Source organism: Cricetulus griseus, chromosome 5 (genome assembly GCF_003668045.3).
Source record: "Cricetulus griseus strain 17A/GY chromosome 5, alternate assembly CriGri-PICRH-1.0, whole genome shotgun sequence".
Classification (NCBI taxonomy): domain Eukaryota; kingdom Metazoa; phylum Chordata; class Mammalia; order Rodentia; family Cricetidae; genus Cricetulus; species Cricetulus griseus.
This window is the reverse complement of record NC_048598.1, coordinates 31,165,449-31,237,537: the sequence shown is the minus strand read 5'-3', so window position 1 is coordinate 31,237,537 and position 72,089 is coordinate 31,165,449. Positions and strand designations below refer to the sequence as shown.

At 40.8% G+C, this 72,089-nt stretch overlaps 1 protein-coding gene across 1 annotated transcript; it reads left to right on the top strand.

The window, feature by feature from the left end:
• Positions 1-39,793: 39,793 nt before the first annotated feature.
• Positions 39,794-43,935, top strand: LOC100755734. The gene is given in 2 exon segments (XM_027418070.2): positions 39,794-40,172; positions 43,331-43,935. Coding segments are annotated over 2 exon segments (984 nt in total).
• The last annotated feature ends 28,154 nt before the right edge of the window (positions 43,936-72,089 follow it).

Genomic DNA, 72,089 nt, shown 5'->3' with positions numbered 1-72,089 from the left:
ATCCACATAGAAGAAAAATGAACACTTTTAGGAGCAAAAAACTCACACAAGGAGAACACAAAGCCAAAGATAAATTAAAATGTGTAACCTCATTAGTAACCAATAAAAGGGATATCATGTTAGTTGTCAATAAAGATTGACAAGGAGTTGTTGAGGGTAGAAGTAAACGGTCTCATAGGTAATAGTTGGAAAGCAACTATGGAAAAAAATATCAGAAAGGCTTAAAAATAAGCATATCTTCTGTTTCAAAAACTCCATCTCTAATATTTGCTTTTGAGAAATAATCAGAGGATTTAGTGATTGAATATTCAGTTTTAAGCAGTATTGTCTATTGTGCTGACTAGTCTATGTCAACTTGACACACAAATGAGTTACCTGAAAGGAGGGAACCTCAATTGAGAAGATGCCTCCATAAGATCAGGATATAAGGCATTTTCTTAATTAGTGATTGATGGGGGAGGGCCCGGTACATTATGGGTGATTCCCATCCCTGAGCTGGTGGTCCTGGGTACTGTAAGGAAGCATGCTGAGAAAGCCAGGAGAAGCAAGCCGGGAAATAATACTCCTCCATGGCCTCTGAATCACCTCCTGCAGGGTTCCTGCCCTGTTTCAGTTCCCATCCTGACATTCTTCAGTGATGAACAGCAATATGGAAGTGTAAGCCAAATAAACCCTTCCCTCCTCAACTTGCTTTTTTTGTCATGGTGTTTTGTTACAGCAATAGAAACCCTAAGACACATATTAAAACTAAATTATCTAGCAAAATCTATTGCTGACAGCATGATACTTCTTTACACTACCAAAGTGTGCAATCAGGCCAAGAGATGTATATCTGGAAAGAAATTCACAGTGCTCCTAATCAAGTAGATTCTGAAATAATATATACAGTTTGACCCCTAACATTTGTAAATTATATGGTTACAGATGTAACTATGTCTTAATTGGGGGCTTTCTCTCCAAAGTACAGAAAATCAAGGTACAGATGTCGTGAAGGTGAAACTGAGCCAAGTACAGTGGCACATATCTGTAATCCCAGCATTCAGGAGGTTGAGGCAGGATTGTGAGTTTGGAGATGGTCTAGGTTAGAAATGGGTAGGAAGAGGTCACAGTAACAACAAAGTAACACAGATTGGAGAAAAAAATGTAACAACTTTACTTTTAAATGATTTTATATTCTGTAATGTTTGTTTATCTTATTACCAAGAAAATAATAGTCTCAACCACTAGCAATTTCTCAGAACTTCAAAAATATAACAAGAGCAACATTATTGATGCTCTTCCAGAACTTTCAACAGTCCAGAATGTCCACTATCTTCAAGGGCAGTCTGTAATAACTGTGCATGCTGAGTTGTATCCTTATGATTCACAGGACCATGGTGAGGCACGGTTCTCAAACACAAGGTATCTGTTGTGGTCAAGGTTAGTGGCAGGAATGATAGAGATCAATTCTCTGTGACTTAAGTGGACCATTAGCTGATAAAAGGATATTGCCAAGGCAATTATAATGGCACATAGCTACCATCCCAGCATTTTGGAGGTTGAGGCAGGGTGGAGGCACCAGTACAAATTTGAAAGCAGGCTAGGCTACCAAAGGAAACCCTGACTCAAAACAAAACACTACAACCATGAAGAGGAAGGAGTAGAGGAAGAGGAGGAGGGAGAAAAGAAGGAAGAAAAAAGAGGAGGAGGGAGGGAGGGAGGGAAATATTGTTTAAACAGCTATAGCAAAATACCATAGACTAGATGACTTACCAAAAAAAATTTCTCACTTGAGGATCAAAGGACTATTGTTTAACATCTATTGATGAACCATACCCTAATTCATAGGAGTGTCTAGTCACTGTGTCCTCACATTGTTTAAAAAAAAAAAAAAAAAAAAAAAGGCAAGGGCACTTTCTGGGGCCTCTCATATAGGGGTAAAAAATCCCTCTCTTGAGTCCTGTCTCCTGACACCTTCACATCGGTGATTATATTTTAACTTATGAACTGGGGGGTGGGGCAGATGAGGCAGGACAAATGTACAAGCATTCAGACTGTTGCTGATTGGTGTACATCTTTAATTTTTTTTTAATGTATTGGGAATTACTGAAGGAGCCAATGGGGAAGGTTGAAGACTCCAGTAAGAATAAACTATCCCCCTACAGCTACAGAGCTTTATCTGATGAAAAAGAAGTTGAGTAATAGGGCCAACCATTCTGGTTTTCCTAGGTCTGAGTGGTTTCCAAGTATTTGAAAATTTTCTTGCTAAAACATAGAAAGTGTCTTGGAAAGTGGTTGGCCTACAGCTGGCATCACAAATACCAAGCACTAGGAAATGCAATCTGCCTTTGACCACTTCTACACCTGGGACTCAAGTTTGCTGCAGCAAGTCTGCCATTGGGAGAAAGAGAAGAGGAGGAGGGGAGAGAGAGAAGAGAAGGAAAAACCCAAAACTACAGAGACTCAATCATACAGAAGATATTGCTTGTCTCTGTGAGTCCAAAATTCTAGAGCAAATATCTGCTTGAAAGTTCTGAGCCCCTCTCTGCAAGGGAAACAGTAGAAACAACAAACAAACAAACCTGTGTGAAAGAAACTGTGTGATGCTAGCAGAATGCTCTATAATAACATTATAATGATTGGCTGCATAATGGTTATATACTACATAACTCTGTAATGGAAATGATCCTCTACTTATACATTGTAATTTTAGACTTTCTGGATTCATCATCATTTTAAAATATTCTCCATTTCTATTATTTACCTAGAATTTTTTCAGAGAAAAATTCTAATTTTTTGGGAAAAGTAATATTTCCCAGAGAAAATAATTATACAAAGACTCCAGTGTTTGCCAAGAAGAAATGGATTTTAATGGAAATCTTTTAAGTAGGACAAAGTTAATAAGAGCAGTAATGGACAGTGTTTGCTGAATAACTAACTCTTCAGCCTTCACTCACATTTATTGTGGTTAAGTGATTTGAAAGCAAAGAATTTGAGTCAGGGTTTGCATTTATTTTTCTTTACTCATTTCTCTTGCAGCATGTTTTTTGAACAAACACATTAAGAGTTTATTATTTTTTCTTTATATATTGAACTAAAAAATGAGAATGCTGATAACTAACCAAAGATAGAGTTTTTACAAATGGAAGATAAAAAATACGACAAAACACTAGAACAAGAATTATGGTTTTACCTTTCATGGTGTAGTATCAGGCCTTGGCCATGCCGCTGAACAATCTCACAGATCAGTTTCCTCAGTTATAGATAATTTTAATACCTGAATCAAGTAAACTCCAATGATGCATGTGCAAACATTTGTGAGATTGTAAAACAAGCCAGGAGTGGTGGTGCACACCTTTAATCACAGCATGAAGGAGGCAGAGGTTGGTGGATCTCTGTGAGTTCAAAGTCAGCCTAGTCTCCAGAGTGAGTTCCAGAACAGCCAGGGCTGGTCACAGAGAAACCCTGTCTTTAAAAAAACTAACAAACAAAAAAATATATAAAAACAGTAAATGAGAAATATAATAGGGTATGCCTTATATAACTTAATATTAAAATTATAGCCTGCTCCCTTTAATTTTTATCTAGAAAACAAGTCTCTGAAAATCAACCCAAATTTATAAAAGTTAATAAATAGGTTTTTTTAATTTCACAGTTATTTTCCACATGGTAATTTTTTTCTGGTGTTTTGAGACAGGGTCTCTGTATAGCCTTGACTGTCCTTGGACTCCTAGACCAGACTAGCCTCAAATTTACAGAGAGCTGCCTGTCTCTCTTCCTAAGTGCTGGGATTAAAGGTGTGCACCACCACACCTTTTTTAAAAAAGATTTTCTTAAACATTTATTTTATTTGTGTGAATGAGTATGTGTATGTCTGTATATGAGTTTGTGCACAGAGTGCAAGTACCCACAGAGGCCAGAAGAGGGGGACATCTCCTAAACTGTAGTTACAGTGGTTGTTAGACAGCCAGTTTGCCCTGGGAACTAAACACCAGTCCTCTATAAGAGCAACAAGCACTCTTTACCACAGAGCCATCTCTCCATCCCCTATGGCAGCTTTTTTGTTGTTGTTTTTTTGTTTTGTTTTGTTTTGGGGTTGGTTTTTTTGGGGGGGGGTTGTTGGTTTTTTTTGGTTTTTTTTGGGGGGGGGTGTTTTTTTGGTTTTTTGAGACAAGGTTTCTCTGTGTAGCTTTGGAGCCTATCCTGACACTCGCTCTTGAGACCAGGCTGGCCTTGAACTCACAGAGATCCGCCTGTATCTGCCTCCGGAGTGTTGGGATTAAAGGTGTGTGCCACCAACACCGGTGACAGGTTTTTAAAGAGCATTATTAATGTTTTCTTGCAGTGACTGTTTCCAGGACTCTTTTTTTTTTTTTTTCAAAAGTTTCCTGAATAACATTTATGTTCCTTTGAACCCTGGAAGTGTTCTTTCAAGGTTTGCTATTGTTCTAAGCTATGATACTGAGAATGAGATTCTGTATAGGGGACAACCAAATAGAAAGAATCAACCTACTGAAAATAACCCCTCCCCTGTTAGAAGCATGGAGAAGAGATTGTGTTGGGAGGGATTTACTTGACAAACACTCCATATCTACTTTGTGAAATTACCAAGCGCCTGAGAATGAGAAGAGACCTGCAATCCCCACTGTGAAGAGCCTCCTTTATACTTTTCCCTCTAACACTTCAGTGTCTGGGTGATCTCCCAATAACTCTCAGGAGCTGTGAATTTATAGATTTAAAATTGCTAAGGCAGGCCGGCCTTGTGATGAATCGTGATACTGGGAACACAAGCAAACAGGCTGGATGTTTATTTTGGCAGCTCCATAATATAAGCTCCTGAGTAGGAAGAAAAAACAAACAAACAAAACAAAACAAAAAAATCCTCAAGCCTACCCTTTTACAGAAATTCTATTTCTCAACTTTAACTGTCTAAACCTAAATAGAACTCCTTTCTATTTTTAAACTTCTCTCAACAAAGTGAAAGCTGAATTTACACACCAGCCTTTGCTTTTTATCATCAACACTTTAGTGGCAGACAGACTACACTGCTGGCTAATTTAAGTGGGATGAAGCCTCTTGACTTCTTCCTCACACCTCTTCGGTATGCGAGTATCACAGAAGTTTGGATTCGGGCAAACGATCTGAGGATGTGGTGATGCCTGATTGTTTGATTGACCTTGACAATCTCTCACATTCTTTTCCTAAAGGATGTAATATAGCTAATAAATATATAATACAGTTATTACAGAATAATGTGAAATGCAGTAAATAAGAACTATGTGATCTATCTTGTCCAAATTAAATTCTCAGAAATATTTTTGTCTTAGTCTGTCGGAGATGTTGTGATGATATAGCACAGACTACATAATTTATGAACAATAAAAGTTTCTTACTGAAGGCTAAAATTACAAATCAAGGAACTGACAGGTTCATTATGTGCTAGGATCCAGTCTCTACTTGCAAAGTGTTAGCTTTGCTAACTCTTATGTGAATGTTAACATAGTATCTTCACGTGGTAAAGGGTGGGAGGGCCAAAGAAATGCCTCCCTCCATCAAAACCCTTTGGCAAGAACAGCCAACTCCTCCCAAGAGAGGAAAATCCTTGTGACTCAATCACAGTATAAAGGCAGGCACCACCTCCCAACACCACAAGGACACCTGAATTTGAGAGGTGATGCATTTAAACTGTAGCATAATTCATTTGTTTCTCTCTTTGCATTTTGATTGTTTCTTCAACCGTTTCCTTTTTCTTTCTTTTTCACTCCTGTTGCTTTGCTGGTTAGTTTGTTTATTTTTGTTTGTTGAGACAGAGGTTTACTGTGTAGCCCAAGACACCAGAAGCTTGCTTTGTAGACAAAACAAACTTTGAATTTGTATTGATCATCCTGCTTTTGTCTTCCAAGTACAGGGATTACAGGTGTGCACCAACCACCATGCCCAATTAGTATAATTTGGTTTTTGATTGGGAGGTAAGGGTATCCGCAGAGTTTAGGTTTTAGGAAACAAAAGGAGCAGATCTCACTAATAAAGTGAAATAATCACTCTCCTCACTATTATTTATAGATTAACTAAGACTAAGAAAAGAGCTTAAGATGGGCGATGGTAGTGCACGCCTCTAATCCCAGCACTGGGGAGTCAGAGGCAGGCAAATCTCTGTGAGTTCGAGGCCAGCCTGGTCTATAGATCGAGTTCCAGGACATCAAGAGTTATTACACAGAGAAACCCTGCCTCAAAAAACAAACAAAGCTTGACTTAGTTTTCCTTGAGACATGCAAAATTCCAAAAATCAATATAAGGAAAATTAATAGTGGCAGAATGATGACTCAGGGGCTGCTGCTCTTGAGACCTAAGTTCAGTTTCTAGGGCCCATGTCAAAATGCTCACAAGTGCCTATAACTCCAGCTCCAGAGGATCCTACTTCTCGTGTCCTTGGACACGCACACACATGCAGCATACGCTCACACAGTGAAAAATCTTAAAAATTCTGAGAAAGTATTTAATTATGTAACTATAAATATGTAGATGAAATAATCCCTGAGCTATAGGATCTTATGAGTAGTAAAACCTTACAATTTCTGACATATTTTAAAAGATTCACTTTGCAAAGCAGTTAAGTCCTTGCAATATATAAAATGTGGTACAAGCAAAAAGACAAAACAAACATCTAATTGCAGTATTTTAAACAATGGCTCTGAAATCGTGTGACTATAAATTAACTTTCTCCTACTTCTACATCAGCAACTTTTATGAAATACATTAAACTAAAAAATAAGTTGGTGGTAGCACATACTTTTTAATACTGGCAGAGGCAGAGGCATCCATGGCTACACAGAGAAACCCCATCTTGAAAAACCAAAATAATAATAATAATAATAGTGCTCAATCATTTTACCCATCATCTACCTGTGTGCTTTTCTTCATACATACTTACATACTCTAAATAGCATACTTTGTATTGCTGTGTCATATTCCTTTGTTGGAGGCAGTACACATATGCTTTCAGGACAAGGCAAAGTCAATTATGGTTATTGTCATTTCCTGTAAAATGTTTTTGCTTTTCCTGGAGTTGATAATCTGTATAACTAATGCATTTAATTTTATAATTCCTAACTCATTCAAACTCTGTTCCAGACACATTAAGCCTTCTATGAGTTTTATCTCTCTAAATATTTCTGTCCTGGAACCCCCCAACTTCAATTTATTGCACAACTATTTTCTGGGATACTCCCTGGCAAATGCTTAGAGAATTCTTTCACTTCTATCTAGTGAAGATCCCCTGTTTTGATGCTATGCGTGACCTTCAATCACTTCCTCAAACAGATACATAGGAAATTTTTTTCTAAGAACCTGCTAGTCTGAAAATATATCTCCCTCCTTTTGTCTCAGATATACTGCATAATGAAAGTTGGAAATCATTTCCTTCAGGATCGTTAGGCCATTTCTCCAATGGTTTCTGCATTCTGGTGTTGCTTAAATTATAAAGACCAAAGCCATTCTGATCATTGCTTCTTTGTAAGAGACCTATTTTTTTTTTTTTTTTGGAAATTTGTGGGATTTTGGTGACTGCTCTGAAAGGGTACAGACAGAACCCCCAGCCAAAGACTACACATGGGAAACTCCAGAGTTGGAGGCTGGAGATGAGACTCAACTGATGGAATCACCATAAAGGTCAATGAGGCGTTTCTAGTTGCAAATGGCATTTGGCTAACACCTCTGACTCAGCCTGTCTCAAATGCTGCCCAAAGCACATAAAAAGATTGAAAAAACTAGGAGGAAATCTGTGCCAATGCAGAGCACAAAAGTTGATAAGTTGCTCATTGCTAATTACTGGGAGGAATTATCCTAAATTATCAAGCTAAAGAAGTTGGATTTAGAGAAACTGAATTGGTGGGCTATCCATACTCTGCTTTATGGGAAAGAACATAATAGGAAGTGGAAGGCTGAGACTCCACCAGGATCTGCTAACAAAGACAGGGTCCTGCCAGAGCTACAAACCACACTGTTGGCACTCTTGCCTCCAAATCCTGAAATTCTGCTTGAGACCTGATGACAGTACAGTTAATCAGTGGCTGTCATCTTTCTATATACCTGGAGACAGGAACTTCCAAATCTCAGTGGAGAATATGGAGAGACAGTGCTGTCCATTTCCTCTAGCAAAAATGATCCTGTGACTATCCATAGAAAGAATGCTGATCACGGTGCCTCCTAAGGCAACAGCAGCTCCTGGATTCTATTGGCTTTGTTGTCAGAGAGTCTGTTAGTTCCCATTCCTCAGGCCGTGACATCTCCGTGGTAATGTCCTATCACAATGTGTCTGAGCTAGGAAGTAGAAAGCAAGTATTCTGACTTGGGCATATTAATTTGGCCAGTCATCAGAGATCTAAAAGCAGAGCCAAAGGAAACCTACATTTCCTATTTGGATATATGATAGCTATATTGGATAAAGATAAGAAAAATAAGGAGACATTTAAGATGGCCTAAACTATCTTAGTTTTTAATCATTCCCCTTCATATTTAATACTGAAAAGTTTCACACACACACTCATGGTTTATTTCCTGAGGTTGGCATTCCTGATGCTGTCTCTAGCTCCAACTACCTAAGGTCAATCATACCTGACCACCTTTGCAAAAGGTCCACTTCTTAAATTGATCATCCCACATAAACTTCATGTTTTCAATTATTACTTGCTTCTCCCTCAGGGCCTCTTAGCAAGGTGCTTAGAGTTCAATTCCCTTTGTGTCCTATCCATAGCTGATAGCCAGTCCTGCTTACTTGAATATATTCTTCCATAATTCCTTAGAACTATAATATATATTGTGGTAGTTTGAATGTAACTGACCACCCATAAGCTCATAGGGAGTGGCACTATTAGGAGGTTTAGCCTTGTTAAAATAGGTGTGGCCTTGTTGGAGGAAGTATGTCACTGTGGGACATACTTTGAGGTCTCCACCTAGTGTCTCAGACTACTTCCTGTTGCCTGTGAGTCAAGATGTAAAACCTTGCAGCTCCTTCTCTAGCACCATGTCTGCCTGCATGCTACCTTACTTTGCACCATGATGATATGGACTAAACCTCCGAAATGTAAGCAAGCCATCTCAATTAAATGTTTTTCTTTATAAGAGTTGCTGGCTGGGCAATGGTGGCACACGACTTTAGTCCCAGCACTTGGGAGGCAGAGGCAGGTGGATCTCTGTGAGTTGGAGACCAGGCTGATCTACTAGAGCTAGTTTCAGGACAGCCTCCAAAGCCACAGAGAAACCTTGTCTTGAAAAACCAAAAAGAAAAAGAGTTGCTGTGGTCATGGTATCTCTTCACAGCAATAGAAACCTTATCTAGTCCCCCTTCTTGTTCCAAGAACAATACAAAAAATAATATTAGAAAAAGGAGTATAATCCAGAACATTGAGATTTACTTCTTTCTGAAAATGATTTTCCAAAGAAATAGAGTCTTCTTTTGGAAAACAGACATTCTCAGTAAGAAAACATGAAGTTATAGCAGTTGCAAAATGAAGCAAAAGAACAGAAGAAAAGAAGATGAAATAGAAACCCATGCTGAGATTTATGGATGTGTCAGGAACAATTCAGAGGAAATTGGACAGGAGTCCAATGTAAATCAAAGACAAACTAAGTAAAATATTACTTACTTAGTAGCTAACCAAGAAAATAAAAGCACTCAGGACAGTATTTTCTTGAGTCACATCTATTCTTCCCCCATATCTATGCCAGATACTGTATTTCCTTATATTTATAAAAATGAATGGTCTGTACCCCTAAATGTCAGGTGTTTCCCGCTAGCCAACCCCCTCCTCTAGCTTCTGCTCTATTTCTCTTCTTTTTCTTTTTTTGACAGAATTCTTCATAAAGTTTGCTTAAATTTTCTCTCTCTCTCTACAAGTCCTACCCATGTATCCTCTTAAATGTGCTCCAAGCATGGCTTCACCCCATCACTAAAACAAACTATATTAAGGTCACCAATAACCATACCCAATAACCATACCCAAGGGCTAATTCTCAGTCCACTGGTCTCTCTTTTTTCCTTGAAACATCTGTAATCACAAGTGTGATTTCTCCCAAGCTCATTTGGCTGTTCTCCCTTCCTGGGTTATCTTGCTCAACCTGATCTCAAAATGTTGGGTCTGGCCCTTGCACATCTTTTCTTTCTTATCATACTCTCTCTGTGATTACAACTAAGCCTCCAGTTTAAATATAATCTATATGCTAAAAATATCTATCTCTTCAAGACCTACCTTGAGAATCCCACTAATGCACATGCCTTTAATCTCAGCACTGGGAGGCAAGACAGGCAGAGCTCTTTGAAGTCAAGGTCAGCCTGGTCTACAAGTTCCAGACCAGCCAAGGCTACATATTAAGACACCATTTCAAACTCTCTCTCTCTCTCTCTCTCTCTCATACACACACACACACACACACACACACAATAGAAGAGAAAACTGACTTTTGCAAGGTGTCCTTGGACCTACATACAGAGAGAGAGAGAGAGAGAGAGAGAGAGAGAGAGAGAGAGAGAGTAAATAAATATTTTTAAAGACTCTAAGCAAACTTTAACCTCACAGCAATGGATAGTGTTAGAGTAGGTAGAATGTTCACCACAGACTCAGATATTTGAATATTTGATCCCAGTTTGGAGTGCTGTTTGGAGAGGTGGTATGAATGTCACTGTGGGGTGGGGAGGTGCTATAGATGTCTAGGTTGAGTTCATAGCCCCAACTCACAGTCAGTTTGCTCTCTGCTTTATGTTTGTGGGTGAAGGTGTGATTTCAGCTTCCAGCCTCTCTGGTGCCTTCCCACCATGACAGAGTCTTATCCCCCTGGAACAGTAAACCAAAATAAACTCTTTCTTCCTTAAGTTACTTTCAATGATGGCATTTTATCACAGCAACAGAGAAGTAGCTCTGAGAGAAAATGCAAGGTCTGCTGAAGGGAGAAAATACTATATACACAGGTATAGAGAGCATAATGATAGTGTATATTCTAAAGGTATCACTCCAGGGAGAAAAATTGTGTGAATTCGGATCTGACAAACTCCATCAATACAAACATGGAGATGTAATGGGTTTTTGTTGTTGTTGTTGTTGTTCTGATTTTAAACAAATTTCTTGGTTTTGTTTTGTTTGGTTTAGTCTGGTTTGGTTTGTTATAGTGAGCCTGGCTACAACCTTGACCTATAGTTAATGAAAGTGAGATGCCAAAATTTCTTTGGTATAGGAATGAAATATTCAGAAGAAAATGGGCCTGCTAGAGCTGATATGTTCAGCTATATAAGGTATACTTCCTGGTGGCTTAGAGGCTCCCTTCATCAAGCCATTACTAAAGTAAAAATAAGAAAAAATGCTAATAGTTTGCCTTGTCTATGAAGAAGAATTTGAAATTTTCTGTTAGCTTTCCTTTGTACTCAGCAATTATGGTAGGAAAGTTTGCCATGAAATTGGACATCCTTGATTTCAGAATAATAGGCTCCAAGAGATGGAAGCCAAATGGTAGCATTTTAATCATTAGAGGCAAAAGAGATGCAATTACCACATTAAACTTCACTGAGGAATGTTAATCAAGTGTCTTAACTCAAGAGATTTCTGGCAGTAATTAACAATTACAAGATCCCTGGCAATGAGATAGACTAATGGGCAGCTTATCAAAATTTTGCTTTAGAAAAAGTCTATGCAAAAAAGAGTGCAATTTATGTAATCATTTTAAAAAATACACATTTGTAAGAATCTTTGCTAAACTTGTATTAATTGGGTATAGTATTACAAGTTTTATTTTAGAATTTTTAGTTTAAAATTGTACTGCAAAAAGTATTTTTTGAATATTTCAAGATGGGAGCTGAGGAGATAGTTCAGTTGGTAAAGTAGTGCCCTTGTATTCTGATTAATCTTGATTATCAACTTGCAGAGTCTTAAAATGCTCATGAAAACAAATGTCAGCATATCTGGGAGGGATTATCTAGATTGAGTTAACTAAAATGGAAAGATTTACTATAAAGGGGGACAGTACCATTCCATGGAATGGGATCTGGGACTCAATAAAAAGAATAGTGAACTGATACAAGCATTTATCGTCCTCTGCTTCCAAACTGTGGACACATGTGACCAGCACCTCAAACTCCTGTGGTCATGACATCTCTGCCCTGACTCTGCAATATACCTTCAAACTCTGAGCCACAATGAACCCTTCCTTCTTTTTTCATATTGCTGTTATTGAGTATTTTGAAACAACACCAATAAATAACTAATACACTGTACAAGCTTGAGAATTGAATTTGATTCCAAAAACACACATAAAAAGCCCCACCCATAGTTGTAGCCCTTGGAATCCCAATGCTGAGAAAGTAGATATAGGAGGCTCCATGGGGCTGGCTCACCAGCAAGACTAGCCTATTTGTTGACATCTAGACCAATGAGATACTCTAAAACAACAACAACAAAAAGGAAATAGAGATAATGCTTGCAACTTTAATATAATCAGTATAGAAGATTGCTGAGGAAATCATGACATATAATGACACTGTAATGAGTCACATACCATTAAATATATATTTGATAGATAATAATATCTTATCATGTTATATAAATAGAGCATAATATATAGACTAGAAATAATTTTTGGCTTTAACCAAAGCTGAACAATAGATTTGATTTACCCTAATAAAGCAACTTAAAAACTGAGCAAAACAACTTAATAAATTGACCAAAATTCACTAATACATAAACTGACTAAGAGCTCCAAATAACACTACTTCTATTAAAGAAACTTCACTTGTAATTAAAAGTTTTTCCATTTAAATAAAACTACTCAAATCCATATAAAGTATTCGGGAAATTATACCATTTATAAATGAAATAATATCAGCACTGTGCAAATTCCTGCAAAACTTAAGAGAATGAATAACTCATCAACTTATTCTAGACTAACATTACTCAGATCCCACATCCTGAAAATGATGTACAAAACACTAACAAAAACACACAGACAAAAACCAAGAGCCAGCATCTCATAGGAACATAAATGTAAACATTCCTAATAAAACTATACCAAACAATATATGAGAATGATATTATCCAATGAAAATACCCAAGTGATTTTTTCCCCAAAATATCAGGTTATTTCAAAATCTGAAAATCAGTGTAATTTACTGTATTAAGAGCATAAATAAATATTCTGTAAATGTGTATCCCTCTGCTGTATTTGTTTTGTTGTATATGTTTGTATTGTGGAGTGTGTTTATGTGGGTATGTGTGTGCTCTGGTTTATGTGGTATAAACACAAAATAAGATAAAACTGTATGTGCACCTCAAAAGGTGAAGAAACGAATCTGATATCTGGGGCTCAGAGGTTAAGAGCACTGGCTGATCTTCCAGAGGTCCTGAGCTCAATTCCCAGCCATACATGGTAATTCACAACCATCTATAATGAGATTTGGTGCCCTCTTCGGACCTGTAAGTATAACACCATTACATAATAAGTGAATAAATCCCTTTTTATGAATAAATCTTTTAAAATAAAGAATCTAATATCTATTCATATTTAAAAATACTTTAGCTCAGGCTGGAGAGATGGCTCAGAGGTTAGAGCACCGACTGTTCTTCCAGAGGTCCTGAGTTCAATTCCCAGCAACCACATGGTGGCTCACAGCCATCCGTTATGAGATCTGCTGCCCTCTTCTAGTGTGCAGATATACATGGAAGCAGAATGTTGTATACATAATAAATAAAATCTTTAAAAAAAATACTTTAGCTCACTAAGTGGTGGTGGCTCATGCCTTTAATCCCAGCACTCGGGAGCAGAGGCAGGTAGATCCCTGTGAGTTCAAGACCAGCATGGTCTTTCAGAACAAGTTCCAGAACAGGCTCCAAAGCTACACAAAGAAGCCCTGCCTCAAACAAAACAAAACAAAAAAACCTTAGCTAACTCGAAGTGGAAATAAAACTTGTTGACCTGCCTGTGTGGTGGCGCACACCTTTGATCCCAGCATTTGGAAGACAGAGGCAGGCAGATCTCTGTGAGTGTGAGGCCAGCCTGCTCTGCATAATGAGTTCTAGACTAGGTTATGGAGAGAAGCCCTGTCTCGAAAAAATAAAATAAAATAAAACTTTATAAACTTGGTAAGTTTAGCTCACGCTCAGGAAGCAGAAAGTGAACATGAAAAGAGGCTGGATTATAAAGCCTCGAGCCCTTCACTGGGTGACCCATGTCCTCCATCAAGGCTCTGCCTCTAAAGATCCTACTGCCTTCCCAAACAGTACCACCCGCTGGGGAGCAAGTATTAGAACACATGAGACTATGGGACATTTTACATTCAAACCACAGCAGTACAAATGTTCTGCCTGTGTAAGTCAGCTCTGGGTTTTGTTTTATTTTGGTTTGGTTTCCATGGCAAGATTTTCTAAATGAAGGAAGCAAGTATTGACACAATGATACATTGGTTTACATTCCAATAAGGACATCTCATCTCAGTGTGGACAATTCTTTGGTTAAAACTGTGTTAGAAGACTTCTCACTGGGGAAATTAACTAACCGCCTGAACTAATTACCTGCTGTTCTTTCAATGAAGCCTCCAGGTTTGACCAGCTCCAAACATGGAAAGATGTGGTGAGCATTTTTTATTTCTAAAATTTAAATATAAGTAAAAGGACAAAAACTGTAAGACCTTTAAGGAACTCCCTGTGATAGGGGCCAAATGAAACAGGTAAAATCAACTTGAGGAAACTGGGCAACTAGCTAACAGGGGGAAAAAATATTTTTCAAGTAACTTAAAATCATCTGAGAGATAAAAGAATAGATAGCATTGATGAAGTAAAATAACAAATCTGGTTTGTTGCTTTGTTTGTGGTTGAGGGTGGAGAGAGGCAGGGTCTCACTATACAGCTCAGCCTCTTGAGTGCAGGAAGTCCAGGCCTACACAGTCACATACAGCTTGATATCACTGGCTTTTAAAAGACCATTAGTGTACTGTGGTGGAGTTTAGCCTGGGATGTGTGAAGCACTGAGTCCCTGGCCCTGATTTCAAGGCCCTGGGTTGGGTTCTATCCCAGTATTGAATAAATAATGTTTAAGAGTAAAAAAGACAAAGGCTGGAGAGATGTCGTCTTAGCCATTAAAAGCATTTACTGTTCTTGCAGAGGGCCTGGATTTGATTCCCAGCATCTACATGGTAGCTTACAATCATCTGTAACTCCAGTTCTATAGGACCTGACACCATCTTCAGACCTCTACTGGTACCAGGCACATATGAGGTGCACATACATACATACATACATGCAGGCAAAACATTTCTTTTTCGTAATTGTTTTTTAAAATTCATGTGCATTGGTGTTTGGGATGCATGTATGTCTGTATGAGGGTGTCAGATCCCCTGGAACTGGAGTTACAGACAGTTGTAAGTCACTATGTGGGTGCTGGGAATTGCACCTGGGTCCTCTGGAAGAACAGTCAGTTCTCTTAACTGCTTAACCATCTCTCCAGCCTGCAAAATATTTCTTATACACATAAAATAAAATAAATCTTGAGTCTGGAAAAAAAATGGCTCAGCGATTAAGAACACAGTCTGGTTTTCCAGAGGACCTGGGTTTGTTTTCCAGTATCCGTATGGTGGCTCCCAACCATCTGTAACTCCAGTTCCAGGAGATCTGATGCCCTCTTTCTGGACTCCTTGAGTACAAGGTACAAATGTGGTGCACATAAAAACAACCAAAGGGAACACCCATATGTGTAAAATAAATCTTTAAAAATTGCATTAAAAATCCTTACATCTAGAGAACAAGAAAATTATTTTGAAAATGGAAAATGCAGCAAAATTTTTTAATCAAGGAGAGGAGTTAGAAGATAGAGTTGAGGAGTTGAGGAAAACTCCCAGAAAGTAACACACACACACACACACACACACACACACACACACACACACACACACACACACACACACACCACAAAAAGCAATGAGAGATTAAAAATAAGAAAGGGGCTGGGCAAGGTGAGGCATGCCCTCAATCCCAGCACATGAGCAGCAGAGGCAGGCAGATCTTTCTGAGTTGGAGGCCAGCCTGATCTATGCAGAGAGTCCCAGGACAGCCGGAGCTACACAGAAAGACGATATGTGGAAAGAAACAAAGAAGCAAAAAGAAAGAAAAAAAAAGGAAAAGATGACACATTGTTATTGAATTTTAGACCTGATACTAAAAAGATTTTCCGGGCTTTGGAGTGATGGAAAAATGTTACATGAAAAGGGTTAATAACCAGAATATCTTCGAGTGTCTCAATAGTAATAATTAAGTAATAAAAAACAAAGAAACCAAAAGATGAGGAAATGCTGTTTCTAGCCTAAAATGCCTTCCATGCCGTTACTGTTTGAGTGTAATATGTTCTCTGGAGACACAGGTTGAGGCATGCATCCATAACTCAGGGCTGGAGAGCTGGGCAGGAACAGACAGATCCTGGAGACTTGCTGTTCATCTAGTCTAGCCAAAATGACAACTTTCGGGTTCAGTGAGAGACCATATCTCAAAAAATAATGCACAGTGATAAGGGAAGACATCCAACATCAACCTTTGGCCTCTACACATGCAACACACAGCTGAGGTCACCTGCAAATATTTGTGTACACATACCTGCACCCATTTTTCAAATAAATAAATAGACATTTTTAGATGACATATTTAATTTTTTTTATTTAAAGTTTTACATTTTATTGGTAATTTCATACTTGAAAATAACGTGTTTTTATTAAATCTACTCCCCACTCCCTCCTCTCCAACTCCTCCTAAACACCACAGCACCATTTCTTCCCAATTTGATGCACTCTTTTTTAAACTCACTGAGTCCACCAAGTGTTGCCAGCATGGGCATGGATGTGGGGCTGTCTGCAGGAACATAGGCAGCTTACAGGCCCCTGGTAGGCCACATCTGAAGAAAACCGCTTAGCTCTCCTGCAGCAGCCATCTGTTGCCAAGGGTTCCTCAGCCGGAGTAGAAATTCATAAACCCCTTTTCTATCCATGTGAAAGTTTGGCTGGCTTGGTCTTGTGCAGGTCTTGTGCATGCAGTCACAGCTGTTCCTGTGTACAATAGCCCTGTCACATCCTTTTCATGGCACTCCTCCACCAACCCTAGCTCTTAGAATCTTTCCTCCCCTTCTTTTGTGATAATCCTTGGGAGGAAAAGTATGATATAGATGTTCCATTTATGACTGGGCACTCCGGTCCCTCAATCTGCATACTTTACCAATTGTCAGTCTGTGAATTAATCAACATCTCTGCAAGAAGACGCTTCTTTGATCAGAGTTAAGAACTGCACAACTCTATGGTTTTAGAAATAATTGTGGGGGTACAGCTTGATACTATGTCTGGTTAGCAAGACAGCAGTAGTGTGTTCTCTCCTAAATTACTTGTGTGATGATACATACCTATAATCCTAGCTAGGAGGCTGAGATGAGAATTTTGCCATGAGTTTGGAATAGCTTGGACTACATACTGAATTCCAGGCCAACCCGAGCTAGAGAGTTAGACTTTGTGTCAGAAAACCTAAAAGAGAAAGAAAGAAAAAAAAACTTTCTGTATATGCTTTTAAAAATATTTTCAATTTTATTTTATTTTATAAGTGTTTTGCCTACATGTATGTCTACTTGCCACATGTGTGCTTGGTGCCCATGGAGATCAGAAAAGGGTGCTAGATCCCCTGGAATTGGAGCTATGGATGGCTAAAAGCCACCATGTGAATGCTGGGAGTCAAATCCATGTCCTCTGCAAGAACAAGTGCTCTTAACCACAGAGTCATCTTTTCAGCCCCAGGTATATATTCTTCCTTCAAAAGCAGTGAAGGGTATGCATCACTATCAGGAAAAAATTAAGATAATAAGACATTCAAATTACATTCTTGAAAAGAATTTGAGAATGAGAATCTTACAGAGATTTGTACTGTTTATAGGGTTTAAGAAAACAACCTGACTCCAGGCGGTGGTGGCTCAGCCTTTAATCCCAGCACTCAGGAGGCAGACAGGTGGATCTCTGTGAGTTCAAGGACAGACTGATCTACAAGAGCTAGTTCCAGGAAAGTTAGGTCTACACAGAGAAACCCTGTCTCAAAAAACCAGAAAAAGAAAAGGAAAGCAACCAGGAGCAGGGAGTATTCTGGGCTTATTAACAACTAAAGGGAAGGATTTGTTACTAAAAGCCAGGAACAACACTATAGAGAGAGAATAAACTGATAGGAGCCATGACTCTCAATAAATGAGACAGTCAAGTGCATCAATACCTCATCTTGCTGGACATGATAGCACTCATCTCTAGTCCCAGCATTTAGGTGGTTAACGTGAGAGAACTGTGAGTCTAAGGCAAGACTGGTTTCAGAGTGAAACTTTGTCTCAAAAAAGCCAAACAAGGCTAGGCGGTTTTGGCACATGCCTTTAATCCCAGCACTCAGGAAGCAGAGACAGGTGAATCTCTGTGAGTTCAAGGCCAGTCTGGTCTAGAGAGAGAGTTCCAGCCAGGACAGCCTCCAAAGCTACAGAGAAACCCTGTCTCAAAAACAAAAACAAAAAGCCAAACAAGCCAGGCATGGAGCTGTACATTTTAAATCCCAGAACTCAGAAGGCAGAAATAGAAGGATCTCTAAGTATTTGAGGACACCTTGGGCTACATGGTGAGACCCTACCTCAAAAAGAAAACACACACACACATACATATACACAAACACACACACTTTCTCATATACACAAATACTCACACACACCACACAGAGACAAACACGCACCATACACACTACTCCGCGCGCGCGCGCGCGAGCGCGCGCACGCACACACACACACACACACACACACACACACACAAAAAAAAAAAAAAAAAAAAAAAAACTGGATGGAAGGCCTACTGGAACTTCCTGAGCCAGGCTAGAGTTGCGACCTGTCTTTGGCCTGTCAAGTCCACATGGGAGTGGCTCAGCAAAACTACCTCTGCCCGGCTACTGTTAACATAATGAAATATTATTGGCCCTTACACCTCATCCCAAACTGAGGTCCCCACCCACTTCCTCAACCCTGTATAAGCTCTTGCCTAATGCAATAAAACAATATGCTGCTTCAACAGGTCTCTTGACTCAGCGTGGTTCTCTCCAGTGAGTAGGAGGGTGTCTGGGCCATCGACATTCACCATCCCGCTCAGCCCCAAGGAAGGATGGGCTGGATGAGCCCTTCCACAGCCCTACCTGCCGGTGGACCCGAGACACACACACACACACACACACACACACACACACACACACACACACACACACACACACACAAATAAAATTCTCATCTTTCCTTTTCTTCCTCCCCCGCTGCTACTCTGCCCACACTGAGGGATCCTGTTGAAGACTAAAAGGAATCATTCTCATGAAGCTGTTAGGAAGCTTCCATGTAGACTGGAGACTAACACAGAAAGGCTAGGGAAAAGGGACAAGCAGAAGCTGGTTTAGAGGTGGGTAAATCCAGGAAACCACCAAAGCAAGCAATTTCTCCACCTGAAGCTAAGGCCAAGTCCTGGGTGACTGTCGTATAGTAGAATCCAAATTGGAACAAGAGACTGGAGAATTACATGATGACTATATTAAAATTTGAAAAACCGAAAAGAGAGCCAATTGATTCGTGACACATTTAACATTCTGAAAGAATATGTACAGTTCTTTCTGAGTTCAGAGAATAATTAGCTATCCAGTGGTCGTGCCAACTAAGCTGACGCAGTAGCAAACTATTAACTGAAACATAATTAGCACCACAAAGAAAAAAAAATAAGCCTTCAAATTTCATTAGTAATGTGGAAATAAAAATCATAACAAGGGGCTAGAGAAGTGACTCAGTGTTTAAAAGCACTGGATGCTCTTCCAGAGGATCCGGGTTCAATTCCCAGCACCTACATGGTGGCTCTTAACCCCTGTAACTCCAGTTCCAGGGGCTCCAATACCTTCTTCTGGCCTCTGTGAACATCAGGTGTGTATATGGTACACAGACATGTGTACAGGTGAAACACCCATGCACATAAAACAAAAAAATGTTTAATCTTTTAATTTTTTTTGAATGATAACAAATGCTGTCCCCTAGTGTGATTAGGTACTGAGATGTAGAGCATGGACATATATCTACAGATACATGTAGAGGCGAACAAGTAATATTTAAAGCCAAAATAACAAGAAACAGAAATATGAATATGTTACTTAGAAATACAGTTCAAATGTTGTGGTGGTTGTTAATTTTGCATCAACTTGACTGGGCCTCAGTGTGCCCAGCTATTTGCTAAGCCTAACTTAAGGGTGTGCCTTTGATGGTGTCTCTGTAAGAGATAAGCAATTCTATTGGTGGACTCAATAAAACATTCTTCTCCCATGTCTGTGGGCAGCATCTAATCTGTTGAGGGCCTCTGATGGGGAATGTACTGTGTATGTTCATCTTATTGATTGTTGAATAAAGTACTGTTTGGCCAATGAGGCAGCAAGTTAGACGGAACTAGGAGTCAAAAAGGATTCTGGGAAATGTAGTAAAGATTTGATGATCCAGGCAGGAAGTAACATAGCAGGGAGAATCATATTTAAGGAAAGACAAGCAGGAAGTGGTCCCTTTTCCCCTCCTCTCTTCCTCCAGATTTGCCATATGATCCATTGGCAAGAGGACGCCAATGGAAGGTGTCTGATAAGATAAGTCTTATAAGATATATAGATTTATGATAATTAAGACTGAGCTAACAGATGAGAATCCTAGTCATTGGCCAAGCAGCATTTGTACCTAATATAAGTCTGTGTATTATTTTGTTCATCCACGTGGTGGGCAGAACTCAAGCGGGTGGTGGAAAGATTTATCATAACAGGCCTCAGTGGAGCAAAAGGTGGAAAAAGGTTGAATGAACACTGACTGGCAGCTGAACTTGTATACATAGATAATCTGCCTTTGGCATTCCTGGTTCTCAGGACCTCGATGGAATCTACTAGGCCTTCACAGGATCTCACCAGCTCTCTTGGGACTCCAGATTGCAGGGTTAGCTGTGGGACTTAGTTTCCACAGTTACATGAGGTAATTCTTTACATCAAATCTACGTATACAGACATAAATGTGTTTGTAGATATACATTATGGTGATATATACTTATCTTGCCTAATTAAAAGACATGAAACATTGATCCCTGAATGATGAAGCAATCTGAGTGGGGAGAAGTATGGATGGAATTAAAGATCACATTTTTCATAACAAATATTATAATACTATTTCGCTTGGCTTTTTTGTTTTGTTTTGTTTTGTTTTTCCAAGACAGGGTTTCTCTTTGTAACAGCCCTAGCTGTCTTGTACACCAGGCTGGCCTTTAACTCACAGAGATCCACCTGCTTCTGCTTTCCAAGTGCTGGCATCAAAGGCGTGTGTCACCACCACCCAGCACTATTTGGCTTTTTAAACTATATTCTAGCATTAATGTTAAATTTTGAAGGAGTGTATTTTGAGATAGAGTTTCATAGTCCAGGCTGGCTTCAAGTTCTCTGCAGAGCCCAAGATGACCTTGAACAGTTGATCTTCCCACCTCTGCCTCCCCAGTGTCAGGATTTGGGGCATGCACCAGTACAGCTGGCTGACACTGTAAAATTAAATAAATATTGTAGCAAATTGAAGCTTTTTCTTTTATTAAAGTAATATTAAATTGAAATGTAGGCAAACCCTTCATACCAGTACAGGGAAATAAGCAATAAAACTTGCTTGTCCTCCTGTCTGTTCCAGTTCCATGATTTACAGGTTTTTTTCCTCTCTGTGTTCCAGGTCCCTCATACTTAATTAAGTGGAGACTATTTTACAACTTCTCAAGGAAGGAGGAAAAACTAATAAAAAATGATTGATAAGTATAAAGAGGTTTGACAGGGTGAGCAATCTAAGGCATATCTTTTAGCTGAAAATTATTAGCACATTGTGGTGATATATTATTTATGATTTATTAAAGTTTGCCTGAGGATTCAGAAAGCAAAATCAACCACCAGCCATAGAAGCCAGGCACACACCTTTAATCCCAGAAGCCAGAAGCTAAGAGATGGTGGTACATGCCTTTAATCCTAGGACTCAGGATTAAGAGGTAGAGAATCTCTCTGAATACAAGGCTACCCAGGGATACTGGAGATTAAGTCACTCTAAAAGAGTAACAGATCACACGCCTTTAATCCCAGCACTAGAGGGGTATAAAAGATAGAAGTAGGGTCTTCATTATTCAGTATCAGGCATTCATTCTCCAGCCACACTCAAAATAGAGTCATTCATTCTCCAGCCACAGTGAGGAGAGGTTACAGTCTGAGGCTTAGTGAGAACTCACAGAGACAGGATCCACCCATTCATTCTGAGGTAAAGGTAAGAAGCTAGTAGCCAGCTGCTTTGTTTTTCTGACCTTCAGCTTGAAGTTTGAACCCCAATATCTGCCTCTGAGTTCATTTATTTTCTCATGTTACAGCACATGAATTATAGAAGGTAGAGGTTTAATTCAGAAATTTCTTTCTTGGAGATAGATTTTTTTCACCTACAAATCTTTTTAAGAATAAGTTTTGTTGACTTTGTTCTTTTACAATTTTATACATATATGTGGAATATTCTAGTTTATTGTAACCCCACACACAACCACACTTATCTCCCTCCTACTGCAACTAAGCCTTCCCTCTCTAAGAGCCCCTTTGTTACATCATATTTTATTGTATTGACACCAAGTTTAACCAGGAATAGTCTTTGTAAGCATGGTTTGGGACTATCCATTGGAGCCTGGTGGGTTTGTTACCAGGTACACAACTGTAGGCAAAGATTACCCTTCCCCCAGAGTTCAGCAGCAGCCAGTACGCCATCACCAAGAAGTAATGTCCTGTGGGAGCCTCCCTGATTAATGCTTGACTGCTGGCAGGCCAATTTTTGGGCAAACCCATTGCAGGCAGCCACAGCAACTTGAAAATTATGATTAGATTGGCTGTGCCAAGCCCAGAAGTCAGCATTTCACAGCCATTTGGAGATATATTTTTATTTAAAAAATACAATTTGCAAATTCTACCAAGTATAGCAACAAGCAAGGTGGTCCTCCAAAGCATTCGCTCAGTCAGAAAACACAACACTCAAGAGAGGGCCTACCTAGGTCAACATATGCTAAACACAATAAAGCTAATAACAACTGAGCAGTTGGTCATAAGCACTAAGCTGAACCTTTTGTGTTATGCCATGTAAATCCTCACAGGAATTCTATACATTGGGATGGATTTTTTTTTTCCGAATCCTACAGAAAGAAACCTTGTACTGTTCTTTAAAAATGACATTATTATTTTCATCATCATCATCATCATCATCATCATCATCATCATCATCCTGATCATAGTTTCCTCTCCCTCCTCTCCTCCCAGCCCCACTCCCTACCTCTCCTCTGTCCCTCCACCCCTCCTCCATTTCTATTCATAAAAGGGCAGACCTCCCATGGATATCAACTACATGGCATATCAAGTTGCAGTAAGACTAGGCACCTCCGCCGGGCGTTGGTGGCATACGCCTTTAATCCCAGCACTCTGGAGGCAGAGGCAGGCGGATCTCTGAGAGTTCGAGGCCAGCCTGGTCTCCAGAGCGAGTGCCAGGATAGGCTCCAAAGCTACACAGAGAAAGCCTGTCTCAAAAAAAAAAAAAAAAAAAAAAAAAAAAAAAAAAAAAAGACTAGGCACCTCCAATTCTGTGAGTTTGAGGCCAGCCTGGTCTACAGAGCAAGTTCCAGGACAGTCAGTACACAGGGAATCCCAAGGAAGAGGGGTAGGAAGGATTGTAGAACCCAGAAGGGTCAAGAACACCACAAGGAAACCCACAGAATCAACTAACCTGGGCTCATAAGGGCTCACAGAGACTGAACCAACAACCTAGGAGTCTTAATGGGACTGACCTAGGCTCTCAGCATATCCGTTACAGCTGTGTAGCTTGGTCTTCTTGTAAGATTCCAAACAGCAGGGGCAAGGGCTGTCTTTTCAATTAAGAAAATCCCTCCATAAGTCTGGGCAGTAGACAAGGCTATAGGGCATTTTCTTAATTAATGATTGATGGGGGAGACTCCATCCCATTGTGGGTGGTGCCATCCTTGGGCTGGTAGTTTTGGGTGCTATGAAAAAGCAGGGTGAGCAAGCCAAGAGGAGCAAGCCAAGAGGCGGCACTCCTCCACAGCCTCTGCATCAGGTCCTGCTTTCAGGATCCTGCCCTGTTTGACTTCCTTCAATGATGAACAGCAATAAGGAAGTGTAGGTCAAATAAACCCTTTCCTCCCAAAGTTGCTTTGTCATCACAGCAAGAGAAACCCTAACTAAGACAAACCTTTTAAAGAATGAGTTACATCCCAGTGTTGAAAGGCCATCTGATCTCTGTAAATTCCAGGACAACCAGGTCTGCAGAACGAGTTCAGGACAGCCAGGCTACATAGAGAAACCCTGTCTCAAAAGAAAAAAAAAAAAAAAAAGTAACTTGAAGTGCAGAGCCTGGATTTAACCTCCTATCTTACCGAAACATCTAAGCTCTTAAAAACTTTCGACCTGTCAGTGGTGGCTCATGCCTTTAATCCCAGCACTTGGGAGGCAGAGGCAGGTGGATTCTGTGAGTTCGAGACCAGCCTGGTCTACAAGAGCTTGTTCCAGGACAGTCTCCAAAGCCACAGAGAAACCCTGTCTCAAAAACAAAACAAAACAAGAAAAAATTTCCATATTTTTGAGAAAAAAACAAAAATAAGAATCTGAGGGAAGCAGATAGGTTTATTGTTCTGCCAAGTCCTGAGGATAGGCTCTAAATAGTCGTTCTCAACCTATGGGTCTCGACCCCTTTGGGGGTCACATATCAGATATTTACATTGATTCATAGCAATAGCAAATTATAGTTATGAGGTAATAATGAAATAATTTTACAGTTGGAGGTCACAGCATTAGGAAGTTGAGAGCTACTGTTCTAGAAGAAGAGATTGTCACTGAGAGCCTATTAAAAGCATCATAGAATGCCACAATAGAATTCACATGACTACTACTATAATAAACAAAAGCACAAATAAATTGCTGAATACTTTAATGTCCTCTGAGTTGGCCACTAAATTAAGTATTAGCAATAAAAATTCCACTTATAATATGTCTATAAATGAAGAATTGCAACAAAATTGCTATCCTGAGGTGTAGAAACTGGATCCTGGAGTAGTTAGTCATTTGCTTTACTGTGCTTGCTACAGCAGAGGGCACTAGGTGATCTGGGACTTCAGGTGACAGCACAGTTAAGAGAATAACTTCCTAAGCTGCTTAGCCAGGATCAAAGATTATATGTCCCCAATCTAGAATGGCCCATGAATGAGAGGAAATTCCAAATGTGAAGATTGTCAAGATCATTCATGTCAATATTCTAGATGTTTCACAAGTTGCTTTGCTTATGAAATTCTTCCTAGTATTTACTTGCAAGCCTCTACTCAGATCAACAGAATATGTCAAGATACCATCTAGCACTTAAAAGAGTGATGGTTTGGCTAGCAGAATAAACCCTGATCTAGAGGACAAAAATAGGAGAGCTGAAAGCAATTTTCCCTCTCCTTGTCTTTGCCATTTACTAATGATAAAATGCAGGGGCCCGGTGTTGGTGGCGCACGCCTTTAATCCAGCACTCAGGAGGCGGAGGCAAACTCACAGAGATCCACCTGCAGGCAGAACATGGTATACATAATAAATAAAATCTTTTTAAAAATGTGATAAATGTACATAATACTATGGTTTTTGTTGTTAGTTTTGAGGTGTGTGTGTGTGTCCTTTGGAGAGTTTGTTGTTTTGGGGTTTTTTGTTTTTTTTGGATATAGGATCTCATGTAACCCAGGCTAGCCTTGAATTCAGTATCTAGTTAAGGTTAGCCCTGAATTCATATTATAGGTAATTTCTACCTCTCCCCTAAGATATTGTTAAAGACATGAAAAGCCATGCTGTTAGAAAAAGAAATCTCAGAGCTGGGACGATGACTCAGTGGGCAAGGATGCTTGCTACTTAGCCTAACAGCCTGAGTTTGACCCCCAGAACCCACATGGTAGAAAGAGAACTAACTCTGCAAGTTGTCCTATGACTTCCACAGGAGTGTGAGCACATGTGCACACACACACACAGTAACTAAATAGATATAAAAGAACAGAAAAAGAAATCCCAGAAACACCGAGAGATGGTGGTGTACACTTTTAATTCCAGCACTCCAGAGACAGAGGCAGGAGGATCTTTGTGAGTTCAAGGCCAGCCTGGTGTACAGAGCTAGTTAGTTCCAGGACAGTTAGGGCTGCTCTGTCTCAAAGAAAAATCCCAGAAACAAATGCAGTCTTGCATATGATCTTTTGATTCCAGGTTTAGGGGTGGCTTTGGGATCTTCTAATGAGAAAGACCAAAGGACCTTTTCGGGTGACATGGGGGCAGGAATTAAGAACAGTTATACACTGTCAAAGCACTTTTAATGCTAATGATAAGTTTTTATTGTAAACAACTCTCTTAATATTTATTTTAGATAAGCTAAGATGTTGGCAGCAGGGTGATCTGGCTTCCTAAATGATAGCTGTTAGAACCATCTCCGGTCCCTTTGCTCTCAGGCTGCCTGAACAAAGAGCACTGTTATCCAAGCGGCCAGCTGGACTGTGGTCATGCCAACAGCAGCTGTTTTGAACACTCCACAGACACCTTCAGGACATTTGCCTTCACTACAATCAGAGCTGCTTCCTCTTGAAGCCCAGTTCTAACCTCAGAAGGCACTGAGGCTGTGCCAGCCACAACTGTTTCAGACTGCTTGGACCAGACTTTTTTGCCATCACAAGCCACCATGAATTCTAGATGACCCTGCTCACTGTGAAAATATTTTCACCCAAAGTAGATCTAGAGGGCTTCACTTGTTGGCCTAGCAACAAGGCTGTAACTGCTATGCACAAAGTGCTTCATTTATATGAGGGACTATTGTGTGGTCAACATTCAGAATTGGTCAGTGTGCTGTGACTGAAGCTAATGCAGTCTTCCTTTGCTGTGATCAGTGCAGATATCCTTGTCACACACCCCTCTGGCTCTCTAAGCAGGATGGCTAGCATAATTTGTGAGCAAACCAAAGGACATTCTCCTATGTCAGCCCCTGAGTCTTAGTTTGGGTGTTTATCGCTATGAAGAGACACCAAGACCACAGCAACTCTTATAAAGAAAACATTTAATTGGATTGGCTCGATTACAGTGTCAGAGGTTTAGCCCATTATCATCATGACAGGGAGCATAGAGGAAGGCAGGCAGACAAGGTGCTGGTGCTGAGACTGCTACATCTTGACTGCAAGGAAGCAGGACTGTTACACTGAGGGAAGTTTGAGAAAAAGAAACCTCAAAGGCTGCCCACACAGTGACACACTTCCTCCAACAAGGACACAACTCCTAATAGTGCCACTTCATTTGGGGGCCATTTTCTCTCAACCCACCACACCTTGGTATGACAACATCAGTGCCAATAAGAACGTTAGCCGGGGTCTAGAGTTAAGAGAATGTGCTCTTTTGGAGGACTAGAGTCTGGTTCCCGGAACTCACATCAGGCATCTCACAACCGTCTGTAACTCCAGCTCTAGGGGATATGATGCCCCTGGTCTCCTTGGGCACCTGAATTCATGTGAACATACCCACATGCAGACACACACACCAACACATAATTTAAAAACAATAAAAAATAAACCTTTAAATTTGAAGAAAAATAAGTAAAAAACATAGCTTGAGAAGTCATTGAATGAAAAAAAAAATAGGAGAAGGACAGGAGTGTCCCTAGGCAATGGCGAAGGAGAAGGTTTATTATAGATGAGGGAGAGCGCAGCCAGAGGCAGAGTAGACAGAGGCAGAGGTTTCTGCAAGTCTAGATTGAACCTGGTCACATGAAAAGAGAGAGGAAAGGAGAACGAGAGGAGCTGCCGCCCATGAATGGCAGCCTGGGCCGAGAGACTGGCCAAGAGGGCAAAAAGGACTGTGTAACCAAAATGGTTGTGTTATATAGGGATAGAGAAGCTGGAGGAGGGGCATGGGAGTGAAGAAGGGAAGGCCCAGCCCAGTTCATGGGCCACAGAAGTTTAGGGTAGGGTACAGGGTATGCTAGCCAGGAGGACTGGGGGATGATGGGAGAACTTGTCAGGCAGTGTCAGTTTTGACATGTTTGAGAACTAACAAACATGTCTGATAGAGTAGAGATGACAATAAGGGCTGTGAGATGAAGAAGTATAGACTCTGGTTATTGGAAGGGCAGCATATGGGGGTTGTGATGTAGAGTTGTAACATTTCCCACTGTGGTGCTGAGGGCTCCCACAGACAAGACCATAGGAACACTGTAATCTACATTTTTTTAAACACATCAGGTTCTTTTTTTTTTTAAGGTTTATTTATTTATTATGTATTCGGTAGTCTGCCTACAAGTATGCCTTCAGGCCAGAAGAGGACACCAGATCTTACTACAGATGGCTGTGAGCCACCATGTGGTTGCTGGGAATTGAACTCAGGACCTCTGAGTTATATTTTTAATATTTTTATTTTTAATTCTATGTGTTTTGCCTGCATGAATGTCTGACTGAGGGTGTTGGATGCTCTGGAACTGGAGTTACAGTTGTGAGCTATCCTGTAGGCGCTGGGAATTAAACTCAGGTCCTCTGGAAGAACAGCCAGTGTTATTAACCACTGAGCCATCTCTCCAGCCCCATGAGCCATATAATATTAGAAGGCACAATCACCTGCTACTGCTGCCGGTGTTTTGCAGCTAGTGTACTGTTTTGGAAACTGGGGAATATAAAAGTTGCCACATTCTAACGCTATTAGTGATTAAAAGTCAGGGCAATAAGCTTCTTAGCTAAGGAAGGATCTAGGGGTTTAAGTCTCTAGCTTCTAAAGGCTAGAACAACAGGCAGCTAGTTCCCAGAGCTTGGAACTATAAATCTCTGATTCTTCTAGCCTGAACACTCAAGGGCCTAGGCAGGGCCTTTGGAAGCACTTCTTACCCATTCACAGTCCCTACCTAGAGAGAGCAAAGGAACATCCAGACAGCTGGCTGGTTACACCAGCATTCACATGTACCATGCTGGTTGAGGCAAAGATCCGTAAACTATGGTATCAATTCCAGGATACCTGTCTCAAAAAACAACAACAACAACATAAACACCCATTATCATTTGCAAGCCTGATTAATCATAGGAACTTGCCATCAAATCCACATTGCCTTTGTGAGTGATGTTTCCAGAAACAAAGGGGTATGATTTTTTATATATATAAGCATCAAAATAAAGAGCAAGAGCAAATGATTATCTTAAAATGAGATAACATCACTCATGAAAATTTGCCTTTTAATAATCATAGAACCACTGGAAATTACTGGAACCACAGGACTGCTGGGAAATTAGCTTTCTACCTATTCTACTACTCTATTGCTAATGAAATCAAATGTATTCTGAACAGTTACTATAGGCCCTGTGGGAGGTGACAGAGATACATTGTGTATGAGGAAGGGGAAGTGAGAGACAGCAGCAAACACAGTCCCTACCCATCATGGAGCTTATATTAGGAAGAGAGAGAGAGAGAGGAGAGAGAGAGAGAGAGAGAGAGAGAGAGAGAGAGAGAGAGAGAGAGAGAGGAAAGAGAGAGAGGAGAGAGAGAGTGAGAGAGAGAGAGAGGAACTGCGAATAGTGAGTTTATAAAAGAAGTAAGAATGTGACTAAAATAATAAGGAACAGAGGAAAACCTTCTTAGGGTGTTTATGAAGTCGAGTCTAAAAAAGATGCTATCATTTCCTCTGACCTGAAAAATGCAGTGTTTTAGGAGATGGAGGTTTACATTCCTGGGGCACTGAAAGAAAAGTAGAGGGTGCATGGTACACAAGAGAAGAATGACCTGAAACAAGGATGAAGAGTACAATTGAAATCACATCATAGCTGAGTTTTATTTTTTTTTTAATGTGTTTGCTATTGTTACTATAAGATCTCTATTTGCCCAAGGATGGTCTTGAACCTGTAAATCAGTCCTCTTGCCTGTGTGCTGAATTACATGTCTGTGCCACAACACCTGGTTCCAAACTAAGAGTTAATTCTGAGTAAAAATAGGATGATAGGGATCAATGGGTAAAGTGCCTAATGCATAAGCATGGCGACCAAGTTTGGATCATGTAGAAGCCAGGCACAGGAGTGCACATCTGCAACAGCTGCATGCAACAGAGTCAGGGGCTTCTGTTAATCCCAAAGATGGGAAGAGAAAGGCCACCGACCCAAATCCTCATGGCCAAATTAAAGTGAGCAATTAACTGAAGCAAGCCTTTATATTCCTGTACATGAGCTGCCTCCCCCTAAGGCGGGGTTAACGAGGTCAGCTTTGGATGTGAGGAGGACAAGGCTTCTATAGATCATGGGTAGGAGGGGTTTCCAAATGGGGGATTTGGTGGGCAAAATAAGTGGGGTTATAGGAGCAGAACATAGCTTAGCAACGTAGTCCCTCCTGAAACAAAGATACCGTTGCAAGGTGGGCATAACAACAGGTAGCCATAATAACCCTCTTGAAGCAAAGGTAGGGTTGCAAGATGGTTATAAGCAATTTTTTGAAGCAAAACCATGATTGCCATTCCTGGAACAGGCAATACAGAACCTTTTATAGTTAGGGTTACAAGTGGGACATAGCCCAATCCTTGAGAAACAGAGGTTTAATCATAAGGAATGAGCCTAATTTGTCTGTAAAATGGCTTTTAGCCTGTGATGGAGACAGGCTGGTTCTTAGATCCCTGAAGCCCTCAGGTCACCCAGTCTAGACAACCGATGTTCAGGTTAGGTGAGAGATTCTTTTTCAAAAAATAAAGCAAAGGGTCTGGCTTTATGAGGTAAAGGTGTTTGCCTCACCAAACCTGGTGAATTAAGTTCAATTCCCGGAACCCACAGGCTGAAAGGAGAGAACCAACTCCTGAAAGTTGTCCTCTGACTTCTGTTGCGCACACCCTTGTCTGAGAAAGAAATACATTCTGTATTTGAGAGTATTTTGACCTTTGGCACACCAGGGACAGAAGGAAACAGTGTGCACAATGGCTTTCCAGCTCAGGAAGCTGGAATGTGCTAATCCCTTAAGACATAAAGGCTTCTTACGTCCCCATGTATTTCTTGCCCATACTTCCTTGTCTTTGTTCTCCTAGGTGATCTATTCAGCAAACCTTCTACTCCTTGTAAACACAGTTTAATGACTGTACAGTATCTTTGCATGTCCTTGATCCTAATCTGTATCCTTGGAGCTTCTCAAATGCTATACAGTCCCCAGTCTCCCCTGCTGAAAATTCACATTGCAAATTTCAAGTATTGTTTCATGAATTGAGTTCCAGTGTCCGTGGCATACATACCTCCACACATTCAACGTTACACATACTGCTGACACACACAAACATACTCTAACACAAATAAATAGATACATGTTAAAATTATTTTTAATCAAATTGTTATAGAGTAACTAAGAGCACTCACAGCTTTTCCAGAAGACCTGAGTTCAGTTCTTGGCACCCACGTTTGCAGCTCCCAATTGCCTACAACATCCACTCCAGGGAATCTGGCACCTCCAGAGACACACACATACCAATACATAATTAAAAATAATAAAAATAAAATCATAAAAAAAAAGAAATGAAACTTGAAAAGTGTCTCGATTTTTAAATGCAGACCAGTTTAGAAACAAAGATCTTCCTGAATAAAGCCATTTGAAAATAACCTATTATTTAATAATATATTTGATGATATATTAATAACATTGTAATAGAAATTGTACAAAGCAGGAAATAATTTTTACTAAGGACAGAAGGAAAGTATACGATAAAAATTTGGGCTACCGGCAAATTTGTGGCAGGGGTTGTCTCATAGACCAGGTTGACACTGAACTCATTATATAGCTGAGGATGACAGTGAACTTCTGATCCTCCTCTATCTAAAACCCAAGAAGATTCTCTAATTCTGGAACCGCGAAGATTTCTTAAAATCCAGGCACATGTCTGGAATCCCAGAACTTGTAGATTTATTACATAGAAATGAAACATGAGGAGTATCAACCTACTATACATGAGCTTCCCCCCTCCCCAACTACCCTTCCCTGACCTTGCCCTTTTATTCTTGCTGGCCCTCCTCCTTCATGCACATAGTAATTTTCATGCTGTGTGTGTTTGTGTACAGTTAAAACACTATTCCACATACGAAAGGAAATACATAAGGCTGCATTGAATATATAGATGGATTCTGATACTATAGCTATTTCCAAAATATCCTACAAATCTATGAGCATGGGAGCAAGACACCATCTTCTGGTGTCTTGTTCCATTTCTCTTTTCAGAGTTCTAAAGTTTTAATTAGAAAAGCTTTTTCATCTCTTTAGTTGATTTCTGTGTATTATTTGTTGCAAAAGTAATTTTTTCCTTATGACTTTTGGAGTTGCTGGTGAGTACTCTGGTGTTATTTTAGTGTTTCTGCCTTAAAAGTGAGTTGGCATTTTTCTCTTACAGCATTCATTCATTCATTCATTCATTTATTCATTCAATCATTTGGAAGCCAGGCAAGCTGGCCTTGAACTCACTATGTAACCCTTGCACATGCAATCTTCCTGCCTCAGCTTCCTGCAATTTGGGTATAAACATGCACTATTACAGCTGTCTCTCTTACAGGTTTTGTATTGTTTCTTTGTTTTGACTAGGTAGAGAAGAGTTTCTTCTCTGGTCATATCTATTTGAGGTTCTAAATGCCTCTTTTGTTGGCATATCTATTTCTTTTCATTTTTATTTTGTATTATTTATTTTTATTTTATGTGTATGCGTGTTTTGCCTTCATGTTTGTATACATGTACTGTATGCATGCCTGGTGTCCACAGGGGCCAGGAGAGGACCTCAGATTCCCCTAGACCTAGAGTTACATGGGTGATTGTAAACCACAGTGTGGGTACTGGGAACTGAACCCCAGTTCTCTCCAAGAATAACAAGTATTCTTAACCCCTGAGTCATCTCTCCAGCCTCTATTTCTATAGTTTTTTTGTTTTGTTTTGTTTTGTTTTGTTGTTTTTTGAGACAGGGTTTCAATGTGGCTTTGGAACCTATCCTGGCACTTGCTCTGGAAACCAGGCTGGCCTCGAACTCACAGAGATCCGACTGCCTCTGCCTCTCGAGTGCTGAGATTAAAGGCATGTGCCACCAACGCCCAGCTCTATGTTTTTTAAAAAAAAAAAAAGAAGATTTCTCAGGTCAGTGAAATGTTTCAGCAAGTAAAGACACTTGCCACTAAGACTGATGACCTAAGGTCTCCGCCTGAGACCCAACATGGTATAAGGAGAAAATTGTCCTTACACCTCCATGTGTCCTCCTTACGCATGTCCTCCATGGGTAGACGTGCTGGTTTGAATTAAATGGCTCCCATAGACTCATGTATTTGAATGTTAAGTCCCTAGCTGGAAAACTATTTGAAGATTAGGAAGTATGTCCTTGTTAGAGGAAGTGTGGACTTAGAAGAAGTGCTAATATCTCTCATCTCTCTGCCTACTGCCTTTGGATTGGGATATAAAGCTCTCAGCTACTTTTCCAGCACCATACCTCCCTGTTTCCTACCAAAATGATGATGGGATGATCCTCCAAATTTGTAGGCAAGCCCCCAATCAAATGCCTTCTCCTATAAGTTGCTTTGGTCATGGTGTCTCTCCATAGCAATAGAACAATAACTAAGACAGTGGGCCACTACACAGATAAAGCTGGCTAGTGATCCACAATTAGCCCCAACCTATGAACTTCACCTGCATTCACAAGGGGAGAGAGAGACAGAGACAGAGAAAGACAAAGAGAGAGAAACAATGCAAAAGAAAATTAGGCTGGGCGGTGGTGGTGCATGCCTGTAATCCCAGCACTCAGGAGGCAGAGACCAGTGGATTTCTGTGAGTTCAAGGCCAGCCTGGTCTACAGAACGAGTTCCAGGACAGGCTCCAAAGCTACACAGAGAAACCCTGTCTCGAAAAATCAAAAAAAAAAAAAAAAAAAGAAAGAAAGAAAGAAAAAGAAATGGAATTATAAGGGAAAAGACAGATCAATTTTCTGTAAATGGGGGTGGGGGCATTTGTTCTCTCTGTGTGCTCTTGTCTTTCCTTGGGTTTATGCTGGTGCTAAGCCTCTACTGGGCAAGTATTGGATGTCAGAGCAGTTTTCACCTTAGTTTCTACTTCCCTCTGCTGTTAACACTTAGGTCTGCAGTTCCTGTGCCAGGCAGATTCTCTTACCTTCCTGAAACACACACACACACACACACACACACACACACAGAGAGAGAGAGAGAGAGAGAGAGAGAGAGAGAGAGAGAGAGAGAGAGTCCACATGCTCTGAGATGGCTTATTTTCTATCCAGGGAGAGGAATTTCCTAAGTGTAATGGGAGAAGGAGAAGCAAACATGGCCCTTAGATCTACAGTCAGTACTCTATTTTGAAAACCTGGTAAGCAGCCAGGTGGTGGCAGTGCACACCTTTAATTCCAGTGCTCGGGCAGCAGAGTCAGGCAGATCTCTGCATTCACGGCCAACCTGGTCTACAGAGTGGGTTCCAGGATAGACAGGGCTACACAGAGAAACCCTGTCTTGAGATAAACGAAAACAAACAAAAAGACAGAAGGAAAGGAGGGAGAAAGGGAGGGAGGGAGGGAGAGAGGGCAATCCTGGTAAACATTTGCTTTCCTACTGTAGGCCTGCCATCTGTAGATATCAAATAGGTCATTAGGCCTTCAGAATTTTCTGTCTCTAGAACAGCCAGCCTCCTGGCAGATAGGTCTCTGTAGAAATGATCTACTAGCTGACTTCAGGATTGGAGCTAGCAAATTTGTCATCTCCAAATTTATTCTCAGGTAATGAGTTCAGCTCCTAGACGCCCAGAGGAGAGATACCTCTTCCCTGCACACTTCACTGTCTAAGCCAAGCCTCCTGCCACTATACTTTAAGGGTTCTCTTTGCTGACCTGCCCTGACCTCCATAAGGGCTTCTCACCTGGAGCTGGTACATGTTGATTTCAGCCTGACTTTTCCCTCTTCTAAAATCAGTAGGATAGTTCAATTTAATTTTTAGTTCATGGTCCCTGGAGGGGTTAGGTCATAGGGATCACATTTTGGGAAATCCTTCTTGTTGGCACAGTCCTTTTGTACAGACAGGAACAGGACATCACAAGACTAGAGGCTAGAGAAGCTTGTGTGTGACCCTGGCCCTTCTTATAAAGTCGTCATGGGGACTCTGCCCTAATGGCCCTATCTAATTCTAATAACCCCCAAAAGCCCTACTAAACACCAGCATCAGCTCCACCTTCCCCCAATGTGGTGTGTGTTGCTGAGGACTGAACCTAGGGCCTCATGAATGCTAAGCAAGTGCTTTACCCCTGGCCTAGATCCCAGCTGGGTAGTCCAGGACAGCTAGCCTAAGATGAGGCCTCCTCCTGCCCTTCCCCAGACTGTGTGCAGCTTTAGAGCCAGCTGCCTTTCTCTTTCCACAGTTTCAGGGCCCTGCCACTCTCTTAATTTCCACAGCTCTTCCTTCCTCCCTTTGGAACAGATGCTATTATTCTTTCCTAAATTTCTGGAAAATGTTCAGGCCAGCCAGCTTGGATTGTGCAGTGACAGACAAAAGAGGCACTAGCTTGACATAGTGGGAGGAAAGAACCACTTCCAGAAAGTTGTCCCCTGACCTCCACATATGTGCCATGACACACACATGCCACCCTACAAACATGCACAAACAGACAAACAGAAAGACACACAGAGAGGTAATTCCTCAGCTGCTCTGGCCACTTGTTACATTGTCAATATTGAGAAAAGTTATTTCTATGGTTAAAACTAAAAAAGGGGGGGCTGGAGAGATGGCTCAAAGGTTAAGATCACGAACTGTTCTTCCCAAAGTCCTGAGTTCAATTCCCAGCAACCACATGGTGGCTCACAACCATCCATAATGAGATCTGGTGCCCTCTTCTGACCTGCAGGGATACATGCAGACAGGACACTGTATACATAATAAATAAATCTCTTTATAAAAAAAAATGGTGAATTCCTTCGTTGAGGAAAAGTACTCGGTGGCTTATAGTGAATTGTAGACAGGATGAAGAAAGAATTAACTAGACACATTCTCATGTGCACCATCAAAACCATTCATTCATAAGGAAGCTCACAATAGTGGATTTAAAAATTGACAATGCCTGCCATTATGAAAAACTGGTGGTCTATCAATGGTTCAAAAAAGCATATCATAATATCCACATTTGAAATCTTTACTGTTGTGTTTTTAGGGGGAGAGTCTTGGCCCAAGAAAACGGTAGGCATTTGCATGTCTCTTTTCCTGTTGCATTTCTAATAAGATAATGCACTTTTCTAAAATGGATTCTTTCAGAATAACCAACTGAATAAGATTGACAGTATGTCTCCGGAAAGTACTATAGGAATCAGTAGGAATATATCTTAGAGAATATTAATGTAATGTTTGTAATCACTCTCTGCTCTGACATTCATATCACAGGTATTTGCCACAGGCCAAATTACAGTACAGAACATTGGGAAAGGCCATCACTGCAACAGCCAAAGCTCTCAGTCTGTCCTAGGAAGAAGAAAATCTATATAATTCAAGTCGGGTAGTGCTTATAGTGCTATGATTCACATTTCATGCAGTTGCAAAGATGGAAAGGGTTAGTTCTAAGCAGGTCAAAATTCAGTAGATTATTCTGGGTCTGGTGGCACATGCCTGTAATACCAACACTTATAAGACTGAGGTAGAAGGATTCTAAGTTTGAACCCAAAGTGGACTGCATAGCAAGACCCACCACCCTCCCTATAATAATAATGAAAAGATCGGTAGACAAAGAGAAGCCAAGAATGTACTCCAAGTATTTCACCCTGTGTGGAAACAGAAAACTGGGGCTGGAGAGGTTGCCCAGTGATCTTGCTTAGAACTAATCCTTTCTATCTTTGCAATTGCTTGAAACGTGGTTCATAGCACTGTAATCACAACCTGCCTTGAATTACATAGATTTATATTACATACATATATAATTCTGAGTTGAAGGCCACCCTGATCTACAGAGTGAATTCCAGGACAGCCAGAGCTACACGAAGAAACCCTGTCTCGAAAAACAAATAACAGCCCTCATGTCATAAAACTTTCATGATATAAATATAAAATAGAACTAAGAAAATCCAGCCAGGCGTTGGTGGTGCACGCCTTTAATCCCAGCACTCGGGAGGCAGAAGCAGGAGGATCTCTGTGAGTTTGAGGCCAGCCTGGTCTCCAGAGTGAGTGCCAGGATAGGCTCCAAAGCTACACAGAAAAACACTGTCTCGAAAAACCAGGAAAAAAAAAAAGAAGAAGAACTAAGAAAATCCACTCATGAGCTCAGCAGTTAGGAGTTGGTACTGCTCTTCCAAATGTTCAAAGTTCAGTTCCCAGCACCTATGTCCAGCTCCATGAGATCCAACACCCTCTTCTAAACTCCATAAACATTCATGCAATACACATGCAAACACAAAATAATAGAATAATTGTTAAAAAGAAAACCAAATCTTGGAAATTATCATCTTGAGTACCCAAAGGAAGAAACTCAATATGTGGAAGATGATGTTGGGGAAAATAAGAAAATCAAAAAGCAGAGACAAAAAAAAATGTGCAGAAGAGATGGCCAAAATTAGAACACTAATCCAAACAGACCAAATTATCGTGGTTCCAGAAACCAACAGAGGAAATACTAAATGGAAATTTTCAAACTGAAGGATGTGAATTTCCATATTGGAATGGCTCATATAGTATGCATTGCAATCAATAAAAATAGATTCATACAAAGTCATGTCATGAAATTTCAGAAACCCGAGGACAGTGGAAAATTTCATAAGCTTCCAGAGGTTAAAATAGAATGTATAATATGGATCACAAATTAGAATACTTCTACACTTCTGTAGTAGGCAGAATCTTAAGATGGCAATTTTTTCATCCCCTACAGAAGCACTCTGCACAGGTCCTATTTCATTGCAATGATTATATCAGTATAATACAGTTGATTTTTTTGGAATTTTGTTTTTGTTTTTGTTTTGTTTGTTTGTTTGTTTGTTTTTGGGAGGGTTCTAGACAGAGTTTTCTGGATAGCCCCGGCTGCCCTAGAACTTGCTTAGTAGATCATGCTGGGCTCCAACTCAGAGATCCACCTGCTCCTGCCTCCCAAGTGCTGGAGTTAAAGATGTGTGCCACCACACCTGGATCACTGTGGACTTTTAAATAAGATTGAGCTAACCAATTTTAAGAAGTCCTTGATATGCCAGGAGGTGGTGGTGCATGCCTTTAATCTCAGCACTTGGGAGGCAGAGGCAGGTGAATCTCAGTGAGTTCCAGCCCAGCCTGGTCTACATAGGGAGTTCCAGGACAGCCAGGACTGTTACACAGAGAAACCCTCCTCTCGGAAAAGCAAAACAACAACAACAGCAACAAAAGTCCTTGGTAGCTAGGCTTGGTGGCATTCACTGTAATCTCAGTCCTTGGGAGGTAGAGATAGGAGGATGGAAGTTCAAAATCACCCTCATCTACAAAGTGGAACAAGGCCAGACTTGGATGCATCAGACCCTATCTTAGAAAAAAAGAAAAAATGGAATAAAATAGCCACAACCGTATAATGTTTATTACATTCACTATGTCCTGGTTCTTTGTTCCTCTGTACTCTAAATATAGTTTTCACTTTTGCCACTAAATCACTCATTTTCACCTAGCCGATATCTAGAGTAATAAAAGAAAGGGAACTGGGATTAGAATTACAAAATAAATTAATTACCTAAAAAAAAAAAAAGAAAGAAAGAACAAGCTGGGCGGTGGTGGCACACACCTTTAGTCCCAGCACTCGGGAGGCAGAGGCAGGCAGATCTCTGTGAGTTCAAGACCAGCCTGGTCTACAAAGGCTGGTTTGTAGTTCCAGGACAGCCTCCAAAGCCACAGAGAAACCCTGTCTCAAAAAACAAAAACAAAACAAAACAAAACACTATTTCAGCTCATGAATTTCTTGAAAATCCGTATCAGTGTTTTGCCTGTATGTCTGTGTGCTACCTGCATGCCAGGTGCCCATGGAGGCCAGAAGAAGGCATCAGATTCCCTGAAACTAGAGTGATAGAAGGTGGTGGGGCATCACATGGATGCTAGAAATAAAACCAGAGTCCTCTGGAAGAGCAGACAGCATTCTTAATCTCTGAGACATCTCTCTAGCTGCCCACACACACCCATTTTGGGGGACATGGTCTTACTATGTTGCTCTGGCTAGCCTGGAACTCTCTACATAGACCAGGCTGGTCTGGAACTCAAAGTGATCTGTCTGGTTTTGCCTCCAGAGATCTAGGATTAAAGGTGTACATTGCCACCCCCAGCTGTCATTGTGAAACTTTAAACCCTCACAAACGTGAGAAATAAGGGAAGAGTCTAGAAACTTCCACGGGGGGGGGGGGTGAGTCACAGTTAGACGAGTAAAACAGAAAATATTGCCAGGACTATATTACCAATACTAGATGCCAAAATATAGTGAAGCAACAATGTTTTCAGAAATCTAAGGGGGCATGTATCTTTCAAATCCAAAGATAAAGAAATAATCTTGTGTTCAAGGACTTGAGAAATTTGTTTTACATCTACTCCTCTCTAGATTTTCCTAAGGATGTACTCCAACAAGAAAGAGATAGAGACAAGATAAAAGACACAAAGTCAAGGAACAATAAATGCAATGCAGCACTGAAAACACAGGTCGGGAGAGTCAGAGGCAGGAAGAAATAAAACAGTGTTTCCAGGGAAACGGGAAATCAGATGGAAATAGGGATTGCGAAGGTAGCTAAGCAGTGGACAGCGTGCTATTGTCTGATCGTGTTCACCAAACTCATGTTGAAAGTACACTCAAATGCAATAGTATTAAATGGCCGTGTCTTTAGGGCGTGGTTAGGTCCTGAGGACTCCTCCCTTGCAAACACCTGCAGATCCCCGTATGGGGGCAGCACTGTCATCCCAACACTCAGGAGGCTGAGGCAAAAGAATCTCTGCGAGATCCAAGGCCGAGCTACCGCGAGTAGAAGCATGGAAACCAGAGTAAATTCTGTATCACAGGAAGAAAAAATTCAGCCCCTTTTGCCCCCTTTTTCTGCTGCGAGAGGAGACAACATGAATGGCCTTCACCAGGTGATCGGCATAAGTGACGATCTTAGATTTTTCATTCTCCAAAAGTGGAAAAATAAACTCCCGTGTTCAGAAGTTACCTAGTCTGGGACATTTTGTCAGAACAGCACGAAGGCACTAAAATATTCAAGAGTAGGAAGGAAGAACTATTATTTAAAGGATAGTCTGAAAAGCTGTAGGGGTAATGTGTATACATCTGACCAGATGAGAATTTTAACTAAAGTTACTTTACAACAATGTGTCGCATAACCATGTGCTATAGCCAAAGAAGTATATCAGGCAATGTCATTGTGTGAACATCCTACACTAGCCTGTTGGTCCTAGGAGCATGATGAATAAAACAACATGAGATTAAGTCAAGTGCAAAAGAAAGTTTGAAGTTTGTTTTTGCTCTAACAACATATTTAAAAAAAAAATCTTAGCTATAGAAACTACACAAAATGGTAGTGGGTCCTTCATTAAGAAAAAATGTGGGGGTTGGAAAGATGGCTCAGAGGTTAAAAGCACCGACTGCTCTTCCAGAGGTCCTGAGTTCAATTCCCAGCAACCACATGGTGGCTCACAACCATCCGTTATGAGATCTGGTGCCCTGGTGCCCTCTTCTGGTGTGCAGATATACATGGAAGCACAATGTTGTATACATAATAAATAAGTAAAATCTTTTAAAAAAAATAGGTTTTTTAAAAAAAAAGAAAATGAAAAAATGTGATAAAGGTCCCAAGAGGAGAATCGAATCCTACCACTGTTTTTCTAAACCAATACATTTCTAACTGTATTCTAAACACTTATCTTCATACCCACAAATAAGTATAGCTTTCACCCATCATCAAAGAAACTTCTTTCCGCAATAGATGGAAACTATTGCATAGAACAACAAATGTCAAATGCAGAAAATATGTAACTGTGTTCATTTTCTTTCTATTTCTATGATAAACACCATGACCAAAAGCAACTTGGGGAGGAAAGGGTTTATTTCATCTTACAGCTTCTAGTCCAGTGGTTCTCAATCTATTCTCACCCTTTGGGTGTTGTAGATCAGATATTCTGTGTCAGATAGTTATATTACAATTCATAACAGTAGACAGTTATGAAGTAGCAATAAAAATAATTGTACATTTGGGGGTCACTACCACATGAGGAACTGTATTAAAGGTTTGAAGCATTAGGAAAGTTAAGTCTCTGATAAAAAGAAGTCAGAGCAAGAACTCAAGGCAGAAATGTGGAGTCAGGAACTGAAACGGAGACCATGGAGGAATAGTGCTGACTGGCTCCCCATGGCTTGCTCCAGCTACATTTATTTATTTTTATTTAAACATTATTTTTAAAAAAATTTATCTATTTGTGTTATTTATCTAATGTGTATGGGCGTTTTGCCGGCATGTATGTCTGTGCACCATGTGTGTGCAGTGCTTAAAGAGGCCAGAAAAGGGCAATGGAACCCCTGGACCTGGAATTACAGACAGCTGTGACTGGCAGAGACTGGGACTGCAGGTAGCAAGCCTGCCATCCCGAAGCCCAGCTGGTTGGCTGGTAGATGGGAAACAGAGACCTGTGAAAGTTTTCTTTGGGGGGGGTTAAGAAAATAAGGGAAGGAAAGAAAGAAGAGATAAAGAGAGACAGAGACACAGAGTGAAAAGAGAAGTGGAGAGAGACAAAACAGACAGGGATCAGACTGCCTCCTCAGAGAGATGACAGAAAAGGGGAGAGAGTGGGAGGGGTTTTCATTTTAAAGTGCCAGGGTAGCCTGCTAAGCACAGAGGGGTAGCAAGTCCCCAAGGGGCAGAGCCAGATTTGCTGGGATTACAACAGTGACATTTATTATAGAACCCAGAACTGCCTATGTAGAGGTGGTGCTGCCCACAGGGAGCTTGACCCACCTGTATCCATCACTAATCAAGAATATGCCCCCCATGGGGCTGGAGAGATGGCTCAGACGTTAAGAGCACTGACTGCTCTTCCAGAGATCCTGAGTTCAGTTCCCAGCAACCACATGGTGGCTCACAACCATCCATTATGAGATCTGGTGTCCCGGAAGCAGAATGTTGTATACATAACAAATAAATAAAATCTTTAAAATAAGAATATGCCCCGCCCCCCCAAATCAGGCCTGGTGGCACACACCTTTAATCTAAGAATTTGGAAAGCAGAGGCAGGTGGATCTCTGAGTTTGAGGCTAGACTAGCCTGGTCTATCCTCAAACTATTGCATTCCAGGACAGCCAGAACTCCACAGAGAAACCCTGTGTCACAAAAACAAACAAACAAAAATAATTTTAAAAAGTAGAAGCCCCTACACACTTGTCTATAAGTCAATCGGATGGAACCATTTTCTCAACTGAAGTCCCTCTTCCCAGATGACTTTCATTTGTGTCCAGTTGAAATAAATAATACTAGCACAACACCCAACTCCAATACAACCCGTATACCTAAGGCTCTGGGAAGAGGGTATAGGAAGATTGTAAGAGGCTGAGCGTTGGTGGTGCACACCTTTAATCCCAACACTTGGGAGGCAGAAGCAGGCAGATCTCTGTGAGTTCGAGACCACCCTGGTCTACAAAAGCTAGTTCCAGGACAGCCTCCAAAGCCACAGAGAAACCCTGTTTGAAAAACCAAAAAAAAAGAAAAAAGAAAGAAAGAAAGATTGTAAGAGCCAGACCAGGATGTCTGAATGAGATAGTGTCTTCTATTGTGATAGGAAAGCTGCACTCATGAACTCTCACCAATATGGCTGTCTGAACAAGATCAGCATACTGACAATACATCCCAGGATGGGCAAGGGAAATTCTATGTAGTCCTTCCCTTAGATAAAGAGCTGTGTTCAATGCCTGCTGACAAAAGGAAGACCAGTCTCTTCCAATCTCCTCCAGCCATGAGCTCCTACATAGGTTGTTTACTCCCTAGAGATCAGCCCTGGACACATGTACATATAAGCAAAGCTAAATGGATTCAGTAGGTTATATTTATATATATATATATATATATATATATATATGTTTATACATGTAACAATAATATTAAAGAGAAGACATGGGTGGAGTTAGAGGGGAGAGCAGGAGGGTTAGGGATGATGTGGATGCAGTACTCATTATGAAGTTCTCAAAAATTAAATAAAAAAGAAAAGTATGGCAAACAAAATCCTACTTACTGGAACTTTGACAGTTTATCTTTAGAAAAGATAAGGATGGTTTTCCCGGAAATGACGCTAGTCCCGCCCTTGAGGAAGTGACAACAGGAGTGCCCTTGACGGGCAGGCTGGCTGGGCTGTGTGTCCCTCCTCTTGAGCTGCGGGCTCAGCGGCTTCTCCTGAGGAGGTTCCTGACCTCGGTCATCCCCAGGAAGCCCCCTCAGGGTGGGTGGACTTCCCTCACCTCTAGAACCCTACAGACCCCACAGTACAATCCTGGTGGTCTGACAGAAACATTCAGCCCAGCCTGAACATTATACACCACCAGAGTCTGCTCAGCAACCTTTAATGTCCAGGATGGACCCGACTTTCAAGACAGAGTTGTCAACAGTGAGACACCAGTTGTGGATTTTCATGCACAGTGGTGTGGTCCCTGTAAAATCCTAGGACCGCGGTTAGAAAAGATGGTGGCCAAGCAACACGGGAAGGTGGTGATGGCCAAGGTGAACACTGACGACCACACGGACCTTGCCATGTACGAGGTGTCAGCTGTGCCTACAGTGCTGGCCATCAAGAATGGGGACGTGGCGGACAAGTTTGTGGGCATCAAGGAAGAGGACCAGCTGGAAACCTTCCTAAAGAAGCTGATTGGCTGACAAGCAAGAAAGAGTCTTGGCTGCCCTTGCTTGCTGGAGCCTGTTTGGGGAGGAGCCTAGCAGAACTCTCAGCCCTGAGCTATTATCCTTCCTGCCCCGCCCTTCTGTTTTGTCCCTGTGGGTTCAGCCTTTGGCAAAAGCCGGCCTCCAAACCTAGAAGCCACTGATGCTTCAGAGCCAGCCCTCAGTCAGGGTGACATGCAGAGGAACAATGCTGCCGCTGGTGTGGGGGCTTCCTGCGCACCTCCTACTGTCTGCTCCTTCTAAGGCCTGCCATTGTTCCCCTAGATGCTGGAAGCGCCTGGGCTAGCCTGTAGCCTGACTGCAGGCTCTGTCCTCATCCACTTGGTCCTCTGAGGCAGGAACCACCAGCCCCGCCCTCCTGCCTCCAGCACTTTCCTCTCCTGCCCTGTTTGAAAAGAAAAGGAAACCAGAGGCTGAACAAGTGACACTAAAGTATACTTCTCATTTTTTGTAGGTCTATAATAAAGAACTTTATGTGACCCTTCTACTTCTTGCTGTGAAGAACAGAGCCCACCCAACACCCTATAGGTTTCCATTCGCTCCCTTGTCCCCTCCCTGGGTTAGCTGGGCCTTGATTCTGATTCCCCGAGCAGGAGGAGGGCACTGCCAAAAGAAAGAAGAGAGAGAGAGAGAGAGAGAGAGAGAGAGAGAGAGAGAGAGAGAGAGAGAGAGAGAGAGGAAGAAAGAAAGAAAGAAAGAAAGAAAGAAAGAAAGAAAGAAAGAAAGAAAGAAAGAAAGAAAGAAAGAAAAGATAAGGATGACAACTAAGCAAAAGGGTTTAGGGAACTAACAGTGGTTTATGTTACACAACTCCTGACAGCATAGACTAAGAGCAAGTTTAACTGTATTTTATTATGCAAATATGGACATTTTAAATTGTATTAATGAATAATCTAAGCATTCAGTAGGTCATATTAAGCTATGTAGTTTTGATTTTCATGTGGTAAGGAAGACTTGATTCATTCCTTTACTTAGCTTTAGTGATACATTCTGACAACTTTTATGAGTTTCTCACCCCTCCCCCAGTGTTAAGTAACCACTTTCTTTTCTTTTTAAGAGTAACTTTTTTTTTTATTGTGCTCTAGTGAATCTTCTTTGGTTTGTAAAACAAAGAAGGAACTTGGGAATTAGATACTGAATTCTTCTACCATTAGCTTTATGACTTCAAGTCATTTAACTTCTCCAAACTTCTGAGTCCTCACCTTTTACACAGAGATACTAATATTTACCATATAACATTGTTGAAAATGTACTAATATTTACCATATAACATTGTTGAAAATGTACTAATATTTACCATATAACATTGTTGAAAATGTTTAATAACCCAGCACTTGGGAGGCAGAGGCAGGCGGATCTCTGTGAGTTCGAGACCAGCCTGGTCTACAGACTAGTTCCAGGATAGGCTCCAAAGCCACAGAGAAACCCTGTCTCAAAAAAAAAAAAAAAATTAATAAAAGGCGAGCATGCTGGGCAAATACGTAGTAAAATATCTGGCACCTGATTTAATAGATGCAAGTAAAAGGCAATCTTACTGCTTAGAATTTGGACCTTCTTAGAATTTGGACCTTCTGCCTCAGTGTATAGCACACATTTCTTATCTTATAAATTGACTATGTAGAGTCAGATAGTGGTGACACACACCTTTAATCCCAGCACTCAAGAGATAGAAGCAGGCAGATCTCTGAGTTTGAGGCCAGCCTGGTCTACAGAGCAAGTTCCAGGACAGCTAGGGCTACACAGAGAAACCCTGCCTAAAAATAAATAAACAAGCAAGCAAATAAATAAATTGACTGTGGAATGTATATGTGTATTTGTTTTATAAACTCAATTTCAATAAATTAAGTTTTAGCTTTCAAGATCCCCACATGAGGCTGCTTGTGGTGACACATACCTATAATTCTAGTTTTCAGGAGTTTAAGCCAAGGAATTGGCAATTTCTGCAAACTGTTCAATTCTTAGCCATTATGCTTGACTAAGGGACTACGGATGTATTTAAAAGATGATAGTCAGGATCGGAGGGTGTTCTATATATTTTATGTTAAAATTTTTTAATATATTTAGGGGCTGGAGAGATGGCTCAGCCATAAGAATACTGGCTGCTCCTCCAGAGGTCCTGAGTTCAATTCCCAGCAACCACATGGTGGCTCACATCTGTAATGAGATCCAGGGCCTGCAGACAGAACACTATATTTATAACGTGGTGGTGTCTCATGCCAGAGGCAGGAGGAACTCTGTGAGTTTGGGGACAGCCTGGCCTACTGAGACAGTTCCAGCACAGGCTCCAAAGCTACAGAGTAACCCTGCCTTGAAAAAAGTAATATATTTAAATTTTTCCATATTAGAAAGCTAGAATGAAGATGAGCTCCAAAAGGAAATAGTATTAATTCCATTTCATGCCTAAAGCATTTGTTGGTATATAGTCTTGATTGTTCAATGAGTTAAGAAATGAGAGCTTGGATATGTGATAGGTAGGGTTTTAGTTGGGGGGATAGTAAGGGAGGAGGGGAGGGAGAGGGAACTGGGATTGTCATGTAAAACAATCTTGTTTCTAATTCAAATAAAAATATCTGCAAAAAAAGAAGAAGAAGAAGAAGAAGAAGAAGAAGAAGAAGAAGAAGAAGAAGAAGAAGAAGAAGAAGAAGAAGAAGAAGAAGTGAGAGCTTGGCTGGAGAGATATCTCAGTGGTTAAGAGCACTTGTCGCTGGGCAGTGATGGTGCATGATGCCTTTAATCCCAACACTCCAGAGGCAGGCGAATCTCTGTGAGCTTAAGGCCAGCCTGGTCCTCAAAGAGAATTCAAGGACAGTCTCCAAACCTACAGAGAAACCTGTCTCAAAAAAACAAAACAAAACCGGGGGTTGGTAGCACACGCCTTTAATCCCAGCACTCGGGAGGCAGAGGCAGAGGCAGGCGGATCTCTGTGAGTTCAAGTCCAGCCTGGTCTCCAGAGTGAGTGCCAGGATAGGCTCCAAAGCTACACAGAGAAACCCTGTCTCGAAACCCCCCCGCAAAAAAACAAACAAACAAACAAAAAAAGAGCAGTTGAAAAAAAAAACAAAAAAAACAAAGAGCAGTTGTTGCTCTTGCAGAGGACCTGGGTTTGGTTCTCTGCACTCCTGTGGTGGCTCACAACCATCTGCAACTCTAGTTCCAGAGGATCTGATGCCCTCTTTTTGCCTCTGCAGGCACTAGGCATGCTTGTGGTACACAGACAAACATACAGACACTCATATGCATAAAACAAAAATAAACACATCTTTTTAAAAAGAAGTGATAGCCTATTTTCTCGTAAATATTTTTCTTTATAAATTCTATTACTGGAGCCAGAGAAATGGCTCAGTGGTTATGAGTTCACACTGCTCTTGCAGAGGACCTGGGTTCAGTGCCCTGTACCCATATCGCATGGCTCACAGGTGCCTGAACTTCAGCTCCAGGAAATTCAACACTCTCTTCTGGCCTCCTAGGGCACCTGTGTTCATGTTCATGAGCACATCACACACACACACACACACACACACACACACACACACACACACACACATATAGATTATATTATCAGTTCTTGGTGGGTTTTTGTTTGTTTTCGTTTGGTTTTGTTTTTGAGACAGGGGCCTCTCTATTATATAACCCTCACTATCCTGAAACTTGCTATATAGATCAGGCTGGCCTCAAACTCACAGAGATCTACCTTCTGCCCCTCAGGTTTTAGAATTAAAGACATGTACCACCACACTAGACTTAGCTACTTTTCCTAAGGTTTCTATATATATGTTTGTCTGCACCACATGTGTGTGTGCCTGAAGATGCAAGAAGGATGCATCTGATCTTGGAGCTGGAGCTCCAGGCAGCTGTGTGCCACCTGACTTGAGGGCTAGAAACTGAATTCAGGCTGTTAGGAAAAGCAGTAAGCATTTTTTAACCACCAAGCCATCTCTCCAGTCTCCTATTATTGTTTTGGTTTGTTTTGTTTTTATTAAAGACAGTAGCCTAAAAACAGTAATGAAGATTTTTTTCTTTCTCTCTCTTCAGCTAAATTGCCCTCAGCCTGCTGCTGCACACCCAAATGAGAGACACTCCAGGGAAATCTGTGCAGGAAGCAAGGGTTGATGAGTCAGCCCATGGCACACTTTCTCTGTGTGGTCCTAAATCAAAGCTTCAGTTAATGACAAGGCTTTCTTTATTTCTAAAGAGTTTGTCTAGGGAGTGACAATAAGATTGAAGGGAGAGTCGTTAATAGCCTCTAACACTGCTTTGTTTTATTGATGTTATTTGTTGCAAAAGTCCAGTTGTTGCTTGTGGAAATCTACAGAAGTCATTATTTAGATATTTTCTTACTTAGATCCTATTGGTATTCCTTCCTTCCTTCCTTCCTTCTTTCCTTCCTTCCTTCCTTCCTTCCTTCTTTCCTTCCTTCCTTCCTTCTTTTCTTCTTCTCTTTCTCCCTCCCTCCCTCCCTTCCTTCCTTCCTTTGTTCTGGCTCCCCATAAGGCTGGCCTAGAATTCAAGATTCTCTCACCTCAGCCTCTTGGGTGCTGCAAGTATAGATCCTTGCTACACCCAGGCTCTTTTTCATTTTAAATTAAAAATGATGCCCCCTGCCTTGCCCTGAAGTATTTGACTAGGTCGTTTATGGACTAAGTTATGCCAAGCCTATTCTTCCCCATAAAAGCTATGTTTTGCTGGCCTTTTGGGTGATTCATCTACTATGTATGCATACAAATTATAGTTCAGAAGGTTGTTGTAAGATTTAATTAATGTTTGCTGCTTGCTTTATGATCTTCAGATGAAAGGCACAAGATGAAATGCAGTGTGTCTACATAAAATAATAACACTGGGACACATTATAAAGAATTCGAGGAATCTTTCTGAACAAAAGGTTGTACTGAGCATTAACTACATTGTCTTTCTTATTGTTTAAAACAGAATGAAACAGTATTTGAAGGAACACTATGAAACCAAAGAGATTTTTCAGGTGAATATACAATTGATCAAGAAGGTATTGTAGACTTTAGCTTTCATATAGTAAATATCAAAAAGAAGCATATAAAGAATTATGAAAGAAGGCAGCTTACAGCAATAATAAGGATTCTTTGCCCAGAGTCAGGGCTTACACCTGGAATAGCTGCTCTTGGGGGATAGAGACAGGGGGACCAACAAACAGCTACAGAGTGAGTTCAAAGACAACTTTGGGCTGTGTGAGACCTTGTCTCAAAACAGATAGATAGATAGATAGATAGATAGATAGATAGATAGATAGATAGATAGATACTGATTTTTGAGCCTTTCCTCACTGAGACAAACATTTACTTATAAACTTTTGCAAACCGGCTTATTAGAAATCTTTTATTCTTCCTAGTTTTACTTGTAGGTGGGAAGAAGGTTTAAAGAAACAAGACAAGGAAGGGAGAAAAGAAAACTGTGTAAATATAAATATCAATGAGCATAGGACAAACCAGTTGGTTTTTGGTATTTTGTTGCTGTTGTTTGTTTGGTTTGGTTTTTTGAGACAGGATTTGTCTGTGTAGCCCTACTCACTATATAGACCAGGCTAGCATTGAACTTGAAGATCCATTTGCCACCAACCTATGAAAAAAATCATTTATTTTTTTAACCCATCCTTTTTTAAGATTTATTTTTAGCCGGGCGTTGGTGGCGCATGCCTTTAATCCCAGCACTCGGGAGGCAGAGGCAGGCAGATCTTTGTGAATTTGAGGCCGTCCTGGTCTCCAGAAAGAGTGTCAGGATAGGCTCCAAAGCTACACATCCAAAGCTACACAGAGAAACCCTGTCTCGAAAAACCAAAAAAAAAATTATTTTTAATTTTGATTATGAGCTTAGCTTTTAATGACTGATACACCTTTAATCCCAGCATTGGGAGGCAGAGGCAGGGGGACCTCTGTGGATTCAAAGCCATCCTGGTCTACAGAGGGAGTTCCGGGACAGGCTCCAAAGCTACCCTGTCTTGAAAAACAAAAACAAAACAAAACAAAACAAAAGATTTATTTTTCATTTTTTATTTATGTATATGTATGTATCCCTCTGTGTGTGTTGGTGTGTGTGTGTGTGTATGCCATGTGTTGGGAGTGGGGAGGTTAGATTCTCTGAAGCTGGAAGTATAAGCAATTGTGAGACACCCAATATGGATGATAGGAATGAAACTTGGGTTCTCCACAAGACAGCAAACAAAACACTCTTAACTGCTGAGCCATCCATCTCTCTAGCAGATTATAGGAGATTACTTGAGTAATCTGCTTTTTTTTTTTTTTTTCTTTTTTGGTTTTTTGAGACAGGGTTTCTCTGTGTAGCTTTGGAACCTATCCTGGCACTCTCTCTGGAGACCAGGCTGGCCTCGAACTCACAGAGATTCGCCTGCCTCTGCCTCCCGAGTGCTGAGATTAAAGGCGTGCACCACCATCACCAGGCCCAAATGTCAATTACATCTCCATTTATTTGTTATTTATTTATTTATTTATTTTGGTTTTGAGTAATCTTCTATTTTATTCCCCTAATGATAAGTAAGGCCTTCTAAGTATGTTTATTCTGTCCATCTACACTATCTGCCTCAGTTGGGTTGCTGGACTACCACAAGAGTTCCCTGGCTACACACCTGAATTTATTTAAACCTGCATTCCCAACTAATCATGTCTAAATCCCTTACTGCATTAGAAGACCTGCTGTTATCAAGCTCATTCCACCAATCCCACAGTGACGAGCTATTCACTGACATTGTTTTCCTGGGAAGAATGGCCGCCTTCATAACTTTGATGTCATCAGGGTGTCCCATATTTCTCCTTCACTAGTCTAAATTTAGCTCATTTCTTTGGTTTCCTGTTCATTTTAAAGTTTTCCATGATTATTCTAGCTCTCAATAATCTTCCTTTTCTGTCCTACGTGGCTTCTGGACACCTAGGGTTTATACCACAGGCTTTCCTGTTTGTTAATTTTACCTATGTGGTGAAGCTGTAAGAGTTCCTGGATGCAAGCACCTCCCTTTATACACATGATAACTTACCCTGGGGTTTTATGACTTACAGAGCATCATCAATGTACATATGATCTTTATTTTAAAAAACTGGACAAATGTTTTGACAAGTACTGGGGATGTCTACCCCAGTTTCTGACTCATGAAGAAAGACTTCAGACCTGAGAATATAGACCATCAGCTGTGTTTTCTGTCATAGAAGGAATATTTCATTCATCATGCCTAGTACCTAAGGGAAATATTATCCCTAAAATTTTCTATTCCTCTTGCTAGTTCCACTCTCATTAATAAACTCCTAGGCATCCCAGTGGTGGTGGCACACACCTTTAGTCCCAGCACTTAGGAGGCAGAGGCAGGCAGATCTTTGAGTTTGAGGCCAGCCTGATCTACAGAGTGTCGGGGCCTCGTAATATTTTGGAAATATGTTCTACACATCCATGAGTTCTAAGAGCTCAGAACTTCTATTGTCTTTTAGATATCGGCTGACCTCGGACACCCATCCTGAGGGCTAGTGAGACTTGCTTGTGTGGAGTGCCTGAGGGCTTGAGTATGTGCTGTAAAGGAGTGTCTCTAGGATAACAGGAAATATTTATCAGCCCTTTATACCTGATAGTAGATGTCTTCTGCCATTACCACCGCTTTTGGAGGGTTACTTAAGATGATGCTTCAAGGCTGGGAGTTGGTGGCGCATGCCTTTAATCCCAGCACTCAGGAGGCAGAGGCAGGCCAATCTCTGCGAGTGCCAGGACAGACTACAAAGCTACACAGAGAAACTTGTCTAGAAAAACCAAAAAAAAAAAAAAAAAAAAAAAAAAAAAGATGATGCTTCAATAATGGCCTTCAGTATTTACTGGGAAACCTCCTGTTATAACCAGGTGTCTCTGTCTGGTCTTTAACTCTGTTGGGTAGTTAGCTTCCCCCCCCTCCACACCCCCCACTCAGGATTGGACCCAGGGCTGTTTGGCTGTTTCTGATTGCAGCCTAGAAGACACCAGTCTGGAATAACAGAGTGAGTTCCAGGACAGCCAGAACTACACAGAGGAAACCCTGTTTCTTTCAAAAAACAAAATAGATAGATGGATAGATGGATAGGTAGGTATAGATGGATGGATGGATAGGTGGATGGGTGGATGGACAGACGGACAGACAGACAGACAGACAGACAGGTAAAAATTTCCTCTCATGCTTTCCAGGTTCCCTGACTAAGAAGACTGAGACCCAGATAGGGAGAAAGTATTTTCAGACAGGAAAAACATGCCTTCGTGAGGCTGTGACAGTAGCTCCCCTGTGCTTTTTATCAGAGTGGATTTCCTTCAAGATAGACAACATCTCTGGTTAATTGAGAGAATCAAGTTTATGAATCTCCGAAGCCGTGGAGCAGTCACCAAGACAATGGTGACCTTGCCAAGTATCCTGGCCAAGAGAGGCTGCCAGAACAGTATTTATAGCTCACTTCACACAGCAGCAATCACCTCCACCAAAACAGAGAGCAAACAAGCAAACCTGTCCCACAGTTCTGCTTGTCAAATCATCTGTCCTGGCGTGGGCTACTCTAGATAGGCTTTAAGAGCCAGGCAGCCTCACAAACTGTGACTCATGCATCACCATGATTTATTAAGTCACAGTGTTAGTCAGGTTTCCATCACCAAAGCAAATGCCTGAGATAATCAACTTAGGAAGAAAAACAGATTGATTCTGGCTCACATTTGCAGAGATTTCAGTTCATGATTGGTTGGTCCTACAGTTTTGTGGACCTGTGGTAAGGCAGTAGCATAATTCTAGAATGCATAACAAAACAAAAACATTCATGTCCTCACATGCCAGGGAGCAGAGAGACAGAAAGGGAAAAGGGCTATACACTCCAACAGTTCCTTTCAAGGGCAAGCTGCAGGTGACCTGAAGGCCTCTGCCCTTTCAAGTTTGCACAAGCTCCCACTAGTATCTTCCAAAGCATGGACCTTTGGGGGATTATTTAAGATATAAACTGCAACAACCAAGTTAGGCCAATAGTCAATCTTTCTGTGTCTGTTTTCCTCATGTGAAATAAGATTTTAAGGAGTTAATATATGTAAAGTGACTGACTCATACAGTGCCCAACATCTAAAAGCTAATAAATACTGGTCATGAAAAAAGGCAAGCTCCAAAAAAGATTATGATGGTAAAACTACCCTAGTCTCAGCCTACTGACTCATCTTGGTAAAAACAAAAGGGACAGCTTGTCAAACTTGTTAAAATCTGGTGAAGATTTGTTACTTCCTCTCTTTTGTTTTTGTCTATTTCTTTTCCTGTAAATGTATTTTCTCATGAACTAAAAGCAATTCCTTAAAGAAAAGGGTCTGTAGAGTTTCTTTCTGAAGTATTTAAGGATAGCTAGAGAAGTCAAGAGTGAAGTCCTTCAGATAGTCTTATAAGGAGATGCATAGACAGGTGTAATGGCAATTATGTAGACCACAGGAATGCAGGATGAGTGACACAAACCCCAAAGAAAAGAGAAGGGTCCAAGTGTCCAGAGGGGTCACTGAGCCTTCAGAAATATTTCACAACATCCTTATAAACAAGAACTTGGCTGAGCGGTAGTGGCACACACCTTTAATCCCAGCACTCGGGAGGCAGAGGCAGGCAGATATCTGTGAGTTCAAGACCAGCCTGGTCTACAAGAGCTAGTTCCAGGACAGCCTCCAAAGCCACAGAGAAACCCTGTCTCAAAAAACAAAAACAAACAAACAAAAACACAAGAACTTATGTTCTAACTACAGATGAGCCCAAAGTTTGCTCTCGTGCTCAGCTCTACATTTTAAATAGAGGTTCTGAACCTTTCACTAATAAAATTTTGTATATAACAAGTGAGCTCTTGATTAATACCCAAGAATGTGCTTCTTGGGGATCCTTCCCTAAGGTATTGGGATACATCATGTCTAATGCATTCTCTGGGTGATTTAGAACACTAATGGGTCTTTGTCAAATGCACCCTGACCATCAACAAACATTTCTAAGTCTTCAACATCTTTTGAGCATCCAAAATCAAATTAATCTATTGGTTTAGTTTCAAAATCTCCATTAAGTATACTTTTTTTTTTTTTTTGCATGTCCAGCAACATGGGTTGTTTTTGCTCCTACACTGAGAGCCCAGATTCTAAATGCCATTACCAAGACTCAGTTACCAGCTCGGCCACTTTTTTGATGTATGACATCTGTGCAAGTAACAACCTTTCTATTTCCTCAACCTCCTTGTTTTTAATCTGGTGATAATAATGGTTCTGGTGAGCTTTTGTCAACTTGACACATCCTAGAGTCACCAGACTGGAGGAAGCCTCAGTTGAAGAATGGCCCTCATCAAATTGGCCTGTGGCCATGTCTTCGAGAGACCTTTTGTTTGCTCGTTTTAAAGAACATTTGAAAAAGTATTTATTTTCTATGTTATGGGTATTTTGTGTGCATGTATGTTTATCCAAATGAGTGCCTGGTGCCTGTGGAAACCAGAAGAGGGTGTTGGGTATCCTGGAAATGGAGTTGGTTGTGGGCAGATATGAAGATGTTCATAATCAAACCTGGAAGATCAGTCAGTGCTGTTAACCTCTGAGCCATCTCTCCAACACCCAGAGATTATTTTGATTGATGACTTGATGTGGAAAGTCCCAGCCCACTGTGGGTGACACCATCCCTAGACAAACTGGCCCATGCTATAAAAGAAAGCTAGATGTTGCAGACCAGGGTAAGGACTGGATGTGGCTCTCGTTTAGACCCTCTCTGGAAGTTCCGCTTCTGCTAGCATCTCCAGCAGTTCTGTGCACCCAGGGGGTGGACAGTTCTGAACCAGGATTAATGGTTTCTTTGAGCAGTGGGTGTTGTTAATACAGAAACTCACAACCTGTCAAGGTGACAAGAATAAGTGAGTGTGGAGTGCCCAGCGACAAACAGGACATCTGTATCACAACCCCTTCCCAAAATTCAGGGATCATCCCAAAAAGGAGAGCAGAAAGACAGTAACAGCCAGAGTTCAGAGAGACTTAGAGCAAAACAGTGTCTTCTGCACTCATGAAGACACAGTAGGTGTAGCTGCCTATACAAGACCTACACAAAATCAAGCCAGTCAACATTCTAGCAGAGTGGGAAAGAGATTACAAGCCTCCATCCCTAAGGAGGGGCCTGTAGACAGTTCATGGCTTCTGGGGTTTGGAGAGTCAGGGTTTTGGTTTTTTATTTTGTTTTGGTTTTGGTTTTTGGTTTTGGTTTTGGTTTTGGTTTTTCAAGATAGGGTTTCTCTGTGTAACAATCCTGGCTGTACTGGAACTCACTTTGTAGACCAGGCTGGCCTCAAATTTATGGAGATCTGCCTGCCTCTGCCTCCTGACTGCTGAGATTAAAGGTATCTGTCACCCTGCCCAGCTTGAGTAAGGCTATGGCTCCTGGCAAATCAACCACACTCCTGTGGTTGACCCAATAACCAGAAGTATATGGACAGAAAAAATTCAAGTAGAATGGTTATATAATAATAATAATAATAATAATAATAATAATAATAATAAACCATGAAGCTGGAGTTAGGGCAGGGAGGTAGGGTGGTTCTTCAAAGAAGAACTGGATAAATATAATCATAATATATGAAATTCTCAAAGCATTAATGAACATATTTTTTTTTAAAAAAGAAAAGCTGAGTGAACTAGAGAATGAACCAGCAAGCAGCATTCCTCCATAAATTCTGCTTCGTAAGTTCCTGCTGTGACTTCTCTCAGTGATGGACGGTGACCTACAAGTAGAAGCTAAATAAACCCTTTCCTCCTCAGGTTGCTTTTGGTCAGAGAGTTTAATCACAGCAACAGGAAACCAAACTAAAATAATTATGCTCCCCATTTATAATTCTGTTGTAAAACTTTTATTGAGGGCTGGATGGGTGGCTACAAGTTAAGAGCACTGGCTGCTTCTCAGAGGCTAGCACCTACATGGCAGCTCACAACTGCCTGCAACTCCAGTTCCAAGGGGAGTCTGAAATGGTCTTCTAGCCTGTGTGAACACAAGGCTTGCACATGGTACACATACACACATGCAGACAGACAGACACTCATACACAGAAAATAAAATAAATAAATCTTTAAAAAATAAAAAATAATCTAAAAAAGGAATGTAGATGAGTTAATACCCTAAGAACTGTATGTGATACTGGGTGGTGGCTGCGGCATTGACGGCGGCCCATGCCTTTATTCCCAACACTCAGGAGACAGAATCAGGCAGATCTCCGAGTCTGAGGCCAACTTAGTCTAAAAGAGTGATTAGGAGGGCTGCACAGAGAAACCCTGTCTCAAAAACAAAACAAAACAAACAAACAAAAACTCCCAAACTTACATGTGACACATAGTAAATACTCAGTGAAGAGAAGGTACAATCGGTGATGGGGCCTGTAATCTCAGCTATTTAGGAAGCATTAAAAATGCAATGATGCAGCTGGGCGTTGGTGGCACACTCCTTTAATCCCAGCACTCGGGAGGCAGAGGCAGGCAGATCTCTGTGAGTTCGAGGCCAGCCTGGTCTCCAGAGTGAGTGCCAGGATAGGCTCCAAAGCTACACAGAGAAACCCTGTCTTGAAATGCCCCCCCCCCAAAAAAAGCAATGATGCCTGGGCTATAGAGCAAAATCAAGGCCACTATGAAAAATTTAGTAAGACCCTGTCTCAAAACAAAAAGTGGGAAAAATAGGGATGGAAGTGGGGATATTGTTCAGTAGTGAAGCAACTGCTTATCCTGTACCAGGCTCTAGATTCAATCCCCAATACCAAGAAAAGAAAAGAGAATAGTTACTATTGCTATTTCTATCCTTGTTTTGAAGAACTTTCTAAAGGCTTTATTTATTTATTATGTATACAACATTCTGCTTCCATATATATCTGCACACCAGAAGAAGGCACCAGATCTCATTACAGATGGTTGTGAGCCACCATGTGGTTGCTGGGAATTGAACTCAAGAACTCAGGAAGAGCAGTCAGTGCTCTTAACCTCTGAACCCAAAGAACTTTCTAAAAATAAGTTTTAATACAATTTACATAAAATGCAAAGTATAGTAAGCATGTGGTTTTAAGAGACACTATCTCATGTCATAAAAATAATATTTATCTGCTTTGGCCCATTTGCCTTTCTGGGGTGTAATTGCTAATACGGTTCTCATGTCTCTAGCTGTCAGGATGGGCACATGACATAACTGAGGCCTGCCCCTTCTTTACTGCTTGCTGTGTTGAGGCCAGGGTGGGAGAGATGAGACCCTCTTGCCTTGGAATTATAACCTATGACAATTTAAGACAGGGACTGCCAGCCTTGTTATTGCTCTCTATTTTATTACCAAGGAAAATGATGCCATCAGAGTAAGAGTGGCAGATCGTCCTTTGATTCAGAGAAAACAATGTTCATCTCCAGTCAGTATTCACCAAGATATTTCTTCTTTCCCTTATTGAGTCCACAATAGGGAAACAGGAAATCGGTTCTGGATTTCCTAATGTGATTCCAATTTGAAATACGTTGTTTTACTGTTTCTGCAGGTAGTATCAGTACTAATAAACAACTGTTACATGTATCATGTGCCAGGAATTATTTTAAGCATCTTCAGTTGTAATAACCTGAAAATGCCAATATATTAGTTCTCTCTTTTTTTTTTTTTTTTTGCTGTGAGCAAAATATCTAATAAGAGATGAAAATATTCACTATAAGTAACTCAAGGAGGAAGGGTTTATTTTGGCTTAGGCTAAGAAGGGATGCAGTCTACCTTGGTGGGGTCATCATGGCAGCTGGAACATGAGGCAGCTGGTCACAGTACATCTACTCAAAAAGCAGAGAGAGATGAATGCCAGCCGACAGGGCTCTTCCTCCTGTTTGTTCAGTCTGGAACTTCAGCCCACTGGATGGTTGCTGCCAACACTCAGACTGGGTCTCCCTTATTTAGTTAAGTCTTTCTGGATGGACTTCAATAGACACACACAAAGATGTGTTTCTGTAGTGATTCTAAAACTAATCAGATTGAAAATGAAGACTGACCATAACTGTAGGTAAGTAATAACATATTATTCTTGTTTTGTGGAAGTGAAACAAACTGAGATTGTGTCATGTGTGCAGGACCACACAGGTGGAGACAGGATTTGAAACAAGAATCAAAAGTCTATTCTGTGCCTAGCCATCTGTCACGTGGTCATTGATCACAGACGTTGGTAGATCACACTCTTTTAGGTCTCAAACTCAGGACAACTGGCTAATTGAGGGGCCTGTTAGCATATCAAAGTAGCTTCTGGCTGTCAGCCTCCCTTAATCCCTACCTGTTACAGGGTCCTCCTATGAGGCACATCCTGTCCCCCACCTTAAACTCTCCACTCCAGGGACTGGGCTGGGCTTCCCTTCCTCCAGCCTCTGTTCCTACAATACCTCAGCTGACACTACAAATCCCTTTTACCTCTTGGTCTCTGGGTTCCTAGGTACTCTCTCTGCACCCTCTCTCTTCTCATCCTCTCTTTTTCTTCCCCACCACTTTTCCTCCCATGGTCGTGTGCAGTCTGGAACCTTCCAGATGCCTCTTGCTGCTCTCTCCCTCATATCTACAATAAACCTTCTTACCAATCATATCTAGGAGTAGTCACTATAATAATAGCAGTGCTTTACCAGGGCTAGATTAATAGCTTATCAGAGCTTCATTGATTAATCATAAAACTCTGAACTTTTGAAGTCTTAGTATAACACTAGCAGAGAGAGAGAGAGAGAGAGAGAGAGAGAGAGAGAGAGAGAAAACCAAAATGTTTTTCACACCTCAAATCACTTCCTTAGCCCTTAACAATATGTATGAAACATTTTTAAAAAGTTTTATACACTCTCCATAGTTTACCCTAAGAATAAGATAGGAAGTGGCTCATATAATAAATGTGTACTAATTTGAGGGTAGGAAAAATAAAAAGACAAACAGGCTAGTGCAGTACTGTCTACTACACAGAACGCATATTGGAAAATTGTAATAATCAAAGGTTCTCCAGTGTACATTGGTTTCTTAGATACTCTCCCAAGTGTCACTCATTCTCCGTGTTATTTTTTAATATTCTCTGACCATTTACCAACTTTGGAAAGGGCCCTGGCATATTACCATCATCTCTGAGATAACTGGAACACAGCTCCTATAGAGTACCTCTGCTATACCCATCCTCTTTTGTCAGGGCCCATAAAAATGGCTTCGCTTCATTTTGGCTTAAGGTCAGAGAGTTCAAAACTATCCTTACTCTCCCGAGGTTAAAGTCATAGGACCTAAAGGTCTAGGGTGTGGATGTGTTACCTAAATAACAAGAGATTTGATTTAAGGTATGGTTACTCTTAATCCTCAAGGGCAGATAACAATGTTTGGAGAACTAAGGAAAAAAGTCTGTTTATTCCTTATATCATGATAAAGAAATCTTTTGCCATTTCTCCCTTTTGGGCTTGGGTATATAAGAAAGTTGAAGAATAAAGTTGGATCATTCAGTACTCACTGGATTACCCTTCTGCTTCTATCCTGTGTCTCTATCTTTTCCTTAGTATCTTTACCTGCTGTTTTCCCAATCCACACTCCCCTCTCAGGTATGAACCGGGCAAGTCGGCTGGGTCTGACTGAAGCCCCACAAAAATGGGATCCTACAGATAACCCTTCAAAGTAGGGCACAGACAAACAAATAGTGCTACTACAAATGGCTACAACAGTCTATGCCAAATATTATTTCCCCAAGAAAGCCTTTCCTGCATTCTTTCCTCACAGTGCTTACACATCTTCATCCGTGCTTTGTCTGTGACTCTGTTCCTTTGTTATGATAACCTAATATACATTAGCTACCTCTCTCTGTCTCCTGCTTTGGGATGAGAATTCCTGCGGGCAAGGATGCTTTATTCATCTTTGTATCATCAACTCTTAATAAATCCTTACCACAGAGTATTTTTTCCAATAAATTTTTCTGAAGTAGATTCAAAAGATGCATGAGGCCCACTTGTAGAACATCTAACTCAACTTGATCTTCTGCTCAACAACAGGAAAGGCATTATCATAAAAAATGATGTCTAGAAATACAGCTTTCCCATGATTTCAAAAGATACTTGAAAACTCAGTAGTGAACATCTTTTCTTACTATGCAAACCATAGATGGATATGCTTGTACGTGCATGGGGATTACAGACCAGAGCCTAAACATCTGGACTGTAGCTCTGTCAATAGCAACAGGAAGACACAGCCTAGCACTGCCACCAGTAGCCAGAGGAGTTCTCCCCTTAGGGGTCTCCATTCAGGTAAAGCCAGATCCTTGACTGCCCTGAAGAAAAGAAATTCAGGATGAGTCAGAGTGAAGCAAAGCTAATAATTAACTAAATAGAGATGTTTCAGATAGGGGTAAATTAGGCATTTAAATAATGACAAGCGCTGGGCGTTGGTGGCACACGCCTTTAATTCCAGCTCTCGGGAGGCAGACGCAGAGTCAGGCATATTTCTGTGGCTTTTTTTTTTTTTTTTTTTTTTTTTTTGGCTTTTCGAGACAGGGTTTCTCTGGTCTTTAGAGGCTGTCCTGGAACTAGCTCTTGTAGATCAGGCTGGTCTCAAACTCACAGAGATCCGCCTGCCTCTGCCTCCCGAGTGCTGGGATTAAAGGCATGTGCCACCAATGCCTGGTTTCTGTGGCTTTTTGTGCTACATTGCTCAAAGGATGCCATGTACAACAAAGCTTCAAAATTAAGGGGAAGGGAAAGAATCTAATCAAAATATATTGTATGAAAAAAATTTAATTTAAAAAAGTGAAAAGGCCAGGGATGGTGTCACACACCTTTATTCCCAGCACTCAGGAGGCAGAAATAGACAGGCCTCTATGAGTTCAAGGCCAGCTTGGTCTATATAAAGAGTCCCAGTATCTCCAGGGCCACACGGAGAGACCCTGTCTCAAAAAAACAAAATAAGTAAATAAATAAAAATTTAGTTTCACAATTACACTTTAAAATGCTAACAGTGGAGGTGTTGGTACACTTTATTTTTAATCTTAAGGATTTGCTTTTGTAAATGATGCTGTAAGGGTTTTTTGTTTTTGTTTTTGTTTTGGGGGTTTTTTGTTTGCTTGTTTTGTTTTGTTTTTTCTGATCCTGTAAGGTTTTATGAGGTGAATTATTTAGATTTAGTGAGGAGAGAGGAATGTTAATCCCTGGAACTCCAAACCATACACACACACACACACACACACACACACACACACACTGGCCCTTTGAACACATGCTTAATTGCTTTGTGCCATGGATTGAGATGTTTTAAGGAAGACAGCATTGTCTCTGGAGGCAATTTCAATGTTGTCATTTGTACAGAAGTTTCTGACTTCCAGCCCAATTCTGGAATGAGGGCTTCTTTCTATTCCCACAGCCCTGTGTTTCCCTGCCTTCCTATTTTGCCTCTGTTTAGTCCTGACACTTAAGTCAGTGATGTTGTGAAAGTTATTTAGCTACATGAAAATTTTCACAAAGAAAAGAAAAGCCTTAGTCAAAGTTTCAGACAACCAGGAAAACAGAAAATGGCAAGACCCCTGCATCATGCAAGAAGTATGGGAACATCCTGAACTCTTGGGCTGGAAAGGTGGCTCAGCGGTTAAGAGCACTAGTTGCTCTTCCAGGGAATCCAGGTTCAATTCCCAGCACCCACATGGCAGTTCACATCCCTCTGTCACTCCAGTACTAGGGCATCTGATGTCCTCTTCTGGCTTCCATAGGCACCAGGCATATATGTGGTTCTCAAACATACAGGTAGACAAAACCCCTATACACATAAAATAATAAAATAAAATAATTAAAACAAACAAACAAACAAACAAACAAACCCAAGTTCAGCTAGCCGAATAGTCTGTAATGTGGTTCTGAATGAAAAGTTTCTCTGGGGTTCAACACACATAAATACCCTACTCTAGGCATTTGCCTATGTTTTCTTGATTTCTCAGCTACTGACATTGTGTCATTTTTTTTTTGAAGTATCAATTTCTCTCAGACTGACTACCCTTGATCTAACTGCCAACTAATAGGTCTTTTAACTCTATAGCTTAAACATCCAAACACAGACACACAATACACATACACACAAGTAGCAATGATAATAATTCTATATCATTTATATCATTTATTTGATATAATTTTATATATAAATAATTTTATCATCTCACCAGCAGGGCGAGAAGAGGAGACCTTTAGTCCAAACTAGCAATATCCTATCTGTGGTGCTGACGGATGTAATTAATGTCTATATCCAGGTAGAACTCCATCAGATTTAGAAGAGTTACTTAAGTATTTAAAGCAAACAGTTTTCATCCAAGGAATGAGTTAGAAAAGGCAACCCAGACATTAGCCACTAAAAACACCAGGCTAAAGGGTCAAAAGGGAGAGCAAAAAGAGCTCATGCATGGTCTATGATTACCTGCAAGTAGTACCTACGGCCATGGAGAGTATTGATGGTGTCCTGATAACACCTCCAGTGGGAGGAAGGAGATCTGGTAGGGAGGAACTTGGATCCTTTTTCCTGTTGCGTTCTAAACTCATTCCATCAGTCAAACATATCAGGAAGACAGCTCCATATCATAAGGAGGGTCCTCCTTATGATATAGAGATCAAGACTAAAGGAATCAAGGAAGTACCTTGCTGAGATAGCATTTGGGAATTATTCAACAATGGTATCTTTTGTTTGTTTGTTTGCTTGCTTGCTTGCTTGCTTGAGTTAGGGTGTTATCATATGAAACTATGGCTAGCCTGGAACTCTTTCATAAACTAGGTTAATATGAAACTCTCTGTGTAGAGCAGGCTAGCCTCAAACTCAGATACTTTGGAATACCTTTAATAATAGCAATAACTCACATAATAAAATTCACCATCCTGCTGGACACAATGGCAACACACCTTTTGTTTTGTTTTGTTTTTTGTTTTGTTTTTTGAGACAGGGTTTCTCTGTGGCTTTGGAGACTGTCCTGAAACTAGCTCTTGTAGACCAGGCTGGCCTCAAACTCACAGAGATCCGCCTGCCTCTGCCTCCCAAGTGCTGGGATTAAAGGCATGCGCCACTAACACCCAGCTGGCAACACACCTTTAATCTCTGCGTTCAGGAGGCAGAGGCAGGTGGATCTCTGTGAGTTCACAGCCAGCCTGGTCTAACAGAGAGAGTTCTAGGTCAGCCCGGACAACATAGTGAGGCCCTGTCTCTAGCAAATAAATAAACAAACAAATAAATAAATTCATTATCCTAATCATTTTAAGTGTATCACTCAGTTGTATTAACTATATTTGTGTTTTAATCTTTAAATCTGTTCATCTTAAAAAGTCCATACTCATTTAACAACTTCCCTAAACCCCTAGTTCCTGTAACCATGGTTCTACTTTCAACTTCCACGAGTCAGACTATTTCAGATCCTTCACATAATGGAAATCATACAGTATCTGTTGTTTGAAACTTACTTCATTTAGCATAATACTTTGTCTTACATTTATTTATTTGTTTATTTTGTATATGTGTGTATGGGTACATGTGTGGGAATGCATGTAACACAGTGCATGTTTGGAAGCCAAAGGACAACTTGCAGGAGTTGGCAGGTGCCTTTACCACTGTACCAGTGGGTAAAATAACTGATTTATCATATCTTCAAGCTTGACCAGTGTGGCAATGTGACAGAACTCTCTTCCTTCTAAAATATAGTAATTTAATTATAGTATATGTGCATGCACACATACACTTACACTTAAACTATTCATTCCTAAAAGACATTGGGTTTGCTTTCTCCTTGGGAATATTGTGATCAACGTTACAAGGAACACAAGTATTCAACTGTTATGTTTGTGTGAAATGCTTTCTACAAGCTTATGTGCTGAGTTCTTGGTCCCCAGTGGGTGCCACTATTTTTGGAAGGTTCTGGAAACTTCAGAAATTGGAGCTTAGTTGTAGGAAGTAGGTTACCAAAGACATGCTTTTGCACCCTCTACTTGGCCTTATGGCCCTCTCTTCCTGCCTGTAACAAAGTGTTCTGTCCATGCACATGAAGCTAAGAACCCAGGAAAGACCACTCTGAAACTGTGAGCCGCAATAGACCTTCTGCCTTGAAATTGTTTCTGTCAGGGTTAGATCACAGTGGTAAGAGAACTAACATGGCAACTATGTTTCAGTGCTTTTGGATATAGACTCACAAGTAGAGTTGCTGGATCATAAATATTGTTTTTTGTTTCTCTTTTCAGCTTTGTATTTATTTTGTTTTGTTTGTTTTTCAATACTGGTTTCTCTGCGTAGCTCTAACTGTGCTAGAACTCACCATATAGACCAGGCTGATCTCACAAAGATCTGCTGGTCTCTGCTAAAAGCATGTACCACCATGCCCTGCCTCTTTTCAGCTTTTTAATACAGGCTGTGTTGTAGTCCAGGTTAACATCAAACTCTTGATCCTCTTGTCTCCACCTCTCAAATGCTGGAATTATAGGTATGTGCTACCATGCCTACCTTTAATGCCTTTAAAACAAAGATTTATTTTATTTCTAACTATGTATATGTGTACATATCTGTATGGGGTATATGCACATGAGTGCAGGTGCCCTTGGAGACCAGAAAAGGGGGTCAGATACCATGAAGCTGGAGTTATGAGTAGCCTGCCTCACATAAGTTCTCAAAATATGGGTTCCCAAAACCAAAGTTGGGTCTTCTGCAAAAGCAATGCACTTTCTTAACTGCTGAGCCATCTCTCCAGTACCTGATTCTTTACTTTTATAAAAAAATAAACTCCTCATGGTGGTGCACACTTTTAATCTGAATACAGGGAAGCAGCAGAGACAGCCAAATCTCTGAGTCTGAAGCCAGCCTGGTCTACAGAACAAATTCCAGGACAGCCAAGGCTACACAGAAAGACCCTGACTCTGGCAGGGCATTGGTGGTGCACACCTTTAATCCCAGCACTCGGGAGGCAGAGGCAGGCGGATCTCTGTGAGTTCGAGGCCAGCCTGGTCTCCAGAGCGAGTGCCAGGATAAGCTAGAGATGGAGAAACCCTGTCTCGAAAAACAAACAAACAAAACAAAACAAAACAAAAAGACCCTGACTCTGAAAAAGCAAAATAAATAGATAAATGAACTGGATGTGATGTGCACCCTTATAATCTGAGGATCCAGATTTCCAAGCCAGCCTGGACTATATATCAAGACCCTCCCTATCTCCAAACAACAATAAAATAACAAAGTCAAAAATCAAAACAAAGCAAAGCTCTGCCACAGACTTTTTCAAAGCATTTCGCATCCCCACTGCTAATACCTCACACAGGTAGTTACCCCATGTCCCTGAAAACTTCATGTGTGGCCAGTCTTAGAACAGCAACATTTAAATGTCTAATTGAGATAGATCCCTTACAGAAAAGTAGTGGAGAGCTGGGCAGTGGTATTGTGTGCATTTCATCCTAGCTCTTGGGAGGCAAAGTCAGACAGATCTCTATGAGTTCCAGGCCAGCCTGGTCTACAGAGTGAGTTCCAGAACAGCCAGGATTACACAGAAAAACCCTGTCAGCAAACGTCAAAATAACACACATACAGCACACACACACACACACACACACACACACACACACACACACACACACACACACACGCATGCATGCACACACACATTTTTAAAAAGTAGTGGGCCAAGGGTAGGACAAAAGCCAGGTGCAATTTCCTGAGTCAAAGGAAGAGAGATTTTCAAGAAACAGAGTAATAAAGATCTTCTCACATACTCATTTGCCTCCAATACATTTTCTACTACCATTTAATTACAAAATTATTTCCTCAACAAGCAAATTTCATCATGTTCCTCTTCTGTCTCTCAGACTTCATATGGCTGGTTGGGAATGTGGCTTTTTGTTGGAAGAGATGTGTCATTGGAGGTGGGCTTAGGGGTTTCAGAAGCCATTGCTAGTTAGCTCTCTCTACCTTTCACTTGTGGATCAAGATATAAGATCTCAGCTATTGGGGGCTGCAGAGATGGCTCAGAGGTTAAGAGCATTGGCTGCTCTTCCTAGAGGTACTGAGTTCAATTCCCAGGAAGTGCATGGTGGCTCACAACCATCTGTAGAGTGGTATCTGGCATCAGATACGATGCCCTCTTCTCCTTTTCTTCTTCTTCTTCTTCTTCTTCTTCTTCTTCTTCTTCTTCTTCTTCTTCTTCTTCTTCTTCTTCTTCTTTTTTTTTTTTTGTTGTTTGTTTTTTCAAAGCAGGGTTTCTCTGTGTAGCTTTGGAGCCTGTCCTGGAACTTGCTCTGTAGATCAGGATGGCCTTGAACTCACAGAGATCGGTCTGCCTCTGCCTCCCAAGTGCTGGGATTAAAGGCATGGGCCACCACCATCTGTCCAGATGCCCTCTTCTATCACAAAGGAATACATGCAAATAAGGCATTCATACACATAAAATACATAAACATAAATAAGTCTTTAAAAAATCTCAGCTGCTGATCCAGCATCATTCCTGCCTGCCTGCTGCCCTGAGGGTCATGATGGTCATGGACTCCAGAGCTCTTGAAATGTGGTCTCCAAATTAAATGCTTTCTCTAATAAGTTGCCTTGGTCATGGTGTTTTATCAAGTCGGTAGAAAAGTAATGAAGGCATATGATGGCACAAGTCTGTAATCTTGGCATGGAGTCTGAGATAGGAGGGACTTCTGAACCAGCCTGGGCTACATAGCAAGGCCATGGCTTTGATTAGATGGAACAGAAACATGGTTTAGACTCTCTGCATGAAAGAACTATAGAGAAACATTTCAATTTGGCAATTTAAATATTTTTGCAAAAACTTAAAAATGAACCTTTTACATTTAATTTTAATGAGGAACATTTGATTGCCCCAGATGAAGTGCTTGATTAAGAAATTTCTTGTTGCCAAAAGGAATAGGAAGCACATTGTGCTTGCAATGATCTTCGGCAAAGAGAGATTCAGAAGGCTCTTTTCCCTTTGAGAAAACTGCAATATTGGTTTTTAAATTAGACACTAAATAGTCTTGGCTGATGAATTAAAAATTTAAATCAAATTGTGAGAAGAGTGCTTATTATATTTTGAGATAATCAATCAGCTACATTCATAGGGGGGCGATGACGACGTGTAATTTGGGATGCCTTCATTTCAGTGACAGTGAAATGAATTCCGATGGAGCTTTAAGTTCTAAGGCTGATGACTATGGTCATGAAAATCAGAGCACAGATAGGAAAATACAGATGATTTCATTACACTGAGAAGGGTAACTGTATAAGAAATGGAAAATACATTATTTCTGTAGTTCCTTGATTTCTACCCTCTTCCTTCTGTATGCTAAACCCTCCCAGTGTCTAACTTAATCAGAAGGCAAGATTACTGGAAAAAGATTGATTAAGAAGTAGTTTTGAAAGTCAAGAAATGAGGGAACCAACATCAGCCGTGAAATGATCTGATGTCATTGGCATTGGGCATGACTCCTGGCATTGCAGCCATTGGCCTATGTTGTCCTTTCTAGTAGTCTCTGGGTACCTATCTGCTGAGGGATGAATTCTGCTTACTTTCCTGTAACTCACTACAGAATCAAAGTGCAAACCAAGGACATATAGTTAACTAAGCGTAGATCACTGTCTCTATGCTCTTATGCAGGAGACTGGGAAAAACCAGGCAAGTGTCTGGGCTTCTGACTCCTATGATAGAGGAAGACATCTTACTACTCCTTGCATTTTCCAAGTGTTCACATTTTCCCACTTTTCAAGAATATTTGGGGGGCCGGGTAGTGGTGTCACATGCCTTTAATTCCAACACTTGGGAGGCAGAGGCAGAGGCAGGCAGGTCTCTGTGAGTTCGAGACCAGCCTGGTCTACAAGAGCTACTTCCAGGACAGCCTTCAAAGCCACAGAGAAACCCTGCCTCGAAACCCCTTCCCTCCCACCCCTCCAAAAAAAGAATATTTGGGAATCTTGCCCTCTGCAACAGAGAAACATTACTCCATTTCTACAACAGGAGGTAATAGATAGTAAGTTGCTGATTTGTAAAAGTCCCGGTATAAGTGTATATCTGGATACATGCGGCTACATGAACAGATCCACTGGCTTTTCTTCTAATTCTGCTACTCCTGTTGAAAAAAGGTGACACTTCATTGTTCCAGATTAAAGAAGGCTGTGTAACTGGCATGGCTAAAGCCAGGAGCGTAGCCCCTAAACTCAACAGGATAAAACTAATGCATTTGAGAAGAAATTAGGATGGAGAGAAGGCAAGTCAGCCCTCTTTGAAAGTTAAGAAGTTAGGGAGCTTCAGTACCTAGCTGCTGTGACAGGTTCCCTAAGGACACTTAAAAAAAAAATTAAAGCTAAAGCTTTATTCTGTTCTTCACATACAATCTTGGATGATCTCATAGGCTCTTTTTATCTTACCTAGTATTTGTAAATGAAGAGCATTTGAAAAAAAATCTGTCCACCCCTGAACTCACTTTCACTTTTAATCTTACGTGGTCATTCGTTCATATAATAATTATCCACTCAGGGTTGTAAATATTGTGTCTATGCTATTACTGTTTTAGATTATAGATTCCTTGGCAGATAAGAGCCCTGTCTGTTTAACTAGCTGTATATAGCACCAAACATTTGTCATTATGTGTAAGGCTTTTTAAAAATGTTATTGAACATAACAAAATATTCTTTACCCAACTATAGCAAATAAAATCTTTCTTCACATAAGTTAAGATTAGCAAACAGTGATCTGGGGTTCAAATACAGCCCACAACTATTTTAATCAATGAAGTCTTATTGGGAAACAGTCATTCTCATTTATTCACATATTATCTATACTGCTCTCACTGTACAGTAATGAATTGAGTAGCTCTCTAATAGAGACCATATGGCCTGGAAAGACTAACATATTTACTTCCTGGTCATTTAGCATAAAGGATTGTTGACTACTAATGTCAGTGGTTCTTAACTAATGAAATCATATGCAATCACCCATAAAACAAAACAAAACAAAAAGGTAACCGGGCAGTGGTGGTGCACGCCTTTAATCCCAGCACTTGGGAGGCAGAGATAGGCAGATCTCTGTGAGTTCGAGACAAGCCTGGTCTACAAGAGCTAGTTACAGGGCAGCCTCCAAAGTCACAGAGAAACCCTGTCTCAAAAAATAAATAATTTAAAAAATTTTTAAAAAGTAAAAATGTAAAGATACTTTATTATTTTAATAACTCCCAATCAAGTGCCTAACAGATGGCAGGCAATGTGCTACATTTATTTTCTAGTTTTAATGTCCTTAAAATACATATTATAACTTATTTTATTATTAGAATATTCAATTTTTTGTTTACTTTTTCAGACAGTTTCTCTGTGTAGTGTTGGCTGTCCTGGAACTCACTCGGTTGACCAAGCTGGCCTCAAACTCACAGAGATCTACCTGTTTCTGCCTCCCAAGCGCTGGAATTAAAGGTGTATGCTACTGTTATCAGACCTGAATCCAACTTGTCCAAAGTTAACTTTTAATCACATTACTAATAAACAAGATCACATAGCAGGGCTGGAGAGATGGCTCAGCAGTAAAGATTATGTATGGTTATTGCAGAGAACCAGAGTTCCATTCTCAGCACCTGCATGAGACAGCTTTCAATCATCTGTAACAGAGCTATGTGGATCGGACACTCTCTTCTGGCTTCCAAGGACATGCATGCACGTGTCCATATATCTCTCCTATACACATATGAACAAAATAGAAAAAAATTTCTTCTTTTCTTTTTTTTTTTCTTTTGGTTTTTCGAGATAAGGTTTCTCTGTGTAGCTTTGGAGCCTATCCTGGTACTTGATCTGGAGACCAGGCTGGCCTCGAACTCACAGAGCTCTGCCTGCCTCTGCCTCCTGAGTGCTAGGCTTAAAGGCGTGTGCCACCAATGCCCGGCCTAGAAAAACCTTAAGTAAAAGTAAAATGATATAGCCACACAGCTAGTAGGTAGGAGAACAAGCGTTTGGACTCAGTGTTTTTGTGTGTTGAGATTGACAACAGAAAAACAACAAACAAACAAGAAGCATAAGGGGCTCTGGAGAAATCGCCTACCGCCATTGCTACTCTGGCCTGTGGGGAAATGACTGGCCTAGTATGTTTGCAGAACAGATAGCACAGGTGAGAGAAGATGGGAGCATTCAAGGAAGACTTGATTCAAACTTCAAGGAAAAGAGAAATGAATAAGTGGAAGTAGCAAACACGAAGCTGAATATTCAATAGGCTTCTATGTGTTATGTTTTTATTTAAAAGGAGGAAAAGAGAAAGCTGCAAGATGAGACATGTTAACTAGTTTATTATATGCCCAGCAGAGTAGGGAGACTAAGAGATAAGAGGAACAGGGGTAATGGCTGACCACCATGGCCGGTCACCATAGAGAGGCAGAGAGAGCGTAGGTGAGAGAGAGCCAAGAAGAAACAGAGAGAGAGAGTAGAGAACCGGCATAAAGAGAGGAAGCAGAGAGAGAGTGAAGCAGGAAAGTTGGAGCTTTTAAAGGGAAGACTACGCATGCGCACTGAGGTTCCACGCATGCCCAGAGTCCTCATGCATGGCGGGTGACGTGGTGATGATGTAGCACGTTTTCTTGTGCGTGCCCTGACTGTTGTCAGGGGGGCAGGGTCTGTCTCTTAAAGAGGTAGAGCTGATTAGCGTCAAAGCCTGAACCTTTCATTCCCACCTCTTATTATTAAAAAAGGTGGGGTGTTAGACATGGCAGGTTAAGGAATAAGGGTGTCGAATTCTCAAGACTGCTTCCTGCTGACGTGGGGGGGCGTTGACTATCTTTGGGGGACCCCAGAAGGTTGGGGTGCTGCCACGTCCTGGGGTAGCTGGTTGTTTTATTGCAGTCCAGGCTGTACGGAACTCCCTGATGCCTCTTAGACCTGTTTGTTTGGATCCAATTCAGCTCCCTGGAACTTACAAGAATCCTTAGAGTTTGTGGAAACATAAGTATTAGACACTTTAGCAGCATATTCATGCTAGAAGCAACTTGGCTGAAAGCATTAACACTTTAAAATTGACACATTTTTTAGGACAATGAAAAGCATCTTAATCTTGACCTAGTAGTTATGATCGTACAGTGGTATTGTAGAACTGACTATGAACAGTAGCATGAGAAAAAGAGAAATCAGGAACATATTTCATTCTTTTTAATGTCTCAACTCACTTTATCACTTAAGCTGTTTTATCCTCAGACCTTTATAACTTTAATTCATCCACTTTACATTACCATCTTAGACCTTCCATTCTCAGACCTTCATAACTTGCATTTATCCACCATGTTAGACCTTTCCATCCTAAGACCTTTGTAACTACATTCTCAGACCTTCATACATCTTACACTTTCCTATCTTCACATAGATAAACCCTAAAATACCTGTTCCTGAAATCTGTTTTGCTTTAAGCTGGCAAGATTACCAGTCGTCAAAAGCATCAGAGTTCTTGAGAAGGATAAGATTTTACCTGACTCAATGATTAAAGAATAACAGAGACTTGCCAGCAGGCTGCATGGACAGCCCCCAAGGTCCTTTATCCATAGTAGCGGGCTGCAGGACACCTGCCTTCTTGCTGATAGCATGTGACCTGTGGATTACAGACTATAGGAAGACTCGCCTACTGTTGGACCAAGCAACTTGGGGAAAGTCGATTCCACTGACTTTCATAGCAGCTATACCATCTTGCATTCTCACTAGCAGCCCAAAATTATTTTTTCTTTTTTAGTCTTTTCACCAAAGATGGAACACAGTATAGCACAGGTATATTAGAAAACATATTGAATCTGGGCAGTGGTGGCACACACCTTTAGTCCCAGCACACAGGAGGCAGAGGCAGGCAGATCTCTGTGAGTTCGAGACCAGCCTACTCTACAGAGCGAGTTCCAGGACAGCCTCCAAAGCCATAGAGAAACTCTGTCTTGAAAACTAGTCCCACTCCAAAAAACAAAACAAAACAAAAACAAAACCAAATTGAGTATTCTTCCTGCATGTACGCCTGCACACCAGAAAAGGGATCTGATCTCATTACAGATGGTCTTGAGCTACCATGTGTTTGCTGGGAATTGAACTAAGGACCTCTGTGAGAATAGCCAGTGCTCTTAACTGTGGAGCCATTTCTCCAGCCCCAGCATTGATCTCTCTTAGAATTCAAGGTAAGAATAAAATTGTCAATAGGTGT